The sequence below is a fragment of the Salvelinus namaycush genome, chromosome 34, assembly GCF_016432855.1.
Source record: "Salvelinus namaycush isolate Seneca chromosome 34, SaNama_1.0, whole genome shotgun sequence".
Taxonomy (NCBI): Eukaryota; Metazoa; Chordata; class Actinopteri; order Salmoniformes; family Salmonidae; genus Salvelinus; species Salvelinus namaycush.
The window spans coordinates 39,591,316-39,658,815 of record NC_052340.1 but is presented as its reverse complement, the minus strand read 5'-3'; the positions used below and the strand labels follow the sequence as shown (position 1 = coordinate 39,658,815).

Here is a 67,500-nt window from a genome sequence, read left to right as displayed (position 1 = left end):
TGGATGGTAAAAAGTGCACACCTGTCCTGGACTATTTTAGATATGGATCAGCTTTAGTCAAGTGGAAAATGTTTTAGACATGGCTCAGCTTTAGTCAAGTGGAATATGTTTTAGATATGGATCAGCTTTAGTCAAGTGGAATATGTTTTAGATATGGATCAGCTTTAGTCAAGTGGAATATGTTTTAGACATGGCTCAGCTTTAGTCAAGTGGAATATGTTTTAGATTACTCTGTGTGCTTTATGTTATGTCATTCATCAATGTCAATCTGCTGGAAAATATGTTTTACTTCTCTCAGTGGAGATTGAGTCTTTTAGAGTCCTCTTAGGAGAGTCTTTTAGAGTCCTTTAGGGAGAGTTCTTTCGAGTCCTTTAGGGAGAGTTCTTTCGAGTCCTTTAGGGAGAGTTCTTTCGAGTCCTTTAGGGAGAGTTCTTTAGAGTCCTTCAGGGAGAGTTCTTTAGAGTCCTTCAGGGAGAGTTCTTTAGAGTCCTTCAGGGAGAGTTCTTTAGAGTCCTTCAGGGAGAGTTCTTTCGAGTCCTTTAGGGAGAGTTCTTTAGAGTCCTCTTAGGAGAGTCTTTTAGAGTCCTTTAGGGAGAGTTCTTTCGAGTCCTTTAGGGAGAGTTCTTTCGAGTCCTTTAGGGAGAGTTCTTTCGAGTCCTTTAGGGAGAGTTCTTTCGAGTCCTTTAGGGAGAGTTCTTTCGAGTCCTTTAGGGAGAGTTCTTTAGAGTCCTTCAGGGAGAGTTCTTTAGAGTCCTTCAGGGAGAGTTCTTTCGAGTCCTTTAGGGAGAGTTCTTTCGAGTCCTTTAGGGAGAGTTCTTTCGAGTCCTTTAGGGAGAGTTCTTTAGAGTCCTCTTAGGAGAGTCTTTTAGAGTCCTTTAGGGAGAGTTCTTTCGAGTCCTTTAGGGAGAGTTCTTTAGAGTCCTTTAGGGAGAGTTCTTTAGAGTCCTTTAGGGAGAGTTCTTTAGAGTCCTTCAGGGAGAGTTATTTATAGTCCTTTAGGGAGAGTTCTTTAGAGTCCTTTAGGGAGAGTTCTTTAGAGTCCTTCAGGGAGAGTTCTTTAGAGTCCTTCAGGGAGAGTTCTTTAGAGTCCTTCAGGGAGAGTTCTTTAGAGTCCTTCAGGGAGAGTTCTTTAGAGTCCTTCAGGGAGAGTTCTTTAGAGTCCTTCAGGGAGAGTTATTTATAGTCCTTTAGGGAGAGTTCTTTCACACAAAATGTGCTTTATTGAGAGGTTCTCCCGTGAGGGGCAAGGAGTGTTATTAGTATCAGGTGACAAACATTTTTTTTTTTTTTTATCTCATACTCCAAAATTCTCTTGACATACTCTCTTGTGGGTTGGAGAATACCTCAGAGATGTTAACTCAATGTGTCAGTCTTGTTAAGCGTTTCAGTATGGTGAGAAGGAAACTAGACAGTACGTCTCCCAAAGCATCGCCCTACACCATTAAACAGAAACGTGCTCCACACAGGGAGTCAGTATTTGTACACGGTGCCATTTTCCATCATGGCTACAGTTATTTTTTCCTCTGTAAATGAGTTCTAAGACGTCCATTATCTTTTGCGAGACCAACTACACTTCTTGGCCCCTGTAATATACAATATGTTCTCTACCCCCTATCAGTCTCCAAACCAGGCTGTCTGTGCTCCACGGGAAAACAGTTTCTCGCAATGTATTCAGAAAGAGAGAGATTAAAAGAAGACAGAGAGAAAGAGGATTATAAAGAAAGAGAGACTCCCTGGTTTTGCTCAGGATGTATTCCATGCAAAGGGGCAGGCAGTCAATCCCAGAGTTGACCTCTCACCTCTCACAGTTTGAGGGTCAGGAAGAGGCTGCAGGATTCAGGGGTCAGATGTGACAGCCAGGTTGTGTTCATACAAAGATAAGTGTCTGTGATCTCAACCCTCCTCTTATGACTACAGACTGTTGAATTAAACTGTGTTTAATAAATGGCAACTGTAATAATATAATAATAATAATACATGCCCTTTAGCAGACACTTTTATCAAAAGCATAACAGTCATGTGTGCATACATTGTACGTATGGGTGGCTCTGGGAATCGAACCCACAACCCTGATGTTGCAGCGTCATGCTCTACCAACTGAGCTATAAATAGACTCAGACTGTTGTCAGACTGTTGTCAGACTGTTGTCAGACTGTTGTCAGACTGTTGTCAGACTGTTGTCAGACTGTTGTCAGACTGATGTCAGACTGATGTCAGACTGTTGTAGCAAAATAAAACACTTAATAAGCAGGTTTCTCCCTACAGAAATGCAGTCTTGAATCTCAATCACGGCTCGTTTCTAGTGAAAAGGGGGGTATTCCTACACATTGACCACTAGAGGGATGAAGATAAATTGCAATAATGCTTTCCACTGCATTCTTCAATATTTTCATAGACTTTGTATGAACGTAGAAACGATTGCATGAGTTGTCTTAGATTATAGCCCCATCTGCTGGCAATATAGGATACTTGTGTGAGGAGGTGTGTAGAACTAACCCCATACACAGACTGATCCAACACTATTGACTGAGAAATACACGTTGTTCAGGGATCAGGGCAATGTGGTTTGTGTTCTGTCTGTCAGATTAATCACTCACTGATCAATTGAGATGCAGTAAATGAGCTTTGTCTTCACTGGTAAAATGTGTAACTGTATGTGAAGGCTCATGGGTAATAAATGCCCAGTCCTCTGACCTTGAATAAACGTCAAGATATACAACGTGTTCAGAGTTGCTCAGGAGGAGCTACAGTATAAAGGTAGTGTCTAGATTGGGTTGTTCAGGAGGAGCTACAGGGTAAAGGTAGTGTCTAGATTGGGTTGTTCAGGAGGAGCTACAGTGTAAAGGTAGTGTCTAGATTGGGTTGTTCAGGAGGAGCTACAGTGTAAAGGTAGTGTCTAGATTGGGTTGTTCAGGAGGAGTTACAGTGTAAAGGTAGTGTCTAGATTGGGTTGTTCAGGAGGAGCTACAGTGTAAAGGTAGTGTCTAGATTGGGTTGTTCAGGAGGAGCTACAGGGTAAAGGTAGTGTCTAGATTGGGTTGTTCAGGAGGAGCTACAGTGTAAAGGTAGTGTCTAGATTGGGTTGTTCAGGAGGAGCTACAGTGTAAAGGTAGTGTCTAGATTGGGTTGTTCAGGAGGAGCTACAGGGTAAAGGTAGTGTCTAGATTGGGTTGTTCAGGAGGAGCTACAGTGTAAAGGTAGTGTCTAGATTGGGTTGTTCAGGAGGAGCTACAGTGTAAAGGTAGTGTCTAGATTGGCTTGATGACTTAATCCACTTTAATATTAAACTCATCCACACTACTGCAGTGGCCTGTGGTTGATCATTACTTTAACAAAGAACTGCAGTGGCCTGTGGTTGATCATTACTTTAACAAAGAGCTGCAGTGGCCTCTAGTCGTTCATTACTTTAACAAAGAACTGCAGTGGCCTCTAGTCGTTCATTACTTTAACAAAGAACTGCAGTGGCCTCTAGTCGTTCATTACTTTAACAAAGAACTGCAGTGGCCTCTAGTCGTTCATTACTTTAACAAAGAACTGCAGTGGCCTCTAGTCGTTCATTACTTTAACAAAGAACTGCAGTGGCCTGTGGTTGATCATTACTTTAACAAAGAACTGCAGTGGCCTGTGGTTGATCATTACTTTAACAAAGAACTGCAGTGGCCTGTGGTTGATCATTACTTTAACAAAGAACTGCAGTGGCCTGTGGTTGATCATTACTTTAACAAAGAACTGCAGTGGCCTGTGGTTGATCATTACTTTAACAAAGAGCTGCAGAGTGGTGGGTTGGCTGCTGTAAGCTACATGTCTTTATGAAGGCTGATTGAAGTTGTTACATACTGACCTGGCAGTCAACCCCGAGGCTTTCTCCTGCTGTTTCCCTAATGATATGCTGCAGCTATGAAAATCACAGACTTTTCAACTAAATCAACTGCTTTGTGAGAGTGGATAGTTTTTTCCCCCATCTCTCTACCCCTGGAATTGAGACTTCAGAGAAATGCTGCCCTGTGGTGATTCTTCTCTCTGGGGGAGAGATGTGTGGGGGAGAGATGTGTGGGGGAGAGATGTGTGTCATCTGGGGGAGAGATGTCTGGGGGAGAGATGTGTGGGGGAGAGATGTGTGGGGGAGAGATGTGTGGGGGAGAGATGTGTGGGGGAGAGATGGGTGTCATCTGGGGGAGTTTAGTAATGACAGCAGAAGACACATTTCTGTTGTTCTGTAACATGGACAATAACGTTGTAAGGAAAACGTTGTTCGCTGTAACATGGACAATACATTTAGATTTTTACATCAACAAATAATCTTCAATTCATTATATTTAAATATCTTATCAAAATGAAAAGAAACCAGGCCTCCCGGGTGGCGCAGTGGTCTAGGGCACTGCAATATTCCATGTTTTGGAATCCTGTACAGAATAAAAATATTCCTTCTTTTCACTCTGTCAATTAGGTTAGTATTGTGGAGTCACTACAATGTTGTTGAATCCATCCTCAGTGTTCTCCTGTCACAGCCTTTAAATTCTGTAACTGTTTTAAAGTCACCATTTGCCTCATGGTGAAATCCCTGAGCGGTTTCCTTCCTCTCCAGCAACTGAATTAGGAAGGACGCCTGTATCTTTGTAGTGACTGGGTGTATTGATACACCATTCAAAGTGTAATTTATAACTTCACAATGCTCAAAGGGTGACAACATGGACAATAACGTTGTTCTGCAAGATGGAGTGTGCAAAGCTGTCATTAAGGCAAAGGGTGGTTGCTTTGAATAATATAAAATCTAAAAAATATTTTGATTTGTTTAACACATTTTTGGTTAGTACATGATTCCATATGTGTTATTTCATAGTTTTCATGTCTTCATTATTATTCTACAATGTAGAACATAGTAAAAATAAAGAAAAACCCAAGAATGAGTGGATGTGTCTTAACTTTTGACTGATACTGTAATTAGTGACCCCAGTGCAGTTCAGGTTGCGACCCCGAATTTGAATACCACAGATATGGATCCTTTGATGAACATTCCACCTGATTCTATGTGATGACTGACGAGTACAATTCCAGAACATAACATTGACATGTCTGTTCCAGAAGAGTGTAATGAACGTTCAGTACAGTGTGATGAGCTTTGACTTGGCAGCGTGTTGTACTGGATGGATGTGATTAACACAGATTAACATTCCTGCTCCAGACCCCAGACCCTGGCTACATGTGACCACGTCCTGCTCCAGACCCCAAACCCTGGCTACATGTGACCACGTCCTGCTCCAGACCCCAGGCCCTGGCTACATGTGACCACGTCCTGCTCCAGACCCCAGGCCCTGGCAACATATGACCACGTCCTGCTCCAGACCCCAGGCCCTGGCTACATGTGACCACGTCCTGCCCCAGACCCCAGGCCCTGGCTACATGTGACCACGTCCTGCCCCAGACCCCAGACCCTGGCTACATGTGACCACGTCCTGCTCCAGGCCCTGGCAACATATGACCACGTCCTGCTCCAGACCCCAGGCCCTGGCTACATGTGACCACGTCCTGCCCCAGACCCCAGACCCTGGCAACATATGACCACGTCCTGCTCCAGACCCCAGGCCCTGGCTACATGTGACCACGTCCTGCTCCAGACCCCAGACCCTGGCTACATGTGACCACGTCCTGCTCCAGACCCCAGGCTACATGTGACCACGTCCTGCTCCAGACCCCAGACCCTGGCTACATGTGACCACGTCCTGCTCCAGACCCCAGACCCTGGCTACATGTGACCACGTCCTGCTCCAGACCCCTGGCCCTGGCTACATGTGACCACGTCCTGCTCCAGACCCCTGGCCCTGGCTACATGTGACCACGTCCTGCTCCAGACCCCAGACCCTGGCTACATGTGACCACGTCCTGCTCCAGACCCTGGCTACATGTGACCACGTCCTGCTCCAGACCCCAGACCCTGGCTACATGTGACCACGTCCTGCTCCAGGCCCTGGCTACATGTGACCACGTCCTGCTCCAGACCCTGGCTACATGTGACCACGTCCTGCTCCAGACCCTGGCTACATGTGACCACGTCCTGCTCCAGACCCCAGGCCCTGGCTACATGTGACCACGTCCTGCTCCAGACCCCAGGCCCTGGCTACATGTGACCACGTCCTGCTCCAGGCCCTGGCTACATGTGACCACGTCCTGCCCCAGACCCCAGGCCCTGGCTACATGTGACCACGTCCTGCTCCAGGCCCTGGCTACATGTGACCACGTCCTGCTCCAGGCCCTGGCTACATGTGACCACGTCCTGCTCCAGGCCCTGGCTACATGTGACCACGTCCTGCTCCAGGCCCTGGCTACATGTGACCACGTCCTGCTCCAGACCCCAGGCTACATGTGACCACGTCCTGCTCCAGGCCCTGGCTACATGTGACCACGTCCTGCTCCAGACCCCAGGCCCTGGCTATATGTGACCACGTCCTGCTCCAGACCCTGGCTACATGTGACCACGTCCTGCTCCAGACCCCAGACCCTGGCTACATGTGACCAAGTCCTGCTCCAGACCCCAGACCCTGGCTACATGTGACCACGTCCTGCTCCAGGCCCTGGCTACATGTGACCACATCCTGCTCCAGGCCCTGGCTACATGTGTCCACGTCCTGCCCCAGACCCCAGACCCTGGCTACATGTGACCACGTCCTGCTCCAGGCCCTGGCTACATGTGACCACGTCCTGCTCCAGACCCCAGGCCCTGGCTACATGTGACCACGTCCTGCTCCAGACCCCAGGCCCTGGCTACATGTGACCACGTCCTTCTGAGGGACCCCTGCTGGGGGGCCTTCATTATGGTAGGGATATCTCTTCAGGCATGTCCTCTGGCTCCCCTTACACTCACGCACGCACCGACACACATACACGTGTTCAACCTCATGATTCATTAAGGATCCGCTCCCAGTGGAGATGCCAAGAACGCTAGCCTGCCAGGGGGATACGGAGAAATCAGCGGGATCTCGGAATGTTAAAGTCAACGTGTGTGTAGGCCTATGTGTGAGGAGAAAAGCCAAGGAACAGTGGGGTACAGATCCAGAGGGGATTTTAGACAGACAGAGAGGGGTAAAGGGGATTTTAGACAGACAGAGGGGGGGGGTAAAGGGGATTTCAGACAGACAGAGGGGGGGGGGTAAAGGGGATTTTAGACAGACAGAGGGGGGGGGGGTAAAGGGGATTTTAGACAGACAGAGAGGGGTAAAGGGGATATTAGGCAGACAGAGAGGGGGATAGGGGATATTAGACAGACAGAGAGGGGGAAAGGGTATATTAGACAGACAGAGGGGGAAAAGGGATTTTTCAGCATCCAATTAATGTTTTCATGGACTTTCTTGATTTTGAATCTTGGTCCAGTAGAAGCAAACATTCTGAATGTTGTTAAGGCTGCGAAAGTTCAACTGAGATAGGAACAATATGACACCTGAACTTGGTTAAATAATTGTTTAATTCAAAGGTTAATAAATGGCAAATACAATTTCCGTATATACGGGTTCAATGTTTCATCACGCAGGATAAGACAGAGAACTGATTTGTTCCTGACAAAGATAGTATATTATACTCGTGACAGAGATTAGTTCCCACTTCCGAGCCGGCCTGTCAGAGTAGAGACTGGGCGTGGTTTAGACTCACCCAGCCTATCGTTGGTGTTGGCGCATAAGCTGGTCCCAGCCCCTTTGCGCTCTCTGGTGTCCTGTCGCTGTTGCTGTGTAGATTACGCTCCCTCACCCCAGAGACTGGGGTCAGACAGTTTTGTAACATTGTCTGAGATATTTGCACCTGTATACAATGTCCACTGTTCTCGCTCAAGGCTAACTACAGCTTCCCAGCACTCTTATCTGGGGCTAACTGTTACTTCCAGCACACACACAGACACCCAGGCTCCCAGGCCAACAGTTTGTCAATATCCAATCACGTTTGTTATAGTATTCAATCACATGTAATACAGTTGCTAATCACGTTTGTTATAGTATTCAATCACATGTAATACAGTTGCTAATATTCAATCACGTGTGTTATAGTATTGGGTTATAGTGCATAACTCAGAACCTCAGATGTTCTTCGTGTGTATAGTTTATCTGTTATTGTCTATTGTACACCACAGTCAGCAGTCTCCTGATTCACCCCCCTCCTGTGTCTCTCTAAGATTAGCACAGTCTCGGTCACACAGTACAGCGCCCTTTTTAACACACACACATTTCACACTGCTGTTCATATCTTATGCTCAGATACATTTGCTGCATACACACATATTTCAGGCTGTGGCCTCATGGTTAGGCCTTGAGCACTGGTAAGAGTGAGAACAATGGAAAATGCAGGTTCACATGAGTCAGTAATTCAAACTTTAATGCATAAGAAGCCCTACTAGCTTATAGTTAGTTAAGCATGTCAAAAAACCTTATAAAACCCCACAATGTTAAGAAAATACATCAGAGTGGTGAGCTGCACTAAGTCTCTTCACTAATACTGTATGGTGGTGAGATGCACTAAGTCTCTTCACTAATACTGTATGGTGGTGGGCTGGACTAAGTCTCTTCACTAATACTGTATGGTGGTGAGATGCACTAAGTCTCTTCACTAATACTGTATGGTGGTGAGATGCACTAAGTCTCTTCACTAAAACTGTATGGTGGTGAGCTGCACTAAGTCTCTTCACTAATACTGTGGTGAGCTGCACTAAGTCTCTTCACTAACACTGTGGTGAGATGCACTAAGTCTCTTCACTAACACTGGTGAGATGCACTAAGATTCTTCACTAACACTGTGGTGAGATGCACTAAGTCTCTTCACTAACACTGGTGAGATGCACTAAGATTCTTCACTAACACTGTATGGTGCTGAGCTGCAGTAAGTCTCTTCACTAATACTGTGGTGAGCTGCACTAAGTCTCTTCACTAACACTGTGGTGAGCTGCACTAAGTCTCTTCACTAACACTGTGGTGAGCTGCACTAAGTCTCTTCACTAATACTGTATGGTGGTGAGATGCACTAAGTCTCTTCACTAATACTGTATGGTGGTGAGATGCACTAAGTCTCTTCACTAATACTGTATGGTGGTGAGATGCACTAAGTCTCTTCACTAATACTGTATGGTGGTGAGATGCACTAAGTCTCTTCACTAATACTGTATGGTGGTGAGATGCACTAAGTCTCTTCACTAATACTGTGGTGAGCTGGACTAAGTCTCTTCACTAACACTGTATGGTGGTGAGATGCACTAAGTCTCTTCACTAACACTGTGGTGAGCTGCACTAAGTCTCTTCACTAACACTGTATGGTGGTGAGATGCACTAAGTCTCTTCACTAATACTGTGGTGAGATGCACTAAGTCTCTTCACTAATACTGTGGTGAGATGCACTAAGTCTCTTCACTAACACTGTGGTGAGCTGGACTAAGTCTCTTCACTAACACTGTGGTGAGATGCACTAAGTCTCTTCACTAACACTGTATGGTGGTGAGATGCACTAAGTCTCTTCACTAATACTGTATGGTGGTGAGATGCACTAAGTCTCTTCACTAATACTGTATGGTGGTGAGATGCACTAAGTCTCTTCACTAATACTGTGGTGAGATGCACTAAGTCTCTTCACTAATACTGTGGTGAGATGCACTAAGTCTCTTCACTAACACTGTGGTGAGATGCACTAAGTCTCTTCACTAATACTGTATGGTGGTGAGATGCACTAAGTCTCTTCACTAATACTGTGGTGAGCTGCACTAAGTCTCTTCACTAACACTGTATGGTGGTGAGATGCACTAAGTCTCTTCACTAATACTGTGGTGAGATGCACTAAGTCTCTTCACTAATACTGTATGGTGGTGAGATGCACTAAGTCTCTTCACTAATACTGTGCTGAGCTGCACTAAGTCTCTTCACTAACACTGTGGTGAGCTGGACTAAGTCTCTTCACTAATACTGTATGGTGGTGAGCTGCACTAAGTCTCTTCACTAACACTGTGGTGAGATGCACTAAGTCTCTTCACTAATACTGTATGGTGGTGAGATGCACTAAGTCTCTTCACTAATACTGTATGGTGGTGAGCAGCACTACGTCTCTTCACTAATACTGTATGGTGGTGAGATGCACTAAGTCTCTTCACTAATACTGTATGGTGGTGAGCTGCACTAAGTCTCTTCACTAACACTGTGGTGAGATGCACTAAGTCTCTTCACTAATACTGTGGTGAGATGCACTAAGTCTCTTCACTAATACTGTGGTGAGATGCACTAAGTCTCTTCACTAATACTGTATGGTGGTGAGATGCACTAAGTCTCTTCACTAACACTGTGGTGAGCTGCACTAAGTCTCTTCACTAACACTGTATGGTGGTGAGATGCACTAAGTCTCTTCACTAATACTGTGGTGAGATGCACTAAGTCTCTTCACTAACACTGTGGTGAGCTGCACTAAGTCTCTTCACTAATACTGTATGGTGGTGAGATGCACTAAGTCTCTTCACTAACACTGTGGTGAGCTGCACTAAGTCTCTTCACTAACACTGTATGGTGGTGAGATGCACTAAGTCTCTTCACTAACACTGTGGTGAGATGCACTAAGTCTCTTCACTAATACTGTATGGTGGTGAGATGCACTAAGTCTCTTCACTAACACTGTATGGTGGTGAGATGCACTAAGTCTCTTCACTAACACTGTGGTGAGCTGCACTAAGTCTCTTCACTAATACTGTGGTGAGCTGCACTAAGTCTCTTCACTAATACTGTATGGTGGTGAGCTGCACTAAGTCTCTTCACTAATACTGTGGTGAGCTGCACTAAGTCTCTTCACTAACACTGTGGTGAGATGCACTAAGTCTCTTCACTAACACTGTGGTGAGATGCACTAAGTCTCTTCACTAACACTGTATGGTGGTGAGATGCACTAAGTCTCTTCACTAACACTGTATGGTGGTGAGATGCACTAAGTCTCTTCACTAACACTGTGGTGAGCTGCACTAAGTCTCTTCACTAACACTGTGGTGAGCTGCACTAAGTCTCTTCACTAACACTGTATGGTGGTGAGATGCACTAAGTCTCTTCACTAACACTGTGGTGAGATGCACTAAGTCTCTTCACTAATACTGTATGGTGGTGAGATGCACTAAGTCTCTTCACTAACACTGCTGTACTGCAAGTGATATTTTTTGACTACATCTCCCAGGGGACTGCAGATATAATAGCTAAATATGGCATTATGACCTCCCACTGTAGCTGTACGTCCCACTGTAGCTGTACCTCCCACTATAGCTGTACCTCCCACTATAGCTGTACCTCCCACTATAGCTGTACCTCCCACTATAGCTGTACCTCCCACTATAGCTGTAACTAGGCGTTTCCAAACTCTCTGTCTGTAGGAGTCTTTCACACTCAGCAGGAGACTCTCTCTCTATGTGGAAGTCATTCACACTCAGCAGAAGACTCTCTCTGTCTCTCTGTGGGAGTTGTTCACACAGCAGGAGACTCTCTCTCTGTGTGGGAGTCGTTCACACAGCAGGAGACTCTCTCTCTGTGTGGGAGTCAGAAAGTCTAGAGAATAATTTTCTCATCTTGCCAAACATTCAGACATTTCTATGCCGGTATCTTCTTTTTTCTCCCGGAGTCATCCATCCGTGTTACGTACACACACCCAAAATAAACATGTTGAGCCTCGTGTCACAGCCTAAATAAAGTTACCAGCCTGGCAGCCTCACACATTGACAGGTCCCCTGCTGACAAGTCGATGAGGAGGAGAGACACGGAGAAAATACATAAAGGAGGGGGAGGTGTTGTAAGATATAGGTGGTGCTGAGAAACACACCCGAGTACCAACCCCGGTCTCCCCTACCTGGTTTACAGATGATAGACAAGTCAAATAATGATACTGTATAATGCAAGTCACATGGACTCAGACAATGAACGTTATCATCTAAATATATAAAAACAGTTTGTAGAGTAACACATTTTAACATTGTAATGTTGACACATTGTCTTCACACATACAGTACATCCACACGCATACAGCCAAACTACATCTCTCGCTCTCACACACACACACGCACAAACAGTAGACACACACCATACACGCATGCACACACACACACAAACAGTAGACACACACCACACACACACACAGTAGACACACACCACACACGCATGCACACCACACACACATGGGCACCAAAATGTTGTAAAACTGGTAAAAACCCTAAGAATAACTGATTTGCAAACAGTTTGTTACATAGTAATTACTGTTGCAAATTCAGTTATCCATGTAAATGTGTTTGTGTTCCAAAGTGGATTAGTAATTAGCATACTACTTGACTGCATGGATTTATCAGGCCCCAGTTATGTTACAATACTGGGATGTACTAGTGGACAGAGGGAGAGGGACCATACGGCTGGGTCAAGGTCAAAGTTCAAGTTTAATGCCATGTATAAGGACAAGTAGGCCATCAAACATCAGAAGTTATCTGTGACACCATGTAGAAAGTGTTTTCTAAAACATAATGGGTGATGTTTTGGTCCCTTAAAAGCTATTTTACACGGGACATATGATGTCTGTGCAGAAAATCTATTTTTGGACTAATAAATGAATGTACCCATTGATTCTTGGAAGAATATAACTTATAAATGCCTCATGAACTTAGTTCAACTGTGGTACCACATCAGAACCCAACATATGAGCTTGTTTTACTCCAAAGTGTGTAACCAACATACATGTAATGCCTCACAACATAGCCTTAACAAAATCATTCAAACAAAACATTCAAGAATAAACATCAAGCATTTCACAGATAATCATACATCAATACCCCCCCCCCAAAAAAAAATAAGTACATTATAGTGGTCAGTTTGTTGTCTGTAAATTTGGAGGCAGAGAGAGAGGAGAGAGGAGAGAGGAGAGAGAGGAGAGAAAGAGCGAAAGAGAGAGGTCAGAAAAATGCTCAACCAGGATAGGTTAGTAGTCTAGTAAAAATCACTCACTCACTGTAGGTGCTGTTATTGTGAAGTGGAAAAGTCTAGGAGTAACACCGGCTCAACCGTAAAGTGGCTGACTACTGAGTTCCAGCACAATGACTGTGGCTGAACGACTGTTGTCCAGTCAACTCCTCGTTGGTGGCTGAACGACTGTTGTCCAGTCAACTCCTCGTTGGTGGCTGAACGACTGTTGTCCAGTCAACTCCTCGTTGGTGGACGAACGACTGTTGTCCAGTCAACTCCTCGTTGGTGGACGAACGACTGTTGTCCAGTCAACTCCTCGTTGGTGGACGAACGACTGTTGTCCAGTCAACTCCTCGTTGGTGGACGGTGTTGAAAGACCACGACAACCTTCTCTCTTTCAGGTTGTTTATTCACAACATGTAAATGTAGTTAATGCAAGACAGAGAGAGACTGACTCACTCCAGTTAGACTGACACAAAGAACATAACCTCAGGGCTGTCCCTTGATTGGTTAGAAAGCCATCAATCATCAAACTACGTTGTAGGCGGGATCTCCACTCATAACCACTGAGGTAAATATATATATATATGAACTGGGAACAGCGTCCAAGATGTCCAACCGTTGTTTTCAACGTAATCTTACTCACGCTCGCATACGCCGTTTTCGTGGCGGTTGCCATCTGCTTTCCAGAGCCCGACAACACCTGCACACTAGCCCCCAGTCCCTCTGGAGAAGCACTGGAGCAGGGTAAGCAGAGGCGACGTCATTCACATCATCCAGAAACATGACAGACATTAGACTAATATATCTTCGGATGGAGAATTTATTTTATTTTATTGGCATCGAAACAATTACTTGAATAATTCAATGGACTAATGTGATATAACGATAAGTATCTGTCACGCCCTGGCCTTAGTATTCTTTGTTTCCTTTATTATTTTAGTTAGGTCAGGGTGTGACATGGGGAAGGTATATTTTTTTGTATTGTCTAGGGTGGTTGTATGGTTTAGGGGGTTAAGTAGAGTAGATGGGTTTGTGTTTAGTGTAGGTGTCTAGCTGTGTCTATGTTGAACGTTTGTTGCTTGTCTATGCACTTACGTCACTTAGCTTCACGGTAGTAGGTTTGTTATTTTATTAGTTTGTGTATAGTGTTCGTTTCGTGTTTTTCTCTCTTCTAAATAAAAGAAGATGTATTTTTCACACGCTGCGCCTTGGTCCTCTTTCTCACCCATAGACGATCGTGACAGTATCTTTTAAAAATATATATTTTTTAATTGGACTTAAATATGGGGACGTCTTTCTTCAGCTAAACTACAACCAAATGGTTGATCATTTTATTTGACTAAAGATGTAAGGATAAATCCACGTTGATATGTTTCTCAAAATGTAAATATATTTTATGAGGATAACCAAAGAGAATGAATGATTGAACTCATTGGAAGTCTGACTTTAAATCTCCATGCACTTCCTATCTTACCACGTGGCTGTTTTTAGAGGATTGTGGGTAATTCAACATGTTTGGACTTTATGATTATTTTACACATTGTTTAATGCATGTTTGAAGAAATAAAAATATATTTCTACATGAGTATTAAGCAGCTTGTTTTATCATGAGGTGTAATGAATCTTGAAGAACGGATATCAAAACCATCAGGGAAAAAAAGATGTTCAATGATGAAACAAACCCATACCTACATTTACAGCTTTCAACAGCAGCTGCAAATACAGTACCTTGCAATGCTTGCTGTAAAGTCTGTAGTTACTGCTAGTGGATTGAGCACTTGCTCAGCGATACCTGTCAAAAATGGGTTAAACTGACAAATGATCAGATACATAAATCAATGTTAAAACATTAAAATACTTCCCGAAGAAGTGATGTAATTCTGCACCAGACAGGATTTGAAACACATCACAATAGTGTTAAGAAGCTTTAGGAGAGGAAATTACACCAAAAGAGGTTTCTAATTCTACACTAAAACACAACTCGAAACACTAAAATAGTTTTCCAAACCTTCTTCTGGTAGTGCTCCCAGTCCCAGGCAAGGTGTTACACAACACGTGATTAAGTGGTGTTACAACACACCATGTCATGTTTCAAAACATCTCTGGACGATGTGTTTACATACTTCAGCAAAGTTAAAAGAGCGACTGCCTTTAAAAAGCAGCAAGTCGCCTTGAAAACGGGCCTATGTGGAATCGATGAGTCAGAAACATCCTTGTGTCAAAATTGACTACAAAATGTAAACAGGAATATTTTGATCATAAAGTCAGTCTCGTTTGGAACATCCGTGCATCACAATGGGTTATAATGAAGGTTGGCTTTTGATTGGATGATACCCATTAAACATGAGCTGAAGTGCTCTGGTGATTGCTCCCCATCCAATAGCATAGACACCACTACAGACCTAAAGGGGTCTTAAAATTCAAAATCAAATAGCGAAATGATCCACGGTATGACCGTCTTAAAAATTCCATATGTTAGCTTAGTGGACCCCCACCACAATCATTAACCTCTACGGGATTGATCAGGAAACAAACACCCAAGACTGAAATCTGGTTTTATCTAATGATGAGTAAATGGGAACTGTATCAAACACATCAAACATATGGAAACCAAATGATTGACTCTGTCCCATTTATTCCATGTCAGCCATTACACAGAGCCCATCCTCCTGTAGCTCCTTCCACCAGCCTCCACTGTATTCCATTCACATTACAACAGTACATGGGATCAGAACATACATCTGCAATACAGGCACATACCATGGCATCATAATTCATATACAAATATCATGATATTATCATACATTGCCAGATGACAATTTAACCAAGTATTTGTCTAAATATCTACAGTAAGCTTACCTCTGTATCTTCCTGACTGGTGGTACAGTAAGCAGTAAGCTTACCTCTGTATCCTCCTGACTAGTGGTCACCAGGTCCTGCCGTGTAGTTCTGGGCTGATCCCTCACCTTCCTCATGATCATTGATGCCCCACGAGGTGAGATCTTGCATGGAGCCCCAGACCGAGGGTGATTGACTGTCATCTTGAAATTCTTCCATTTTCTAATAATTGCGCCAACAGTTGTTGCCTTTTCACCAAGCTGCTTGCCTATTGTCCTGTAGCCCATCCCAGCCTTGTGCAGGTCTACAATTTTATCCCTGATGTCCTTACACAGCTCTCTGGTCTTGGCCATTGTGGAGAGGTTGGAGTCTGTTTGATTGAGTGTGTGGACAGGTGTCTTTTATACAGGTAATTAGTTCAAACAGGTGCAGTTAATACAGGTAATGAGTGGAGAACAGGAGGGCTTCTTAAAAAAAAACTAACAGGTCTGTGAGAGCCGGAATTCTTACTGGTTGGTAGGTGATCAAATACTTATGTCATGCAATAAAATGCAAATTAATTACTTAAAAATCATACAATGTGATTTTCTGGATTTTTGTTTTAGATTCCGTCTCTCACAGTTGAAGTGTACCTATGATAAAAATTACAGACCTCTACATGCTTTGTAAGTAGGAAAACCTGCAAAATCGGCAGTGTTTCAAATATCGGCAGTGTTTCTCCCCACTGTATATAAGGTCCAATGCAGCCATTTTTTTCTCAATATAACCTTAATGTGATATCAAACAATTAAGTAACTTAATGTAATTGTTTTCAATTAAAATGGTAAAAGCTTGAATAAATAGCTTGAACATGCAGAACATGGCCGATTCTGATGCGGAACACGGCCGATTCTGATGCGGAACACGGCCGATTCTGATGCGGAACACGGCCGATTCTGATGCGGAACACGGCCGATTCTGATGCGGAACACGGCCGATTCTGATGCGGAACACGGGCGATTCTGATGCGGAACACGGCCGATTCTGATGCGGAACACGGCCGATTCTGATGCGGAACACGGCCGATTCTGATGCGGAACACGGCCGATTCTGATGCGGAACACGGCCGATTCTGATACGGAACACGGCCGATTCTGATGCGGAACACGGCCGATTCTGATGCAGAACACTACCACAGTTTCACCCTAAAAGTGTTGGCTTGTGTGACCTGCCCATTTGTGTTTCCCAGGTGAGGCTGCTTTCCAACTTTAGACAAACCCCAGGTCAGGACATACTGCATGGTGATTATTTGTGCGTTTCCCTGTGAAAAAAAATCAACACAAAAAACACAGGAAAATGTAGAATAATTACAGTTTTTCAGTAGTAGTTGCTAATTATGTTATGTAAAATAGTAAGAGAAGTAATTCTTCATACTCTACATTTCTCTCATCTTATATTACTGAATGAAATGTTAGTGAGAAGAAAAATTACACGGGGGAAACTCACTGGACGAGCCTGAGGCCGCGGGGGAAACTCACTGGAGCAGCCTGAGGCTGCGGGGGAAACTCACCGGACGAGCCTGAGGCCGCGGGGGAAACTCACCGGATGAGCCTGAGGCCGCGGGGGAAACTCACTGGACGAGCCTGAGGCCACAGGAGAAACTCACCGGACGAGCCTGAGGCCGCGGGGGAAACTCACCAGACGAGCCTGAGGCCGCGGGGGAAACTCACTGCTGAACTATGCTGACCACTGTCTCCCATCACATTTACCAGAATGTTGCTATTGTCAAGGACATTCACACCTTTTCCGGTAATGTGAAACCTCAAGTTCAAACAAAACCCCCAAAAATGTCAACAGCATGGCCAGCTTTGTTGGGTTGTATTGCAGAAATCTCACAATGAAAGCAGTATGTGTATATGTGTGTGTGTGTGCACTCCGATACAGTATGTCAGAGGTTGGTAACCCTGGTCCTGGAGTACTGCAGGCACTTTGTGTTTTTGATTAACCGACCTGGTAGACCAGGTGTGCTGAATTAAGGCAGTAACTGAACTGATTAATTAGCTCAGAGTTTGGGAGAGAAAAATGAGGATAGGGGAACAAGGGTTAGGGTGGCTGTAACGTTCGTCTTGTGGTGAATGAGCGGACCAAGGCGCAGCGGGTGATGAATACATGACGAATTTAATTAAATAAAAAGACGAACATGAAGAACACTTGGAATACTACAAAACAAGAAACGAATGTGAACAAACCTGAACTAGAGAACATAACGCACGAACAGGAACGAACACATACACGAACGAAAACGAAACAGTCCCGTGTGGTGCGACATACACAGACACAGGAACAATCACCCACAAACAAACAGTGTGAACACCCTACCTTAATATGGTTCTCAATCAGAGGAAACGTCAAACACCTGCCCCTAATTGAGAACCATATCAGGCAACACATTGAACCCAACATAGAAACACATAACATAGAATGCCCACCCCAACTCACGCCCTGACCAACTAAACAAAATACAAAAACAACGGAAAACAGGTCAGGAACGTGACAGAACCCCCCCCTCAAGGTGCGAACTCCGGGCGCACCCCTAAAACTCAAGGGGAGGGTCTGGGTGGGCATCTATCCGCGGTGGCGGCTCCGGCGCAGGACGAGGACACCACTCCACCATTGTCTTTGTCCCCCTCCTTAGCGTCCCTTGAGTGGCGACCCTCGCCCCCGACCCTGGTCCAGGAACCTTCACCAAGGCCCCTCCTAAATAGCGGAGACAACTCAGGACAGAGAGGTAGCTCAGGACAGAGAGGTAGCCCAGGACAGAGAGGTAGCCCAGGACAGAGAGGTAGCTCAGGACAGAGAGGTAGCTCAGGACAGAGGGGTAGCTCAGGACAGAGGGGTAGCTCAGGACAGAGGGGTAGCTCAGGACAGAGGGGCAACTCCGGACTGAAGGACAGCTCCGGACAGAGAGGCAGCTCTGGACTGAATGGTTGCTCCGGACTAGATGCAGTTCCGGACTATATGGCAGCTCATGACTGGAGGGCAGCTCATGACTGGAGGGCAGCTCATGACTGGAGGGCAGCTCATGACTGGAGGGCAGCTCATGACTGGAGGGCAGCTCATGACTGAAGGGCAGCTCATGACTGGAGGGCAGCTCATGACTGGCTGAAGGCTCTGGCTGCTCCTGTCTGGCGGAAGGCTCTGGCTGCTCCTGTCTGGCGGAAGGCTCTGGCTGCTCCTGTCTGGCGGAAGGCTCTGGCTGCTCCTGTCTGGCGGAAGGCTCTGGCTGCTCCTGTCTGGCGGAAGGCTCTGGCGGCTCCTGTCTGGCGGAAGGCTCTGGCGGCTCCTGTCTGGCGGACGGCTCTAGCGGCTCCTATCTGACGGACGGCTCTAGCGGCTCCTGACTGACGGACGGCTCTGAAGGCTCAGGACAGACGGGCGGCTTTGAAGGCTCAGGACAGACGGGCGGCTTTGAAGGCTCAGGACAGACGGGCGGCTTTGAAGGCTCAGTACAGACGGGCAGCGCAGGCGGCGCTTGGCAGAAGGACAGCTCAGACGGCGTTGGGCAGACGGGCAGTTCAGGCGCCGCTGGGCAGACGGCAGACTCTGGCCGGCTGAGGCGCACTGTAGGCCTGGTGCGTGGTGCCGGAACTGGTGGTACCGGGCTAAGGACACGCACCTTAAGGCTAGTGCGGGGAACAGGAACAGGACGCACAGGACTCTGGAGATGCACAGGAGGCTTGGTGCGTGGTGCCGGAACTGGTGGTACTGGGCTGGAGACACGCACCATAGGGCGAGTGCGTGGAGGAGGAACAGGGCTCTGGAGACACACTGGAAGCCTGGTGCGTGGTGTTGGCACTGGTGGTACTGGGCTGGGGCGGGGAGGTGGCGCCGGATATACCGGACCATGCAGGCGTACTGGCTCCCTTGAGCACTGAGCCTGCCCAACCTTACCTGGTTGTATGCTCCCCGTAGCCCGACCAGTGCAGGGAGGTGGAATAACCCGCACTGGGCTGTGTAGGCGAACCGGGGACACCATGCGTAAGGTTGGTGCCATGTATGCCGGCCCGAGGAGACGCACTGGAGACCAGACGCGTTGAGCCGGCTTCATGGCACCTGGCTCAATACTCAATCTAGCCCTACCAGTGCGGGGAGGTGGAATAACCCGCACCGGGCTATGCACACGTACAGGAGACACCATGCGCTCTACCGCATAACACGGTGTCTGCCCGTACTCTCGCACTCCACGGTAAGCATAGGGAGTTGGCGCAGGTCTCCTACCTGACTTCGCCACACTCCGTTGTAGCCCCCCCCCAAGAAATGTTTGGGTTTGACTCGCGGGCTTCCAGCCTTGCTTCCGTGCTGCCTCCTCATATCGCCTCCTCTCGGCTTTAGCTGCCTCCAGCTCTTCACGAGGGAGGCGATATTCTCCCGGTTGTGCCCAAGGTCCCTTACCATCCAGTATCTCCTCCCAAGTCCAAGAATCCTGCGGTCGCTGCTGCTGTCGCTGCTGCCCGTTACCCCGCTGCTTGATCCTTTGTTGGTGGGTGATTCTGTAACGTTCGTCTTGTGGTGAATGAGCGGACCAAGGCGCAGCGGGTGATGAATACATGACGAATTTAATTAAATAAAAAGACAAACACGAAGAACACTTGGAATACTACAAAACAAGAAACGAATGTGAACAAACCTGAACTAGAGAACATAACGCACGAACAGGAACGAACACATACACGAACGAAAACGAAACAGTCCCGTGTGGTGCGACATACACAGACACAGGAACAATCACCCACAAACAAACAGTGAGAACACCCTACCTTAATATGGTTCTCAATCAGAGGAAACGTCAAACACCTGCCCCTAATTGAGAACCATATCAGGCAACACATTGAACCCAACATAGAAACACATAACATAGAATGCCCACCCCAACTCACGCCCTGACCAACTAAACAAAATACAAAAACAACGGAAAACAGGTCAGGAACGTGACAGTGGCGAGCAGAGGCAACTAGGCCCTTTATACAAAGAGGAATGGCAAGTTGTGATTTTTTTTGGTTTATTTTTATTAATTTAACCTTTAATTAACTAGGCAAGTCAGTCAAGAACAAATTCATATTTACAATGACGGCCTACCCCGGACGACGCTGGGCCAATTGTGCGCCGCTCTATGGGACTCCCAATCATGGCCGGATGTGATACAGCCTGGATTTGAACCAGGTACTATAGTGACGCCTCTTGCACTGAGATGCAGTGCCTTAGACGCCTTGAAGATGCTTCTGTCTTCCTTTTACACTCAACAATGTCTATGTGTTTATGCATAGACATGGAAGACTTGTGGTCTTCATAGAATTACCTGATACTCATCTGTACACCAATATCCCACACCTGGAACTTCAGGTTGTTGTACGTCACCACATCTCCACGTTGAAGACGATGGCTGTAAAAAACACAAAACACAATGACAGAGATTAAACACCTTGAGCTATGAGCACACATGTCAAACTAAAGGAATGCCCTTTAATCATTCACTCTATTTATGACATGTGGAAAGACCACTATAATAAAATGGAGTACACAAAAATAAATTCTCCCTGTATGCACCTGGAAATTAGACAACAGAACATGTGTGAACCACCGTTCCAAGTAGAAAGAAATGAAAAACAGAAGTGGTACATACTGGGAATGGCGGCGACCACATCTCCAACCTCCTGGTGCTACAGGAGGACGGTATTTATACCAGCTCCAGTATGCAGCGATAGAAGTTCAAGTAACGCTACTGTAGGGTTATGCTACTGTAGTTTAATGCTACTGTATTACTGTAGTGTAATGCTACTGTATTATTGTAGTGTAATGCTACTGTATTACTGTAGTTTAATGCTACTGTATTACTGTAGTGTAATGCTACTGTATTACTGTAGTGTAATGCTACTGTAGTGTAATGCTAGTGAGTGCTACTGTAGTGTAATGCTACTGACGTGTTTTGCTACTGTATTACTGTAGTGTAATGCTACTGTATTACTGTAGTGTAATGCTACTGTATTACTGTAGTGTAATGCTACTGTATTACTGTAGTGTAATGCTACTGTAGTGTAATGCTACTGAAGTGTAATGCTACTGTATTACTGTAGTTTAATGCTACTGTATTACTGTAGTGTAATGCTACTGTATTACTGTAGTGTAATGCTACTGTATTACTGTAGTTTAATGCTACTGTATTACTGTAGTGTAATGCTACTGTAGTGTAATGCTACTGAAGTGTAATGCTACTGTATTACTGTAGTGTAATGCTACTGAAGTGTAATGCTACTGTATTACTGTAGTGTAATGCTACTGTATTACTGTAGTGTATGCTACTGTATTACTGTAGTGTAATACTACTGTAGTGCTACTGTAGTGTAATGCTACTGTAGTGTAATGCTACTGTAGTGATCGAGGGAGAGGAGTGGGACCAGGACTGCTTGCCCTGGACCAGTGTAGTTTAAAAACACTTGACAAAAGCTACATCACCAGTATCTTTGTTTAGACCTATCCTGTTATTTATGTGCCATAAAGGTCCAGACCTGTAGGTAGATGTCAAGCAAGCCTACAGGGATGCTACAGCGGGGTTACTACTGTATGGGTCTCTGACATACATCCCAGTGTCTCCATCCTGCCTTTGAAAAATAAATAGGTAGCTGGAATAGCACACAAAATAGCTAACATTGTACTGTTAACTAGCAGGCATGAAATAGATAGCAAAGTTAGTTTCAGTAACATGACATAACCATGACGGCATGCATTTATATCACAAGTTCCTGGGCTGACAGTTGGCATGAAATGACAAATGACTTGTCAGAAAAGGGCGACGTCTTCAATATGACATGAGTAAACAAACTAGGTACAACACCCTCTTGCCTAACGTTAGTCAGTATAAAATAAAGATAATCAGCTAACTTAGCTAGCTAAAATACAATAGTATGGGAAGCTTATAGCACAACATGCTAGGAGACTTTCAGAAGATTAATACACATCCATAAACGCTATACTGTACTAGTTGTAAACCGTATAAATATTTATCTAAAATCTGGAAATAAAACTGCACACCTACAGATTGGTAACGTTAGAGAAGGAGCTCCTCTGTCGATGTTTTTCCCATCTTAAGCTTACTTGAAGGATTCAATCAGTGGGCTTCTATATAAACATTCGTTTTTCTAAATATAAATGCTTTACGAAAAGCGTCATGGCTTTTGGGACAGAGAAAATCAACTATACCATTTTCCTACTTAAAAAAAAAAAACGTCACAGAAGTCACGCGTTTTCTACACTTGTAAATGAAAACACAACAGGTGAGAAAGAACATCAAGTGTAAACAAATGCTTAATTTCAAAACGTGTGAAATTAAGAAGACAGGCACTTTATTCACATGTTCATGGCAGAAAAGACATGCTGAAGAATCACGTGTAAAAATGTACACCAAGCGATTAAATGTTGTACTTTCAGACGCATGAAATTGTGCCACCGCACACGTTCTGAACGCATGCGTAGTAAGGGACACATTTCCTGCGTCTGAACGTACCACGCTGTAGCCCCTCCCACCTCAATATCCGGAACTTTGACTTTGTTTGACTTCCGGCCTGTTGAGATGAGTCGCTTATTCAGGGAGGGAGGAGATGTTTCTTAATATGGATCAAAGTTGTTAAAATTAGTCAATTACATTTACAAAATGCAAACGCTACAGCAAGGCGTTTGTGAGAAAAATGGATGAAGAAATTATAACATCTTTTTCCACATTGCATTACAACTACAAAGCTGACGCTGGATTGCTAAATTAGTTTATTTTCATTGAAATATAATGTCTGGTTACCTAGCTAGCAATAGTCTTCTGTCTAGACTCTAGCCTGTAACTAATGGTTGTTACGTTGTAGAACAGAGTAATAGTTATTTGTACTTGTCATTTGTTTGAGACTAACATTAGTTAGAAAATAATTGTTTACTTTGTGTATATTTGTTGTGTAATTGTTTGGCTTTGCTAGTTAGCAAGCTGAGATTGATTTGCTCAAATTGGCTAACTTAGCTATTAGCTAATGTTTTAAGAGAAACAGGCTAGCTCCTTGCAGAATCTAGAGTAGAGAATGTGGAATAAGATGTGTCTGTTGCAGTGCCCAGACGATGTCAGAGAAACCTGCTACAGAGATAAAGAGGTAAGATCTCTATCTTGAGTAGTATTTCAAGGTTGAACCAATGCAATAGCTATTTTAGTGGCTTTGCTAAATGAGCTGCTTTTCCTGAAAATGTCTATCTGATAAAGGTGTTAGTTCAAGTTATTGTTCTTTTTCTTTCTTTCAACATTACAGTCACAACATCATAATCAAGTACTCGAGCATCTGCAGGGCAGCGAGGAGGAGGAACGCTTATAGAACTTTAATTACTAGCTCGTTATATCAGAGACATTTTATTAGCTTGCTAAATGAGCTGCTCTTCCTGAAAAGGTCTATCTGATAAAACTACACTCTTAGAAAAAAAGGTGCTATCCAGAACTTAGAAAGTTATTCAGCTGTTCCCATAGGATAACTTTTTGAAGAACTCTTGTTGGTTCCAGGTAGAACTCTTGTTGGTTCCAGGTAGAACCCTTGTTGGTTCCAGGTAGAACCCTTGTTGGTTCCAAGTATAACCATTTTGGGTTCCATGTAGAACCCTTTCCACGGAGGGTTCTACACGCATCCCAAAATGGTTCTACCTGGAACAAAAAAGGGTTATACTATGGGAACAGCTGAAGAACCCTTTATTTATACGTGTATCTTGTTGTTGTTCTATTGCAATGTCCATGTTACAGCCACAACTTGATGAACAGGTAGTCAAGCACCTGAAGACCAGCGAGGAGGAGAAAAGCCTGCTATGGATGAGCAAGCTAGAACAATAACAACTAGCTATATCAGATAAACATGTTCAGGAAAAGCAGGGAGCTAGTAGTAGTAACATTATTATTATTATGTGAAACCTCACATGCTCATAATCTGTATCTGTGTTATATTTAAGCAATAAGGCATTTCAGGGGTTTGTGGTATATGGACAATATATCCCGGCTAAGGGTTGTTCTTAAGCACGACACGACGCGAAGTGTCTGGATACAGCCCTTAGCCCTGGTATATTGTCCATATACCACAAACCCCTGAGGTGCCTTATTGCTATTATAAACTGGTTACAAACGTAATTACAACAGTAAACAAGTAATATTGACTCATACCCGTGGTATACGGTCTGATATACCATGGCTTGCTACAGTATCTGTCTCATGTTGTACTGATGATCAACATGAACAAGACTGAATTCTGTTGAATTGTCAACTGGTCTAAATTCTTGTTAGGAAGATGTTGCTGTTCAGAATGACATGTTTATGACTGTTGATCACAGGAATCTCCAAATGCCATGTTGAACGAGCACCAGGGATGAAGGAGGGGGAGGAAAACAGACTGCTTCTTTCTCCCACACCTTCACCAAGTCATACAATGTTTGCTTCATGAATAATTGTTACATCTGAAATAAATACATTGTTATTTTAGTATATTCTGTTTCTAATGTTTTTTTTAATGCTGGATGTGAGTAATTTAGCAGGTCTATAGTATAATGTATTGTTTTGGAACATTTATTAAGTATCTATTCAGTCAAAACTCACTTATTATTTTCTGTTTGCTAAAATGTTTTGTACTGTTTGTACTGAGAATTAATGAGCTATTTTCAAAACATTGGATTACCAATTTAAGCGGTGCCGTCTCAGTTTGCATCACATTTTCACATGGACGTGTATATACACACTGAACAAAAATATAAATGCAACATGTAAAGTGTTGGTCTCATGTTTCAAGAGCTGAAATAAAAAGATCCCAGACATTTCCCATACGCACAAGAATTGCCCCTTTATTTAAGCAGGTAGGCTAGTTGAGAACAAGTTCTCATTTGCAACTGCGACCTGGCCAAGATTAAGCATAGCAATTCGACACATACAACAACATGAAATAAACAAAACATACAGTAGAAAAAAAATAAAACAAAAAGTTTATACAGTGAGTGCAAATGAGGTAAGATAAGGCAATAAATAGGCCATGGTGGTGAAGTAATTACAATATAGCAATTAAACACTGGAATGGTAGATGTGCAGAAGATGAATGTGCAAGTAGAGGTACTGGGGTGCAAAGGAGCAATATAAATAAATAAACACAGTATGGGGATGAGGTAGATAGATGGGCTATTTACAGATGGGCTATGTACAGGTGCAGTGAAGAAGAAGCTTATTTATCTCAAATGTTGTGAACCCTGGTCCTTCCTCCGCTGCCTCGGTAACAGTTTATAAATTCCCTTTAAGATAACATTTGAATTCAGCCTTTGTGGTTTGGAAAGTATAGTGACTATTATTGCTTCAATTTATTTATCAAACAAATGGGGGTTTGGAAAAGTAGGTACTTTTCGCAAAACCATCCCCTCTAGGGGATCAAAAGTGTCATAACTTATTTTTTTTATACTTGATATTTAGCTTGATACTTCAGACAAGGAAAAATGATGGATAGCTAATTAAAATAAAAAAATACCTTTATGAATTATGAAACCTTTGTGCTTTTTGTTCAATACATAAATGCTTAAAAAAAGACAAAATGTGACGTTAGCTACTAAATAAAAAAAAATAGGCAATTATGCAAAAACACCTGCAACATCGTCCTTACCCAATAGGCTGTACAGGTGTAATGACCGAGGGTAAAAATGCCCATAACACGCGTTCTAGTCACCTGTAAACACACACTGAACAGGTGTAATGAACGAGTGTAAAAATGACCATAACAAGTGTTCAAATCACCTGTAAACACACACTGAACAGGTGAAAAAAAAATCGCGTGTACAGAAAATTACATTTGATACTCGAAAAAAGCAAGTGAAAATGATAATTACAAGACGTGTTCCGGGTAAAACGATTTGAACCTCTTGGCCTTCCATACGTCATGCTCGCTTATAAAGATCAGATAACTCTTAACACGTGCTTTCATATCTGGCTGGCTCAGTTCGATAATGAGTACGATATGACGCTGTGCGCGGATTGAAGTAACTTGTTAATAAACAAAACTGGCACAGTTTCTTTCTCCACCTTTCCATCAATAGCTGGGGATTCGTAAAATGCGGTTGAAAGGCATATTTTTACTCCTGTCTTTAGGAGCGTTCACATCGTATTACGTTTACCAGCCCATTCCAGACGAGATAGAGGAGAGATGGAAACTCATGTTGACCGACTGTTTCTTCAGAAGTCTCAGCCACCTGGTAAAAAAATACTTTGAATTGATAAACAATGACCTATTATATTCGTTGTTGATTCAGGAAATATATGAGGCTGATTTTATTCTGTTGATGTGTTTTTAATATTGTGATTTTACTATCAAAGAGGAATCCTACTCAAAGTTACGCTTCTCCGATGTGCGTGGGAGTCATGCGTAAAACACATGCATTTATATGAATCAATAATGTTTTTATGATGTTTGACTGGAATGAAGTTGTTATTGGCCAGACCTTTGGCACGGTACACAGCCTAGTTAGTAGCGAAGTAAATGGATTCCGCTGAGGTTGTTGGGTACATGCAGACATGCTGAATGACAGTCACACCAGATTATATTAGACGGTAATCCAGCTATTGTAGACCTGCTCACCTGTTCTAATTATAGACCCTAATAAAGATAATCGATGCTTTATGAACGGAGGAACACCAGATTATACGACTGTTTATATCCCAGCATGACACCAGAGATGATTATCGATTATACATAATGTAATGAAACAGGCAGGGAGCAGGTCTCGAACCCTCGACCTCCTAGCCCGAGGTCCGGCGCGCTATCGACTGTGCCACAAAAGCATGCTCAAGCGGCAGAGTCGATTTCCGCGCATATAAACCCAGGGTCGTTACACTACTCCCTCCTTTCAAAGAGCGCGTCCTCGCGCTAGCTTGCGACTTTACGTCTTACAGGAACGCGCTCACCGGCCAAGCACACGCACTGTCGTGGATGCGAGGTCCGATCACTTCTGACACCAAGGTAATGAAACAGGCAGGGAGCAGGTCTCGAACCCTCGACCTCCTAGCCCGAGGTCCGGCGCGCTATCGACTGTGCCGCAAAAGCATGCTCAAGCGGCAGAGTCGATTTCCGCGCTTATAAACTCAGGGTCGTTACAATAATGTAATGAAACAGCAGGGAGCAGGTCTCGAACCCACGACCTTCTAGCCCGAAGTCCGGCGCGCTATCGACTGTGCAACAAAATAATTATTGTGCGGCAAGAATCGATTTCCTTTGCCTATAAACCCAGGGTCGTTACTTTAAAAAATGTCGTATTATATATTATTGTATTTATTTCAAATTATAACATATATTATACAGAGAGAAATGGTTAAGTTAGACAGAATTCCCCCCTGACTAGATTTCTTATTATTATTTGGAGAAAAAATGCTCAATATCCCCATTGAACTGGGGTCCAGATAAAGATGTTGTCCAGAAGAATCATCTGAAATATTTTCTCCAAATGAACATGCAGTATAAATCCGTTATTAAGCAGACAATCTTTCGCTCGGTCCCGGTTGAGTGAAACAAATACATTTTGATTATGAGGGGGGGGGGACTTCTCCTGGTATTCAGTCAGCGATTTTATGTAACATTTTTCTCAATTGAATTATCCACGGTCATGCCTGTCTCTGTCCAAGAGCAAGGAAGGAGCCTTTACTGACATGTTTGGCCGGTGCATGGCACGCATAGCCTTTAAATAACAACAGGACTGTAGATTCCCTCTGGTGGACAGCTGGGGTCTCTGCTGTAGATTCCTTCTGGTGGACAGCTGGGGCCTCTGGTGGACAGCTGGGGCCTCTACTGTAGATTCCCTCTGGTGGACAGCTGGGGTCTCTGCTGTAGATTCCTTCTGGTGGACAGCTGGGGCCTCTGGTGGACAGCTGGGGCCTCTACTGTAGATTCCCTCTGGTGGACAGCTGGGGCCTCTACTGTAGATTCCCTCTGGTGGACAGCTGGGGCCTCTGGTGGACAGCTGGGGCCTCTACTGTAGATTCCCTCTGGTGGACAGCTGGGGTCTCTACTGTAGATTCCCTCTGGTGGACAGCTGGGGCCTCTGGTGGACAGCTGGGGCCTCTACTGTAGATTCCCTCTGGTGGACAGCTGGGGTCTCTACTGTAGATTCCCTCTGGTGGACAGCTGGGGCCTCTACTGTAGATTCCCTCTGGTGGACAGCTGGGGCCTCTACTGTAGATTCCCTCTGGTGGACAGCTGGGGCCTCTACTGTAGATTCCCTCTGGTGGACAGCGGGGGCCTCTACTGTAGATTCCCTCCGGTGGACAGCTGGGGCCTCTGGTGGACAGCGGGGGCCTCTACTGTAGATTCCCTCTGGTGGACAGCTGGGGCCTCTGGTGGACAGCTGGGGCGTCTAATGTAGATTCCCTCTGGTGGACAGCTGGGGCCTCTGGTGGACAGCTGGGGCCTCTGCTGTAGATCCCCTCTGGTGGACAGCTGGGGCCTCTGATGGACAGCTGGGGCCTCTGGTGGACAGCTGGGGCCTCTGCTGTAGATCCCCTCTGGGGCCTCTGGTGGACAGCTGGGGCCTCTACTGTAGATTCTCTCTGGTGGACAGCTGGGGCCTCTGGTGGACAGCTGGGGCCTCTGCTGTAGATCCCCGCTGGTGGACAGCTGGGGCCTCTGATGGACAGCTGGGGCCTCTACTGTAGATTCCCTCTGGTGGACAGCGGGGGCCTCTACTGTAGATTCCCTCCGGTGGACAGCTGGGGCCTCTGGTGGACAGCTGGGGCCTCTACTGTAGATTCCCTCTGGTGGACAGCTGGGGCCTCTGGTGGACAGCTGGGGCGTCTAATGTAGATTCCCTCTGGTGGACAGCTGGGGCCTCTGGTGGACAGCTGGGGCCTCTGGTGGACAGCTGGGGCCTCTGCTGTAGATCCCCTCTGGGGCCTCTGGTGGACAGCTGGGGCCTCTACTGTAGATTCTCTCTAGTGGACAGCTGGGGCCTCTGGTGGACAGCTGCGGCCTCTGGTGGACAGCTGGGGCCTCTGCTGTATATTCTCTCTGGTGGACAGCTGGGGCCTCTGGTGGACAGCTGGGGCCTCTGGTGGACAGCTGGGGCCTCTGGTGGACAGCTGGGGCCTCTGCTGTAGATCCCCTCTGGTGGACAGCTGGGGCCTCTGGTGGACAGCTGGGGCCTCTGCTGTAGATCCCCTCTGGTGGACAGCTGGGGCCTCTGGTGGACAGCGGGGGCCTCTGCTGTAGATCCCCTCTGGTGGACAGCTGGGGCCTCTGGTGGACAGCTGGGGCCTCTGGTGGACAGCTGGGGCCTCTGGTGGACAGCTGGGGCCTCTGGTGGACAGCTGGGGCCTCTGGTGGACAGCTGGGGCCTCTGGTGGACAGCTGGGGCCTCTGCTGTAGATCACATGACTCATGAGAATGCCCTTTACTCCTGCTTGTTCCTCTCTTGTTTGAATGCAGTTAATGAACATCTGATTCCTTCAGATTTTTTTTATATTTATCCATATCTCTTTCTTTTATCCATATTTCTCTCTTCTTCTTTCTCTTCCTCCCCCTCTTTCTCTCTCCCCCTGTTTTGTCCTCCCTCACAACATCCCTTGTGACTGTATGCCTTTATTCATTCTCTCTTCCCTTCTGTCTCTTCCCTTCTGTCTCTTCCCTTCTGTATCTCTCGCTCCTCCCTTCTCTCTCTCTCTCGCTCTTCCCCTCTCTCTCGCTCTTCCCCTCTCTCTCGCTCTTCCCCTCTCTCGCTCTTCCCCTCTCTCGCTCTTCCCCTCTCTCGCTCGCTCTTCCCCTCTCTCGCTCGCTCTTCCCCTCTCTCGCTCGCTCTTCCCCTCTCTCGCTCGCTCTTCCCCTCTCTCTCTCTCTCGCTCGCTCTTCCCCTCTCTCTCGCTCGCTCTTCCCCTCTCTCTCTCTCTCGCTCGCTCTTCCCCTCTCTCTCTCTCTCGCTCGCTCTTCCCCTCTCTCTCTCTCTCGCTCGCTCTTCCCCTCTCTCTCTCTCTCGCTCGCTCTTCCCCTCTCTCTCTCTCTCGCTCGCTCTTCCCCTCTCTCTCTCTCTCGCTCGCTCTTCCCCTCTCTCTCTCTCTCGCTCGCTCTTCCCCTCTCTCTCTCTCTCGCTCGCTCTTCCCCTCTCTCTCTCTCTCGCTCGCTCTTCCCCTCTCTCTCTCTCTCTCTCGCTCTTCTCGCTCTCTCTCTCTCTCTCTCGCTCTCTCGCTCTTCCTCTCTCTCTCTCGCTCTCTCGCTCTTCCTCTCTCTCTCTCGCTCTCTCGCTCTTCCTCTCTCTCTCTCTCTCTCGCTCTTCCCTCTCTCTCTCTCTCTCTCTCTCTCTCTCTCTCTCTCTCTCTCTCTCTCTCTCTCGCTCTTCCCCTCTCTCTCTCTCTCTCGCTCTTCCCCTCTCTCTCTCTCTCTCTCGCTCTTCCCCTCTCTCTCTCTCTCTCTCTCGCTCTTCCCCTCTCTCTCTCTCTCTCGCTCTTCCCCTCTCTCTCTCTCTCTCGCTCTTCCCCTCTCTCTCTCTCGCTCGTCCCCTCTCTCTCTCTCGCTCGTCCCCTCTCTCTCTCTCGCTCGTCCCCTCTCTCTCTCTCGCTCGTCCCCTCTCTCTCTCTCGCTCTTCCCCTCTCTCTCTCTCGCTCTTCCCCTCTCTCTCTCTCTCGCTCTTCCCCTGTCTCGCTCTTCCCCTCTCTCGCTCTTCCCCTCTCTCGCTTTTCCCCTCTCTCTCTTGCTCTTCCTCTCTCTCGCTCTTCCTCTCTCTCTCTCTCTCGCTCTTCCCCTCTCGCTCTCTCTCTCTCTCTCGCTCGCTCTTCCCTACGTCTCTCGCTCTCTCTCCCTCGCTCGCTCTTCCCTACGTCTCTCTCTCTCTCTCTCGCTCGCTCTTCCCTAAGTCTCTCTCTCTCTCGCTCGCTCTTCCCTACGTCTCTCTCTCTCTCTCTCGCTCTTCCCCTCTCTCTCGCTCGCTCTTCCCCTCTCTCTCTCTCTCTCGCTCTCCCCCTCTCTCTCTCTCTCTCTCTCTCTCGCTCTTCCCCTCTCTCGCTCTTCCCCTCTCTCTCTTGCTCTTCCTCTCTCTCGCTCTTCCTCTCTCTCGCTCTTCCCCCCTCTCTCTCGCTCTTCCCCTCTCTCTCTCGCTCTTCCCCTCTCTCTCTCGCTCTTCCCCTCTCTCTCTCGCTCTTCCCCTCTCTCTCTTGCTCTTCCTCTCTCTCGCTCTTCCCCTCTCTCGCTCTTCCCCTCTCTCTCGCTCTTCCTCTCTCTCGCTCTTCCTCTCTCTCGCTCTTCCCCTCTCTCTCGCTCTTCCCCTCTCTCTCGCTCTTCCCCTCTCTCTCGCTCTTCCCCTCTCTCTCGCTCTTCCCCTCTCTCTCGCTCTTCCCCTCTCTCTCTTGCTCTTCCCCTCTCTCTCTTGCTCTTCCCCTCTCTCGCTCTTCCCCTCTCTCGCTCTCGCTCTCTCTCGCTCTTCCTCTCTCGCTCTTCCTCTCTCGCTCTTCCTCTCTCGCTCTTCCGCTGTCGCTCTTCCCCTCTCGCTCTTCTCCTCTCGCTGTCGCTCTTCCCCTCTCGCTCTTCCCCTCTCGCTCTTCCTCTCTCTCTCTCGCTCTCTCGCTCTTCCCCTCTCTCTCTCTCGCTCTTCCCCTCTCTCTCTCTCGCTCTTCCCCTCTCTCTCTCTCTCTCGCTCTTCCTCTCTCTCTCTCTCTCTCGCTCTTCCCCTCTCTCTCGCTCGCTCTTCCCCTCTCTCGCTCTTCCCCTCTCTCTCTCTCTCTCGCTCTTCCCCTCTCTCTCTCTCTCTCTCTCGCTCTTCCCCTCTCTCTCTCGCTCGCTCTTCCCCTCTCTCGCTCGCTCTCTCTCTCTCGCTCTTCCCCTCTCTCTCTCTCTCTCTCGCTCTTCCCCTCTCTCTCTCTCTCTCTCTCGCTCTTCCCCTCTCTCTCTCTCTCTCTCTCGCTCTTCCCCTCTCTCTCGCTCGCTCTTCCCCTCTCTCGCTCGCTCTCTCGCTCTTCCTCTCTCTCTCTCTCTCTCGCTCTTCCCCTCTCTCTCTCTCGCTCTTCCCCTCTCTCTCTCGCTCGCTCTTCCCCTCTCTCGCTCTTCCCCTCTCTCTCTCTCTCTCGCTCTTCCCCTCTCTCTCTCTCTCTCGCTCTTCCCCTCTCTCTCTCGCTCGCTCTTCCCCTCTCTCTCTCTCTCGCTCGCTCTTCCCCTCTCTCTCTCTCTCTCTCGCTCTTCCCCTCTCTCTCTCTCTCTTGCTCTTCCTCTCTCTCGCTCTTCCTCTCTCTCGCTCTTCCCCCCTCTCTCTCGCTCTTCCCCCCTCTCTCTCGCTCTTCCCCTCTCTCTCTCGCTCTTCCCCTCTCTCTCTCGCTCTTCCCCTCTCTCTCTTGCTCTTCCTCTCTCTCGCTCTTCCTCTCTCTCGCTCTTCCCCTCTCTCTCGCTCTTCCTCTCTCTCGCTCTTCCCCTCTCTCTCGCTCTTCCCCTCTCTCTCGCTCTTCCCCTCTCTCTCGCTCTTCCCCTCTCTCTCGCTCTTCCCCTCACTCTCTTGCTCTTCCCCTCTCTCTCTTGCTCTTCCCCTCTCTCGCTCTTCCCCTCTCTCGCTCTTCCCCTCTCTCGCTCTTCCCCTCTCTCGCTCTTCCCCTCTCTCTCTCTCTCTCGCTCTTCCCCTCTCTCTCTCTCTCTCTCTCGCTCTTCCCCTCTCTCTCTCGCTCGCTCTTCCCCTCTCTCGCTCGCTCTCTCTCTCTCGCTCTTCCCCTCTCTCTCTCTCTCTCTCGCTCTTCCCCTCTCTCTCTCTCTCTCTCTCGCTCTTCCCCTCTCTCTCTCTCTCTCTCTCGCTCTTCCCCTCTCTCTCTCTCTCTCTCTCGCTCTTCCCCTCTCTCTCGCTCGCTCTTCCCCTCTCTCGCTCGCTCTCTCGCTCTTCCTCTCTCTCTCTCTCGCTCTTCCCCTCTCTCTCTCTCGCTCTTCCCCTCTCTCTCTCGCTCGCTCTTCCCCTCTCTCGCTCTTCCCCTCTCTCTCTCTCTCGCTCTTCCCCTCTCTCTCTCTCTCTCGCTCTTCCCCTCTCTCTCTCGCTCGCTCTTCCCCTCTCTCTCTCTCTCGCTCGCTCTTCCCCTCTCTCTCTCTCTCGCTCGCTCTTCCCCTCTCTCTCTCTCTCTCTCGCTCTTCCCCTCTCTCTCTCTCTCTCGCTCTTCCCCTCTCTCTCTCTCTCTCGCTCTTCCCCTCTCTCTCTCTCTCTCGCTCTTCCCCTCTCTCTCTCTCTCTCGCTCTTCCCCTCTCTCTCTCTCTCTCGCTCTTCCCCTCTCTCTCTCTCTCTCGCTCTTCCCCTCTCTCTCTCTCTCTCGCTCTTCCCCTCTCTCTCTCTCTCTCGCTCTTCCCCTCTCTCGCTCTCTCTCTCTCTCTTGCTCTTCCTCTCTCTCGCTCTTCCTCTCTCTCTCTCACTCGCTCTTCCCCTCTCTCGCTCGCTCTCTCGCTCTTCCCCTCTCTCTCTCTCTCTCGCTCTTCCCCTCTCTCTCTCGCTCGCTCTTCCCCTCTCTCGCTCGCTCTCTCGCTCTTCCCCTCTCTCTCTCGCTCGCTCTTCCCCTCTCTCTCTCGCTCGCTCTTCCCCTCTCTCTCTCTCTCGCTCTTCCCCTCTCTCTCTCGCTCTTCCCCTCTCTCGCTCCTCCCCTCTCTCTCTTGCTCTTCCTCTCTCTCGCTCTTCCTCTCTCTCGCTCTTCCTCTCTCTCGCTCTTCCTCTCTCTCGCTCTTCCTCTCTCTCGCTCTTCCCCTCTCTCTCGCTCTTCCCCTCTCTCTCGCTCTTCCCCTCTCTCTCTTGCTCTTCCCCTCTCGCTCTTCCCCTCTCGCTCTTCCTCTCTCGCTCTTCCCCTCTCGCTGTCGCTCTTCCCCTCTCGCTCTTCCCCTCTTGCTCTTCCTCTCTCGCTCTCGCTCTTCCCCTCTCGCTCTTCCCCTCTCGCTCTTCCTCTCTCGCTCTTCCTCTCTCGCTCTTCCTCTCTCGCTCTTCCTCTCTCGCTCTTCCTCTCTCGCTCTTCCCCTCTCTCGCTCTTCCCCTCTCTCGCTCTTCCCCTCTCTCGCTCTTAGGCAGACTTCAGTGAGCTGCTGGGTTTGAAGGACTACATGGGGGTGATGATGTTCATCACCTTTGCTGAACGCGTGTTCCCCGTGTCAGACCAACGTGTGCACGTTACAGAGGAGCTGTTTGATGGGGTGGAGGTGGTGGTGTACCAGCCCAAACTGCAGGGCGGCGACACTGAGCTGAGGAGAGCAGTCATATACCTGCACGGAGGAGGATGGTGCCTGGGCAGCGCCAGTGAGTAGTGGATTTACATGTGTATTTGTGATCACAGGTCGTGTCGCTCAAGGGAGGAAATGAAAGTTGCATTGAATGGCAAAAGGATGTTGGAATCCAACCAGCGTAATGTCGGAGAGGTTCAGTGGGCTGAATGTCGGCACTGGGAATCGAGCCAAGAAATAACCAGAGGCCCCAGTGATATGGGGGAGGGGAATGGGCAGGGTATATGCCAATGAAATACTGTAGGATTTACTTTAGTATTCTACTGTATACTACAACATTCTATAGTAAGTACGTACTACATACTGCTTTTGTTACTTCTAGGTTAGACTACTGCAATGCTCTACTTTCCGGCTACCCGGATAAAGCACTAAATAAACTTCAGTTAGTGCTAAATACGGCTGCTAGAATCCTGACTAGAACCAAGAAATTTGATCATATTACTCCAGTGCTAGCTTCCCTACACTGGCTTCCTGTTAAGGCAAGGGCTGATTTCAAGGTTTTACTGTTAACCTATAAAGCGTTACATGGGCTTGCTCCTACCTATCTTTCCGAGTTGGTCCTGCGGTACATACCTACACGTACGCTACGGTCACAAGAGCCTCCTTATTGTCCCTAGAATTTCTAAGCAAACAGCTGGAGGCAGGGCTTTCTCCTATAGAGCTCAATTTTTATGGAATGGTCTGCCTACCCATGTGAGAGACGCAGACTCGGTCTCAACCTTTAAGTCTTTACTGAAGACTCATCTCTTCAGTAGGTCCTATGATTGAGTGTAATCTGGCCCAGGAGTGTGAAGGTGAACGGAAAGGCTCTGGAGCAACGAACCGCCCTTGCTGTCTCTGCCTGGCCGGTTCCCCTCTCGCCACTGGGATTCTCTGCCTCTAACCCTATTACAGGGGCTGAGTCACTGGCTTACTGGTGCTCTTTCATGCCGTCCCTAGGAGGGGTGTGTCACTTGAGTGGGTTGAGTTACTGACGTGATCTTCCTGTCTGGGTTGGCGCCCCCCCTTGGTTTGTGCTGTGGTGGAGATCTTTGTGGGCTATACTCGACCTTGTCTCAGGATTGTAAGTTTGTGGTTGAAGATATCCCTCTAGTGGTGCGGGGGCTGTGCTTTGGCAAAGTGGGTGGGGTTATACCCTTCCTGTTTGGCCCTGTCCGGGGGTATCATCGGATGGGGCCACAGTGTCTCCTGACCCCTCCTGTCTCAGCCTCCAGTATTTATGCTGCAGTAGTTTGTGTCGGGGGGCTAGGGCCAGTTGGTTATATCTGGAGTACTTCTCCTGTCTTATCTGGTGTCCTGTGTGAATTTAAGTATGCTCTCTCTAATTCTCTATTTCTCTCTTTCTTTCTCTCTCTCGGAGGACCTGAGCCCTAGGACCATGCGTCAGGACTACCGGGCATGAGGACTCCTTGCTGTCCCCAGTCCACCTGGCCTTGCTGCTGTTTCAGTTTCAACTGTTCTGCCTGCGGCTATGGAACCCTGACCTGTCCACCGGACGTGCTACCTGTCCCAGACCTGCTGTTTTCAACTCTCTAGAGACCGCAGGAGCAGTAGAGATACTCTGAATGATCGGCTATGAAAAGCCAACTGACATTTACTCCTGATTATTATTTGACCATGCTTGTCATTTATGAACATTTGAACATCTTGGCCATGTTCTGTTATAATCTCCACCCGGCACATCCAGAAGAGGACTGGCCACCCCTCATAGCCTGGTTCCTCTCTAGGTTTCTTCCTAGGTTTTGGCCTTTCTAGGGAGGTTTTTCCTAGCCACCGTGCTTCTACACCTGCATTGCTTGCTGTTTGGGGTTTTAGGCTGGGTTTCTGTACAGCACTTCGAGATATTAGCTGATGTACGAAGGGCTATATAAAATAAACTTGCTGGCAAAACGCACTAAAGTGCTGTTTGAATGAATGCATACGAGCCTGCTGGTGCCTACCATCACTGTCAGACTGCTCTATCAAATATCAAATCATAGACTTAATTATAACATAATAACACACAGAAATACGAGCCTTAGGTCATTAATATGGTCAAATCCGGAAACTATCATCTCGAAAACAAAACGTTTATTCTTTCAGTGAAATACGGAACCGTCCCGTATTTTATCTAACGGGTGGCATCCCGTTAGGCAAGTCTAAATATTCCTGTTACATTGCACAACCTTCAATGTTATGTCATAATTACGTAAAATTCTGGTAAATTAGGCGGCCCAAACTGTTGCATATACACTGACTCTGCTTGCAATGAACGCAAGAGAAGTGACACAATTTCACCTGGTTAATATTGCCTGCTAACCTGGATTTCTTTTAGCAAAATATGCAGGTTTAAAAATATATACTTCTGTGTATTGATTTTAAGAAAGCATTGATGTTTATGGTTAGGTACACGTTGGAGCAACGACAGTCCTTTTTCGCGAATGCGCATTGCATCGATTATATGCAACGCAGGACACGCTAGATAAACTAGTAATATCATCAACCATGTGTAGTTAACTAGTGATTATGATTGATTGATTGTTTTTTATAAGATATGTTTAATGCTAGCTAGCAATTTACCTTGGCTTCTTACTGCATTGGCGTAACAGGCAGGCTCCTCGTGGAGTGCAATGTAAAGCAGGTGGTTAGAGCGTTGGACTAGTTAACCGTAAGGTTGCAAGATTGAATCCCTGAGCTGACAAGGTAAAAATCTGTCGTTCTGCCCCTGAACGAGGCAGTTAACCCACCGTTCCTAGGCCGTCATTGAAAATAAGAATGTGTTCTTAACTGACTTTCCTCGTTAAATAAAGTTGTAAAAAAACATAACGTTGTCCAAACATAACGATTTACGATTGTTATGAAAACTTGAAATCGGCCCTAATTAATCGGCCATTCCGATGAATCGGTCGACCTCTAACACAAACACTCACACACAGAGACACACGCACACACAGGGGCACACACAGACACACAGGGACAGACGCAGACACACAGGGACACACACACAGAGACACACGCAGACACACACAGACACACAGGGACACACAGGGACACACGCAGACACACACAGACACACAGAGACACACAGAGACACACGCAGACACACACAGACACACGCAGACACACGCAGACACACACAGACACACAGGGACACACGCAGACACACAGACACACAGGGACACACGCAGACACACGCAGACACACACAGACACACAGGGACACACACACACACACACACAGGGACACACACAGACACACAGGGACACACGCAGACACACACAGACACACAGGGACACACGCAGACACACGCAGACACACACAGACACACAGGGACACACACACACACACACACAGGGACACACACACACACACAGGGACACACACACCCCCAGCTACCTGTTGAGTTCATAGAGGTGTCTTCCTGAGATGAAGTAATCAGTGAGGGGCGTGGTGTTGCTCACACACTGGATACTAGAGTTCATAAAGCACGTGTTGCCTAGGTTACTGAGGCCCGTGGCACCCTTCTCCGTAGCAACTGGGGGGTAGACATGTACAGTATTACATACATGTTTGAAAGGTTTTAGGAGAGAAGGGGAGGAAGGTTAGAGACATAAATCTATCTTTAATATTGAAAGTGAAAGCTCTTGATAACTGCATTGTACATAACATGAGTCTTCAATATTCCCAGTTCTTCAATATTCCCAGGTAAGAAGTTTTAGGTTGTAGTTATTATAGGAATTATAGGACTATTTCTCTCTATACCATTTGTATTTCACATACAGTTGAAGTCAGAAGTTAGCCAAATACATTTAAACTAAGTTTTTCACAATCCCTGACATTTAATCCTAGTAAAAATTCCCTGTTTTAGGTCAGTTAGGATCACCACTTTATTTATCGATGATAAAGTAACAGTCACCGCATTGATTATATGCAACGCAGGACAAGCTAGTTAAACTAGTAATATCATCAACCAGGTGTAGTTAACTAGTGATTATGTTAAGATTGATTTTTATTTTAATTTATTATAAGTTTAATGCTAGCTAGCACCTTACCGTGGATTCTTGCTGCACTCACGTGACAGGTGGTCAGCCTGCCAAGCAGTCTACTCATGGAATGCAATGTAATCGGCGTCCAAAAATACCGATTTGTTATGAGAACTTGAAATCGTCCCTAATTAATCGGCCATTCCGTTCAACCTCTAGTGTGTAGTATAGTTTACTATAGAATTAATTTACACTCTGTTCACCCTCCACGTCTCCTGAGGAACATCAGCTCTGTTTAAGCTGTTCAGCACAGAGACCCTGGTAACCAAAGGCAATCATTTCATGTGTGTGTGTGTGTGTGTGTGTGTGTGTGTGTGTGTGTGTGTGTGTGTGTGTGTGTGTGTGTGTGTGTGTGTGTGTGTGTGTGTGTGTGTGTGTGTGTGTGTGTGTGTGTGTGTGTGTGTGTGTGTGTGTGTGTGTGTGTTACTTTCCAGGACTACAAGTGTATTGAGAATGAGATGCTCATCATACTATTGAGTACGTTGCAGCTGTTGATGATATAATATGATATTAGATGACCTAGTCTCTGATGGCTCTCTGCTCTCCTCTCTGTGTGCAGGAATGGGACCATACGACCTCCTGGCTAGGCAGATGGTCATGGATCTTAACTCTGTGGTCGTGTCTGTAGAGTGAGTATATCTTTGTGTATCTGACATACAGCTGGTGTTCTGTTATATAGCTTATCTAACAGGCTGCTGTGAAAGCTCCGATAGGCCGACGATAAACATCTGCATGTTTATATTTGGAGAAATTGTGGAAAGGCAGCTCTCGTTTGATTTGGTAGACATAAACACACACACACACTCTACCTTTTGCCATCTCTCTTTCTCTCTCTTTCATGCCCTCTCCGCTGTGTCTCGCTCTCCGCTGCTCTCGCTCTACTCTTCGCGCTCCACTCTCGCTCTCACTCCCACGCCCCTCTTTGATCTTCTCTCACGCCCCTCTTCGATCTTCTCTCTTTGCTCTCCCCTCTTTGCTCTCCCCTCTTTGCTCTCCCCTCTTTGCTCTCCCCTCTTTGCTCTCCCCTCTTTGCGCTCCTCTCTCGCTCTCCGCTCGCGCCTCTCTCTCTCGCGCCTCTCTCTCTCGCTCTCGGCCCGCGCCCCTCTCTCTCTCGCTCTCGGCCCGCGCCCCCCTCTCTCTCGCTCTCGGCCCGCGCCCCTCTCTCTCTCTCTCTCGGCCCGCGCCCCTCTCTCTCTCGCTCTCGGCCCGCGCCCCTCTCTCGCTCTCGGCCCGCGCCCCTCTCTCGCTCTCGGCCCGCGCCCCTCTCTCGCTCTCGGCCCGCGCCCCTCTCGCTCTCGGCCCGCGCCCCTCTCTCGCTCTCGGCCCGCGCCCCTCTCTCGCTCTCGGCCCGCGCCGCTCTCTCGCTCTCGGCCCGCGCCCCTCTCGCTCTCGGCCCGCGCCCCTCTCTCGCTCTCGGCCCGCGCCCCTCTCGCTCTCGGCCCGCGCCCCTCTCTCTCTCTCGCTCTCGGCCCGCGCCCCTCTCTCTCTCTCGCTCTCGGCCCGCGCCCCTCTCTCTCTCTCGCTCTCGGCCCGCGCCCCTCTCTCGCTCTCGGCCCGCGCCCCTCTCTCGCTCTCGGCCCGCGCCCCTCTCTCGCTCTCGGCCCGCGCCCCTCTCTCGCTCTCGGCCCGCCCCCCTCTCTCGCTCTCGGCCCGCGCCCCTCTCTCGCTCTCGGCCCGCGCCCCTCTCTCGCTCTCGGCCCGCGCCCCTCTCTCGCTCTCGGCCCGCGCCCCTCTCCGCTCTCTCGCTCTCACTCTGCTCTCACTCTGCTCTCCGCTCTCACTCTGCTCTCACTCTGCTCTCGCTCTCTGCTCTCTCCGCTCTCGCTCTGCTCTCGCTCCGCTCTCTGCTCGCTCTCTGCTCGCTCTCTGCTCGCTCTCGCTCTGCTCTCGCTCCGCTCTCTGCTCTCGCTCTCTGCTCGCGCTCTGCTCGCGCTCTACTCTCTCTCTGCTCTCTCTCTGCTCTCACTCTGCTCTCACTCTGCTCTCACTCTGCTCTCTCTCTGCTCTCTCTCTGCTCTCTCTCTCTCTCTCCGCTCTCACTCTGCTCTCACTCTGCTCTCACTCTGCTCGCTCTCGGCCCGCGCCCCTCTCTCTCTCGCTCTCGGCCCGCGCCCCTCTCTCTCTCGCTCTCGGCCCGCGCCCCTCTCTCTCTCGCTCTCGGCCCGCGCCCCTCTCTCTCTCGCTCTCGGCCCGCGCCCCTCTCTCTCTCTCTCGGCCCGCGCCCCTCTCTCTCTCGCTCTCGGCCCGCGCCCCTCTCTCGCTCTCGGCCCGCGCCCCTCTCGCTCTCGGCCCGCGCCCCTCTCTCGCTCTCGGCCCGCGCCCCTCTCTCGCTCTCGGCCCGCGCCCCTCTCTCGCTCTCGGCCCGCGCCCCTCTCTCGCTCTCGGCCCGCGCCCCTCTCTCGCTCTCGGCCCGCGCCCCTCTCTCGCTCTCGGCCCGCGCCCCTCTCTCGCTTTCGGCCCGCGCCCCTCTCTCGCTCTCGGCCCGCGCCCCTCTCTCGCTCTCGGCCCGCGCCCCTCTCGCTCTCGGCCCGCGCCCCTCTCGCTCTCGGCCCGCGCCCCTCTCTCTCTCGCTCTCGGCCCGCGCCCCTCTCGCTCTCGGCCCGCGCCCCTCTCTCTCTCGCTCTCGGCCCGCGCCCCTCTCTCTCTCGCTCTCGGCCCGCGCCCCTCTCTCGCTCTCGGCCCGCGCCCCTCTCTCGCTCTCGGCCCGCCCCCCTCTCTCGCTCTCGGCCCGCGCCCCTCTCTCGCTCTCGGCCCGCGCCCCTCTCTCGCTCTCGGCCCGCGCCCCTCTCTCGCTCTCGGCCCGCGCCCCTCTCTCGCTCTCGGCCCGCGCCCCTCTCCGCTCTCTCGCTCTCACTCTGCTCTCACTCTGCTCTCCGCTCTCACTCTGCTCTCACTCTGCTCTCGCTCTCTGTTCTCTCCGCTCTCGCTCCGCTCTCTGCTCGCTCTCGCTCTGCTCTCGCTCTCTGCTCGCTCTCTGCTCGCGCTCTACTCTCTCTCTGCTCTCTCTCTGCTCTCACTCTGCTCTCACTCTGCTCTCACTCTGCTCTCTCTCTGCTCTCTCTCTGCTCTCACTCTGCTCTCACTCTGCTCTCACTCTGCTCTCTCTCTCTCTCTCTCTCTCCGCTCTCACTCTGCTCTCACTCTGCTCTCACTCTGCTCGCTCTCTGCTCTCACTCTGCTCTCACTCTGCTCTCACTCTGCTCTCTCTCTGCTCTCTCTCTGCTCTCTCTCCGCTCTCTCTCCGCTCTCACTCCGCTCTCACTCTGCTCTCACTCTGCTCTCACTCTGCTCTCACTCTGCTCTCTCTCCGCTCTCACTCTGCTCTCTCTCCGCTCTCTCTCCGCTCTCTGCTCTCGCGCTCTGCTCTCGCACTCTGCTCGCTCTCTGCTTTCGCTCTCCCCTCTTCGCTCTCCCCTCTTCGCTCTCCCCTCGCTCGCGTGTTACCAGTACTAGTAATAAGCAACTGGGTGAGAGAGTGAATTGGCTCTTCCTTAATCACAAAATTGGATTCCTTCCCAGATTCCTTCCCTAAATTCCTGTGGGTGTGTACAGTAGTACTAAGGGTGAGTGAGAGCGAGATAGTGTGTGTGTGTGCAGACTGCCAGCCAAATTCCTGTGAACAACATTCCAATGCTAAAATGTGTTATTCTCCAAACTGCTTCATGTGTTCATGGGCTGAATTATATGACTTTATTATACAGTATCATTATATGACTTGTCTTTTATCTCCAAACCATCTAATGTAAAGCTATGCTCTTGTATCAGCTAGCCTTTATACAGTACATAGATTATACAGGATGAGGAGGTTGGTCTAATGTCCATTGCTCGTGTTTCTTGGCCCAAGTAAGAGGTCTCTTCTTATTGGTGTCCTTTAGTAGTGGTTTCTTTGCAGCAATTCAACCATGATGGCCTGATTCACCCAGTCTCCTCTGAACAGTTGATGTTGAGATGTGTCTGTTACTTGAACTCTGTTAAGCATTTATTTGGGCTGCAATTTCTGAGGCTGGTAACTCTAATGAACTTATCCTCTGCAGCAGAGGTAACTCTGGGTCTTCCTTTCCTGTGGCAGTCCTCATGAGAGCCAGTTTCATCATAGCGCTTGATGGTTTTTGCGACTGCACTTGAAGAAACTAAAAGTTTTTGAAATTTTCCAAATTCTGACCTTCCTGTCTTAAAGTAATGATGGATTGTCGTTTCTCTGCTTATTTGAGCTGTTCTTGCCATAATATGGACTTGGTCTTTTACCAAATAGGGCTATCTTCTGTATACCACCCCTATCTTGTCACAACACAACTGATTAGCTCAAACACATTAAGAAGGAAAGAAATTCCTCAAATTAACTTAACTTCTTACGGCTGAGCCAGTGAAAGTGCAGGGCGCCAAATTCAAACCAACAGAAATCTCATAATTTAAAATTCCTCAAACATACAAGTATTTCACACCATTTTAAAGATACACTTGTTAATCCCACCACAGTGTCCGATTTCAAAAAGGCTTTACGACGAATGCACACCGTCTGATTATGTTAGGTCAGTACCTAGTCACAGAAAAACACAGCCATTTTTCCAGCCAAAGAGAGGAGTCACAAAAAGCAGAAATAGAGAAAATTAATCACTAACCTTTGATGATCTTCAGATGACACTCATAGGACTTCATGTTACACAATACATGTATGTTTTGTTCGATAAAGTTCATATTTGTATCCAAAACATCCAGTGATTTTGCAGAGAGCCACATCAATTTACAGAAATACTCATAATAAACATTGATAAAAGATACAAGTGTTTTACATGGAACTTTAGATCCACTTCTCCTTAATGCAACCACTGTGTCAGATTTCAAAAAAACTTTACGGAAAAAGCACACCATGCAATAATCTGAGTACGGCACTTAGACACAAAAACAAGCCATACAGGTACCCGCCATGTTGTGGAGTCAACAGAAGTCAGAAATAGCATTATAAATATTCACTTTGATCTTCATCAGAATGCACTCCCAGGAATCCCAGGTCCACAATAAATGTTTGTTTTGTTCGATAAAGTCCATAGTTTATGTCCAAATACCTCCTTTTTGTTCGCGTTTAGTTCCAAAATCCAAATTCATGATGCGCAGGCCAGACGAAAAGTCAAAAAATTCCATTACAGTTTGTAGAAACATGTCAAACGATGTATAGAATCAGACTTTAGGATGTTTTTAACATAAATCTTCAATAATGTTTCAACAGGAGAATTCCTTTGTCTGTAGAAATGCAATGGAACGCAGCTAACTCTCACGGGAGCGCGCCTGAGTGAGCTCGTGGCACTCTGCCAGACCCCTGACTCAATCAGCTCTTATTCCCTCATCCTTCACAGTAGAAACATCAAACAAGGTTCTAAAGACTGTTGACATCTAGTGGAAGCCTTAGGAAGTGCAATATGACCCAATAGACACTGTATCTTGGATAGGCAAACCTACAAACCTCAGATTTCCCACTTTCTGGTTGGATTTTTTGTCAGGTTTTTGCCTGCCATATGAGTTCTGTTATACTCACAGACATCATTCAAACAGTTTTAGAAACTGCAGAGTGTTTTCTATCCAAATCTAATAATATGCATATCTTAGCTTCTGTGCCTGAGTAGCAGGCAGTTTACTCTGGGCACCTTATTCATCCAAGCTACTCAACACTGCCCCCAGCCATAAGAAGTTTTAACAAGGCACGCCTGTTAATTGAAATGCATTCCAGACTACCTCATGAATCTGGTTGAGAGAATTACAAAAGTGTGCAAAGCTGTCATCAAGGCAAAGGGTGGCTACTTTGAAAATCTCAAATATAAAATATATTTTGATTAAACACTTTTTTTGCTTACTACATGATTCCATATGTGTTATTTCATAGTTTTGATGTCTTCACTATTATTCTACAATGTAGAAATAAACCCCTGAATTAGTAGGTGTTCTAAACTTTTGACCGGTAGTGCACCTCAGCTGGTACAGGTGAGATGACCTGAATTCTATCTAACCCCTCCCCTGTTTCTGCCCAGGTACCGCCTGGCCCCCGAGCACCATTTCCCTGTCCCGTATGAGGACGTGTACCGCGTGGTGAAGCACTTCCTCCAGAGGGCGGTCCTGGCCCAGTACTCTGTCGACCCATTACGCATCGCTGTATCGGGGGACAGCGCCGGGGGAAACCTGGCTGCAGCCGTGTCCCAGCAGGTTAGATGTTAGTGTGTGTGTGTGTCCCAGCAGGTTAGATGTTAGTGTGTGTGTGTGTCCCAGCAGGTTAGATGTTAGTGTGTGTGTGTGTCCCAGCAGGTTAGATGTTAGTGTGTGTGTGTGTCCCAGCAGGTTAGTTGTTAGTGTGTGTGTGTGTCCCAGCAGGTTAGTTGTTAGTGTGTGTGTGTGTCCCAGCAGGTTAGATGTTAGTGTGTGTGTGTGTCCCAGCAGGTTAGATGTTAGTGTGTGTGTGTGTGTCCCAGCAGGTTAGATGTTAGTGTGTGTGTGTGTCCCAGCAGGTTAGATGTTAGTGTGTGTGTGTGTCCCAGCAGGTTAGATGTTAGTGTGTGTATGTGTCCCAGCAGGTTAGATGTTAGTGTGTGTGTGTGTGTCCCAGCAGGTTAGATGTTAGTGTGTGTGTGTGTGTCCCAGCAGGTTAGATGTTAGTGTGTGTGTGTGTGTCCCAGCAGGTTAGATGTTAGTGTGTGTGTGTGTCCCAGCAGGTTAGATGTTAGTGTGTGTGTGTGTGTGTCCCAGCAGGTTAGATGTTAGTGTGTGTGTGTCTTAAAAGCAGTATTATCTATCCACTGTTTTGATGTATAATTAGCTGAGATTAGGAGGAGCCATCCAAGGCTGCAGTACAGTACAGACCACTAGTTCTAATAGTTGTGTGTGTGTGTCTCTACAGCTGCAGCAGGATCCAGAACAGCAGCAGCAGCTGAAGGTCCAGGCCCTGCTCTACCCTGTGCTGCAGGCTCTGGACCTCAATACCCCGTCCTACCAGCAGAACCAGAATATGCCTATCCTGCCCCGCACCCTTATGGTGCGCTTCTGGAGCGAATACTTCACCAGCGACAAGACCTTCTTCAGGGCCATGATGACCAACACTCACAACAGCCCGGAGTCCGCTGCGCTGCTCAACTTCGTCAACTGGAGTGCCTACCTGCCAGAGTCCTACCGGGGGACGTATAACTACAGCGTTCCGGTCGTGGCGTTGTCGGCGGGAGGGTCGGACGGGCCATCGCGCTCCATCGCTGACCCCCGGGCCTCGCCCCTGCTGGTCCCGGATGCCGTTTTACGCACGCTACCCAAGGCCTACGTTCTGACGTGTGAGTACGACGTGCTGCGGGACGACGGGGTGATGTATGCTGCACGCCTGCGTCGCGCCGGAGTCGAGGTGACTCATGAACACTACGCCGGAGGTTTCCACGGCGCCCTCATGTTCACCGTGTGGCCAACCGACTTCCTGATTGGACGCACGATGACGGAGAACTTCATCAGATGGCTGCAGCATAACTTGTAGAAAACAGAAAAAAAAGTTATGGTCCTTCAATGTTCATTCCTGTTTCCCATAGCAACCCAGCACCTGTTATGTGCTACTGTACTTTAATTTTTTTAATCTTTGGTTATTTTTACTCATCTTGTTTATTTTTAAAACTAAAGCACTGTCTGTTTGTAATTAAAAAAGGACACCTACTAAGGGGTTTTACACTCTGATACTACATCTCAACAACAACACCAGATGCCAGTCAAATACTGGTTAGCCTGGATTTTATAATCGCCAAGGAAACCAATGAGGCAGAACATGAGGCAGACCAACTGATGCCAGATACAAGACATTTGATGAAGCCAAGTGCTGTACATTTTATTTTGGACATTTCCATCTTGTTCTGCAGCTGAATCGTAGATCACTATAATAGCCCGTGTGTTTTATTAGCAGATTTTTGGTAGCACCCCTAAGGTCACAGGGAGAACGACAAGGACAAATACTTGTTTGGTGTTATCTTTTAGAATTGAGTGGGTATGGATATATTGTTTGTGGAGGACCAGTCTAGAGTGTGTGGAGGACCAGTCTAGAGTGTGTGGAGGACCAGTCTAGAGTGTGTGGAGGACCAGTCTAGAGTGTGTGGAGGACCAGTCTAGAGTGTGTGGAGGACCAGTCTAGAGTGTGTGGAGGACCAGTCTAGAGTGTGTGGAGGACCAGTCTAGAGTGTGTAGAGGACCAGTCTAGATTACTAGGGAGGAACATGGTTGTCATCTTGAGTTGTTCTCATCCCATAAAGGCCTGTTACGCTCAGTGATCATGTGAGGTGTACTGAGCCTGTTCACTTGTCTTCCCACCGTTCTGTCTGTTGCTCTCTGTCTCAATCTGCGTGACATGGAAGGACCAACACGAGGGGGAAGGTCACGGGGTTAAGCCCCCTACAGCATGTCAGACTTGGAAGTATTTGTAGTCTGAGCATGTAGCTGTTATTGAGGTTGAACAGAGCTGCAGTCAATTGAATGCAGTGTAAAGTAGTAGCTTAGAGCTTACTGCAGAGCTAATGGTCTCCCTATCGGTTCCCCATCTGACTCGGTTCCCCATCTGACTCGGTTCCCCAGCTGACTCGGTTCCCCATCTGACTCGGTTCCCCAGCTGACTCGGTTCCCCATCTGACTCGGTTCCCCATCTGACTCGGTTCCCCATCTGACTCGGTTCCCCATCTGACTCGGTTCCCCATCTGACTCGGTTCCCCAGCTGACTCGGTTCCCCAGCTGACTCGGTTCCCCATCTGACTCGGTTCCCCATCTGACTCGGTTCCCCAGCTGACTCGGTTCCCCAGCTGACTCGGTTCCCCATCTGACTCGGTTCCCCATCTGACTCGGTTCCCCATCTGACTCGGTTCCCCATCTGACTCGGTTCCCCAGCTGACTCGGTTCCCCATCTGACTCGGTTCCCCATCTGACTCGGTTCCCCAGCTGACTCGGTTCCCCAGCTGACTCGGTTCCCCATCTGACTCGGTTCCCCATCTGACTCGGTTCCCCATCTGACTCGGTTCCCCATCTGACTCGGTTCCCCATCTGACTCGGTTCCCCATCTGACTCGGTTCCCCAGCTGACTCGGTTCCCCATCTGACTCGGTTCCCCAGCTGACTCGGTTCCCCATCTGACTCGGTTCCCCAGCTGACTCGGTTCCCCAGCTGACTCGGTTCCCCAGCTGACTCGGTTCCCCATCTGACTCGGTTCCCCATCTGACTCGGTTCCCCATCTGACTCGGTTCCCCAGCTGACTCGGTTCCCCAGCTGACTCGGTTCCCCAGCTGACTCGGTTCCCCATCTGACTCGGTTCCCCATCTGACTCGGTTCCCCAGCTGACTCGGTTCCCCAGCTGACTCGGTTCCCCAGCTGACTCGGTTCCCCAGCTGACTCGGTTCCCCATCTGACTCGGTTCCCCATCTGACTCGGTTCCCCAGCTGACTCGGTTCCCCAGCTGACTCGGTTCCCCAGCTGACTCGGTTCCCCAGCTGACTCGGTTCCCCATCTGACTCGGTTCCCCAGCTGACTCGGTTCCCCAGCTGACTCGGTTCCCCAGCTGACACTCCTCCTCTAACAGAATCATCTTGTTGGGGAAACAAAGCTCTGTGTTCTTTATCATTGGATTAATCAGACTTGATGACTTGCACACATAATATAGACATAATCTTATCTGAGATACTATTTTATTTAGCTTCAGTATTCACCCTACAAATCCTTGTAAATATCATGACTGTCATGAATATCATGTGTAGTGTTTATTTTTTCATGTGAAATACGGAGAATTGAATACATGCATAATAAAACCACCTCACCTGACGGTCTGCTTCCCATTCTATCTCCATAGACAAACATTGGCAGTAGAATGGCCCGTACTGAAGAGCTCAGTGACTTTCAATATGGCACCTTTTGAATTAGTTAAAACCCAAACCAAACTAGTTGTTTGTGTGTAAGAGACAGTGAAGGTATGGAAAGAGAGGACTAGATAGAGAACTTCCTGTAGGATCAGTTATGAGGAGAGCGAGGAGGGGCGAGAGGGGGAGAGAGAGGAGGAAGGGGGGAGAGAGAGCGAGAGAAGGAGAGAGAGAGAGGAAGCTACCATACAGCCGGTGAACACAAGCATTTCCCGTAACTTTGCCTCAAACGTCCACCCAGCCTGTACATCCAAGTCCATCTATACAAGGAAGCAGTGCCCACCTTCGCCAGGACCCTAAAGGACATCGCCCTCATCCGCAACCCGAACACCTCACACAGAAGAAACAGATCAACAGACACCCGCCCAGACCAGTGAGAACCCCCTAGTGGGGTAGCCTAGTGGTTAGAGCGTTCGGCCAGTAACCAAAAGGTTGCAAAATCGAATCCCCGAGCTGACAAGGTAAAAATGTGTCGTTCTGCCACTGAACATGGCACTGTTCCAAAGCCGTCATTGTAAATAAGAATTTGTTCTTAACTGACTTGCCTAAGTAATTCAGTTAATTCTTCAATCTTTTTGGCTCTATAACAAAGAACAAACAGCAAATACAGATCTTAGAATCAACTATTAAAGACAACCAGACAAACACCTCCCTGGTGGTGACAGCATCCCCAGACAACCAAACAAACACCTGCCTGGTGGTGACAGCATTCCCAGACAACCAAACAAACACCTCCCTGGTGGTGACAGCATTCCCAGACAACCAAACACCTACCTGGTGGTGACAGCATTCCCAGACAACCAAACACCTACCTGGTGGTGACAGCATTCCCAGACAACCAGACACCTACCTGATGGTGACAGCATTCCCAGACAACCAAACACCTCCCTGGTGGTGACAGCATTCCCAGACAACCAAACACCTCCCTGGTGGTGACAGCATTCCCAGACAACCAAACACCTCCCTGGTGGTGACAGCATTCCCAGACAACCAAACACCTCCCTGGTGGTGACAGCATTCCCAGACAATCAAACACCTCCCTGGTGGTGACAGCATTCCCAGACAACCAGACACCTCCCTGGTGGTGACAGCATTCCCAGACAACCAAACAAACACCTGCCTGGTGGTGACAGCATTCCCAGACAACCAAACAAACACCTGCCTGGTGGTGACAGCATTCCCAGACAACCAAACAAACACCTGCCTGGTGGTGACAGTGAAAATTGAATTTATTCAAAAGCCACTGCCAGATTTCTGGATAGGGCTGCGCTCAGAGTATCCTGCCTTGGCAAATCGTGCTGTTAAGACACTGATGCCCTTTGCAACCACATACCTATGTGGGAGTGGATTCTCGGCCCTCACTAGCATGAAAACTAAATACAGTCACAGACTGTGTGTGGAAAATGATTTAAGACTGAGACTCTCTCCAATACAACCCAACATTGCAGAGTAATGTGCATGCTTTAAAGCACACCCTTCTCATTAACCTGTGGACTTCCGGCGCCGACAGATGGCCGCCTCGCTTCGCATTCCACAAGCATTTCACTACACTCGCATTAACATCTGCTAACCGTGTGTATGTGACAAATACAATTTGATTTGATTTGGCGAGTTATTCACCATTTTTGATAAACACATAAGGTTTTACATGTAAGATGGTTAAATAAAGATCAAAATTATTGATTATTATTATATTATTATTTGTGCCCTGGTCCTATAAGAGCTCTTTGTCACTTCCCACAAGACGGGTTGTGACAAACACTCATTCTTATGTTTAATAAATGTATCGTATTGTCACGCCCTGACCATAGTTTACTTTGTATGTTTCTATGTTTTGTTTGGTCAGAGTGTGATCTGAGTGGGCATTCTATGTTGTATGTCTAGTTTGTCTATTTCTATGTGTTTGGCCTGATATGGTTCTCAATCAGAGGCAGGTGTTAGTCGTTGTCTCTGATTGGGAACCATATTTAGGTATCCTGTTTTGTATTGTGGGTTGTGGGTGATTGTTCCTGTTTCTGTGTCTTTGTGAAGTTGCATGTATGCACTCTTTGTTTATAGCAGTTACGTTCGTTTTGTTATTTGGTTAGTTTGTTTAGTGTTCTTCGTGTGTATTCGTTGTTCATTAAAAGTATGTATTCACATCACGCTGCGCTTTGGTCTCCTCACTACAACGATCGTGACAGAATCACCCACCACAACCGGACCAAGCAGCGTGGTAACGGGCAGCAGCAGCAGCAGCAGCGATCGCAGGACTCCTGGACCTGGGAGGAGATTCTGGACGGCAAGGGACCCTGGGCACAGGCTGGAGAATATCGCCGCCCTCGGGAAGAGCTGGAGGCAGCCAAAGCCGAGAGGCGGTGGTATGAGGAGGGAGCACGAAAGCGCGGCTGGAAGCCAGAGAGGCAGCCCCAAAAATGTATTGGGGGGGCACACGGGGAGTGTGGCGAAGTCAGGTAGGAGACCTGCGCCAACTCCCCGTGCTTACCGTGGAGAGAGAGGGACCGGGCAGGCACCGTGTTATGCCGTGAGGCGTACGGTGTCCCCGGTGCGCAGGCAGAGCCCGGTGCGGTACATAGCAGCGCCTCGTATCGGCCGGGCTAGAGTGGGCATCGAGCCAGGTGCCATGAAGCTGGCTCAGCGCATCTGGTCTCCAGCGCGTCTCCTCGGGCCGGGGTACATGGCACCAGCCCTACGCATGGTGTCCCCGGTTCGCCAGCACATTCCAGTGCGGGCCATTCCACCTCGCCGCACTGGCCTGGCTACGGGGAGCATTCAGCCAGGTAGGGTTGGGCAGGCTCGGTGCTCGAGACCTCCAGTGCGCCTTCACGGTCCGGTCTATCCGGTGCCACCTCCACGCACCAGCCCTCCGGTGGCAGCCCCCCGCACCAGGCTGTCTCTCCGTCTCCTCACTACAGGTGCTCCCGCCTGCTCAGCGCCGCCTGATTCTTCCTCCAGTCCAGCGCCGCCTGAGCCCCCCTACTGTCCAGCGCCGCCTGAGCCGCCCTACTGTCCAGCGCCGCCTGAGCCGCCCTACTGTCCAGCGCCGCCTGAGCCGCCCTACAGTCCAGCGCCGCCTGAGCCGCCCTACTGTCCAGCGCCGCCTGAGCCGCCCTACTGTCCAGCGCCGCCTGAGCCGCCCGTCTGTCCAGCGCCGCCTGAGCCGACCGTCTGTCCTGAGCCACCAGAGCCGCCCATCTTAGAGAGGTAAATGTCCCCCTGGGCATAGTATTGGACTACCCTCTCCCCTAGAGAGGTAAATGTCCTCCTGGGCATAGTATTGGACTAACATCTCCCCTAGAGAGGTAAATGTCCTCCTGGTTATAGTATTGGACTACCCTCTCCCCTAGAGAGGTAAATGTCCTCCTGGGCATAGTATTGGACTAACATCTCCCCTAGAGAGGTAAATGTCCTCCTGGTTATAGTATTGGACTACCCTCTCCCCTAGAGAGGTAAATGTCCTCCTGGTTATAGTATTGGACTAACCTCTCCCCTAGAGAGGTAAATGTCCTCCTGGTTATAGTATTGGACTAACCTCTCCCCTAGAGAGGTAAATGTCCTCCTGGGCATAGTATTGGACTAACCTCTCCCCTAGCGATGTAAATGTCCTCCTGGTTATAGTATTGGACTAACCTCCCCTAGAGAGGTAAATGTCCTCCTGGGCATAGTATTGGACTAACCTCTCCCCTAGAGAGGTAAATGTCCTCCTGGTTATAGTATTGGACTAACCTCTCCCCTAGAGAGGTAAATGTCCTCCTGGTTATAGTATTGGACTACCCTCTCCCCTAGAGAGGTAAATGTCCTCCTGGTTATAGTATTGGACTACCCTCTCCCCTAGAGAGGTAAATGTCCTCCTGGTTATAGTATTGGACTACCCTCTCCCCTAGAGAGGTAAATGTCCTCCTGGGCATAGTATTGGACTAACCTCTCCCCTATAGAGGTAAATGTCCTCCTGGTTATAGTATTGGACTAACCTCTCCCCTAGAGAGGTAAATGTCCTCCTGGGCATAGTATTGGACTAACCTCTCCCCTAGAGAGGTAAATGTCCTCCTGGGCATAGTATTGGACTACCCTCTCCCCTAGAGAGGTAAATGTCCTCCTGGTTATAGTATTGGACTACCCTCTCCCCTAGAGAGGTAAATGTCCTCCTGGTTATAGTATTGGACTAACCTCTCCCCTAGAGAGGTAAATGTCCTCCTGGTTATAGTATTGGACTACCCTCTCCCCTATAGAGGTAAATGTCCTCCTGGTTATAGTATTGGACTACCCTCTCCCCTAGAGAGGTAAATGTCCTCCTGGTTATAGTATTGGACTACCCTCTCCCCTAGAGAGGTAAATGTCCTCCTGGTTATAGTATTGGACTACCCTCTCCCCTAGAGAGGTAAATGTCCTCCTGGTTATAGTATTGGACTACCCTCTCCCCTAGAGAGGTAAATGTCCTCCTGGGCATAGTATTGGACTACCCTCTCCCCTAGAGAGGTAAATGTCCTCCTGGTTATAGTATTGGACTAACCTCTCCCCTAGAGAGGTAAATGTCCTCCTGGGCATAGTATTGGACTAACCTCTCCCCTAGAGAGGTAAATGTCCTCCTGGGCATAGTATTGGACTACCCTCTCCCCTAGAGAGGTAAATGTCCCCCTGGTTATAGTATTGGACTAACCTCTCCCCTAGAGAGGTAAATGTCCTCCTGGTTATAGTATTGGACTAACATCTCCCCTAGAGAGGTAAATGTCCTCCTGGTTATAGTATTGGACTACCCTCTCCCCTATAGAGGTAAATGTCCTCCTGGTTATAGTATTGGACTACCCTCTCCCCTAGAGAGGTAAATGTCCTCCTGGTTATAGTATTGGACTAACATCTCCCCTAGAGAGGTAAATGTCCTCCTGGTTATAGTATTGGACTACCCTCTCCCCTAGAGAGGTAAATGTCCTCCTGGTTATAGTATTGGACTAACCTCTCCCCTAGAGAGGTAAATGTCCTCCTGGTTATAGTATTGGACTAACCTCTCCCCTAGAGAGGTAAATGTCCTCCTGGTTATAGTATTGGACTACCCTCTCCCCTAGAGAGGTAAATGTCCCCCTGGTTATAGTATTGGACTACCCTCTCCCCTATAGAGGTAAATGTCCCCCTGGTTATAGTATTGGACTACCCTCTCCCCTATAGAGGTAAATGTCCTCCTGGTTATAGTATTGGACTACCCTCTCCCCTAGAGAGGTAAATGTCCTCCTGGTTATAGTATTGGACTACCCTCTCCCCTAGAGAGGTAAATGTCCCCCTGGTTATAGTATTGGACTACCCTCTCCCCTAGAGAGGTAAATGTCCTCCTGGTTATAGTATTGGACTACCCTCTCCCCTAGAGAGGTAAATGTCCCCCTGGTTATAGTATTGGACTACCCTCTCCCCTATAGAGGTAAATGTCCTCCTGGTTATAGTATTGGACTAACATCTCCCCTAGAGAGGTAAATGTCCCCCTGGTTATAGTATTGGACTACCCTCTCCCCTAGAGAGGTAAATGTCCCCCTGGTTATAGTATTGGACTACCCTCTCCCCTATAGAGGTAAATGTCCCCCTGGTTATAGTATTGGACTACCCTCTCCCCTAGAGAGGTAAATGTCCTCCTGGGCATAGTATTGGACTACCCTCTCCCCTATAGAGGTAAATGTCCCCCTGGGCATAGTATTGGACTAACATCTCCCCTAGAGAGGTAAATGTCCTCCTGGTTATAGTATTGGACTACCCTCTCCCCTATAGAGGTAAATGTCCCCCTGGGCATAGTATTGGACTAACATCTCCCCTAGAGAGGTAAATGTCCTCCTGGTTATAGTATTGGACTACCCTCTCCCCTAGAGAGGTAAATGTCCCCCTGGTTATAGTATTGGACTACCCTCTCCCCTAGAGAGGTAAATGTCCTCCTGGTTATAGTATTGGACTACCCTCTCCCCTATAGAGGTAAATGTCCCCCTGGTTATAGTATTGGACTACCCTGACATTTATAGTAAATGTCCCCCTGGTTCATTCCACTGGTGACCGTCACTGCTAAAACACTCTGAACCGGCGGGCAGCAGCACGTGATAAACTGCCACAGCACAACGCTGTGTGTGTGTGTGTGTGTTTGAGACTGAGTGTGTGTGTGTGTGTGTGTGTGTGTTTGAGACTGTGTGTGTGTGTGTGTGAGAATGTGTGTGTGTGTGTGTGTGTGAGAGACTGTGTGTGTGTGTGTTTGAGACTGTGTGTGAGACTGTGTGTGTGTGTGTGAGAGACTGTGTGTGCACTAGTTCTTTGCTGTACAGTTCCCCCTATTGCATCAACACCAAACCCATCAGAAACTTGTTCCCAGATTCTTCCTGTTCTAAGGAGGGAATAATGAGAGCAATGTGACTTGGCTTAGAAAAATGCTTTTCCTCAAACGTGTTGATGACCTCTGGAGTTTCCTGAGAATGAAACGTAGACACACACTTAAACGAGCGCAGTCACATACAGTACACACACGAACACACAGGCCTGCAAGCGCGCGCACGCACGCACGCACACACACACACACACACCAACTCTTTCATCTAAAACTTCACATACTCGTTCTGGATACCGATCTTGCTATTCATCCATACTGTCTGGGTTTGTGTGGAAAATGTTTTCGAGTCAGGATTCAAAGATAGACATCGCTCAGATTTTCGTGAGAACCTTTCAACACCGTAAAGACATATTCCATGGGAGACCGAGGCTTTGAAAAGAAATCCGTCCTGTTTTCACAGTTCTAATCTAGTCTCCAAGTAAACTGGGTTTTGAGCAAACAGGTGGCGCTATCTCCAGACACAACTTCCCAAATACTCCCTGTTTTCAAACAATGACTCATACATATTACCCAAACAATGACTCATACATATTACCCAAACAATGACTCATACATATTACCCAAACAATGACTCATACATATTACCCAAACAATGACTCATACATATTACCCAAACAATGACTCATACATATTACCCAAACAATGACTCATACATATTACTCTGGAGCGATGAGTGACTGGTTTACTGATTCAGTGACATTCTGGAACTTCTTTTCCTTCTTGGGTTGTTTAACGAAGCATGAACAGGTTGTTTAACGAAGCATGAACAGGTTGTTTAACGAAGCATGAACAGGTTGTTTAACGAAGCATGAACAGGTTGTTTAACGAAGCATGAACAGGTTGTTTAACGAAGCATGAACAGTGATGTTGACTTTTACAGAGAAAGTGTATTTATTCTTGTGCAGTACACAATTATGTATTCACAGTGGTGGAGAAAGTACCCAATTGTCATACTTGAGTAAAAGTAAAGATACCTTAATAGAAAATGACTCAAGTAAAAGTGAAAGTCACCCAGTAAAATAATACTTGAGTAAAAGTCTAAAAGTATTTTGTTTGAAATACACACAAAATACACAAAGTATTTTGTTTGAAATATAGATTGGGGTCACTTAGACAGTTCCTTATTTTTGAAAGAAAAGCACATTTTTAGTCCATTAAAATAACATCAAATTGATCAGAAATACAGTGTAGACATTGTTAATGTGGTAGATGACTATTGTAGCTGGAAACGACAGATTTTTTATGTAATATCTACATAGGCGTACAGAGGACCATTATCAGCAACCATCACTCCTGTGTTCCAATGGCACTTTGTGTTAGCTAATCAAAGTTTATCATGTTAATTGATCATTAGAAAATTTGTTGAGGTAATCTGAAGAGATGCTTCCTGAAGCACCTCCCACAAGTTACGTACCATACAGTCAAGCTGCTCCCACAACAGCTCAATAGGGTTGAGATCCGGTGACTGTGCTGGCCACTCCATTATAGACACAATACCAGCTGACTGCTTCTTCCCTAAATAGTTATTGCATAGGTTGGAGCTGATCTTTGGGTCATTGTCCTTTTGTAGGAGGAAATTGGCTCCAATTAAGCGCCGTCGACAGGGTATGACATGGCGTTGCAAAATGGAGTGATAGCCTTCCATCTTCAAGATCCCTTTTACCCTGTACAAATCTCCCACTTTACCACCACCAAACCACCCCCAGACCATCACATTGCCTCCACCATGCTTGACAGATGGCGTCAAGCACTCCTCCAGAATCTTTTCATTTTCATTTTTTTCTGCGTCTCACGAATGTTCTTCTTTGTGATCCGAACACCTGAAACTTAGATTCATCTGTCCATAACACTTTTTTCCAATCTTCCTCTGTCCAGTGTCTATGTTCTTTTGCCCATCTTAATTTTTTATTTTTATTGGCCAGTCTGAGATATGGCTTTTTCTTTGCAACTCTGCCTAGAAGGCCAGCATCCCAGAGTCGCCTCCTCACTGTTGACGTTGAGACTGGTGTTTTGTGGGTACTATTTAATGAAGCTGCCAGTTGAGGACTTGCGAGGCGTCTGTTTCTCAAACTAGACACTCTAATGTACTTGTCCTCTTGCTCAGTTGTGCACCGGGGCCTCCCACTCCTCTTTCTATTCTGGTTAGAGCCAGTTTGCACTGTTCTGTGAAGGGAGTAGTTTCCAGCTACAATAGTCATTTACAACTGTTGTGTATTGATATTCTAGTTTTGTCCCTTTAGGGCACCTGTAACCCCCCCTTGCTTACCTACGTTGAAATGCTTGGAATGTTCTTCCTGTGAAACGCATTAAACAATGCCCTCGTTAATTTCTACTCCCGTCTCATGTCCTGTCCTTATATTAGTTGTATAAGTAATACAGTGTGCTATACAACAAAACTGGTGATGAGGAAGAAACGTTCACACGTTTGTGCTCATCATCTTTGGCAGAAAGTCTGAGTTAAAGTCGTTATTTTTTTTCCCCGCCGTAGAAAGACGCAAACAAAACGTGGAGCTAGCTAGTCGAGTGATGCTAGCTAGCTTTTGATGTCACGGCAACGAGAGCCTCGAGAGATAGGAAGAGTTTCGCTGCGGGAGAAAGTGAAGTCAGCGTGAGTTAACTTCTTGTCAATATGGGGGCGCTGTTTCCCCATTGGAAAAAATAGTGCCCAAATTAAACTGCCTCGTACTCAATTCTTGCTCGTACAATATGCATATTATTATTACTATTGGATAGAAAACACTCTCTAGTTTCTAAAACCGTTTGAATTATGTCTGTGAGTGAAACAGAACTGGACTTAGAGCAATTTTCCTATGAGGATTTGAAAATGCTGAAATCTGCTCGCTGTTCCCAGAACAGTTTATTAATTTGCCTGTCCTCTATTGGTTGAGATGCACTGCATACGCCTTCCCCTGGGTGTCAGCGAATAGAGGGACTTGAAATGGAGTCTCTAGGCAGATCTGAAAGTTTATAAATTGCTTGGAAACGAGGTGTCCACTCTTTTGACTCTTCGCTCTGACGCAGGGAGGATCTTGGCATGTCGTGCTAGAAGCTCCTGTTTTAGCTCTTAGATATATCCGGCTCTGTTTTTATTCGATATAGGTGTTAAAGACATCATAATGTTGTTATTTTAAACCGAGTTATATCAGTTTGTCAGTATATTGCGATTTTCGGGTATTTCATTTCCTGGCGTTCTAGGGGGTTGGGTATCTCTCTCTCTCATGCTAATGTTTACTGCTAATTGCAATGTGGAAGAGGACGTTCTCCAACCTAGCAACGATTATTTTGGACAAAGGACACCTTTCCCAAGATTCTGATGAGAGTTCATCAAAAAGTAAGAACTATTTATGCTGATAATTCGTTGTTCTGTTGAAAAATATCAAATAATAATTCCGCCATGAATTTCGGTGCGTCTCGCTTTAGCGCACGCTGTATGCTTGAAGTAACGTTAATTTTTAAAATGTAACCCAGCGATTGCATTAAGAACTAATTTGTCTTTCAATTGCTGTCCAACCTGTATTTTTTTAGTCAAGTTTATGAATAGTTTTCGATTAGAATAGGTGCCTCTCCAAGATGGCGCCGGACAGATTGCTTGAGGTTTTGGACACTATTCTCATTGTATAAGCACGATTTGTGCCGCTAAATATGCACATTTTCGAACAAACTCTATATGCATTGTGTAATATGATGTTATAGGACTGTCATCTGAAGAATTCTGAGAAGGTTAGTGAAAAAATTTATATATTTTGGTGGTTTATACGTTATCGCTATTTTTGCCTTGAATCAATGCTGTTGTGATGTTTGCTATTGTGGTAAGCTAATATAACGCTATATTGTGTTTTCGCTGTAAAACACTTAGAAAATCTGAAATATTGGCTGGATTCACAAGATCTGTGTCTTTCATCTGCTGTACGCTGTGTATTTTTAAGAAATGTTTTATGATGAGTAATTAGCTAATACACGATGGTCTCTGTAGTTATTCTAGTCGCTTTGGTGAGAGTTGTGATAGTGGCTGCAATGGTAAACTATGATTTATACCTGAAATATGCACATTTTTCTAACAAAACATATGCTATACAATAAATATGTTATCAGACTGTCATCTGATGAAGTTGTTTCTTGGTTAGTGGCTATTTATATCTTTATTTGGTCGAATTTGTGATAGCTACTGATGGAGTAAAAAAATGGTGGAGTAAAGAAGTGGTGTCTTTTGCTAACGTGGTTAGCTAATAGATTTACATATTGTGTCTTCCCTGTAAAACATTTTAAAAATCAGAAATGATGGCTGAATTCACAAGATGTGTATCTTTTATTTGGTGTCTTGGACTTGTGATTTCATGAACATTTTATTATATGATATCCCTGTGGCTTTAGGCTAGGCTATGCTAGTCAGCTTTTTTGATGGGGGTGCTCCCGGATCCGGGTTTGTGAGGCGTTAGAGGTTAAAAAAAGAAAAATAAACCGAAAATGTCTGCATTTCTGCATGTCTGCATGTCTGCATGTCTGCATGCACCACTGATAATCGCAGAGAGATTCTGGTTTCATAAGAGAAATCAAGAGGAGGAGGAATCAATCTCACAGTTTGTGACTGTATTGAAACAGTTATCTGAACACTGTGAATTTGGGAGTTCAATGAGTGACACTATACGTGATAGGTTAGTGTGTGGCATGCGCAGCGAGGCAATTCAGTAACGCCTTTTGACTGAGAGGAACTTAACATTGCAGAGAGCAATAGAAGTGAGTACGTCAATGGAAATGACAAATAAAGATGCACAACAGCCAAGTGCATCGACCAAAGTGCATAAGGTGTCTACGTGGTTAAAAAACAAGGCAGGAGGTGGCAAGCCATGCTATCGCTGTGGGAAACCAGGTCACCAAGCCATGCTATCGCTGTGGGAAACCAGGTCACCAAGCAGAGGAGTTTTGGTGCAAAGACTTAGACTGCAGAAGTTGTGGAAAAAAGGGTCACATCGAACGTGCATGTAAAAACAAAAAGACACAATCAAACAAAAGTGCTGAACAAAGGAAAAGCGACTTCAGGAAGTACAAAAAGAAAGTGCATAAAATGGAGCACACAGAGGATGAACAAAGTGATAGCCTGTCTGAAGGGGAAGAATCTTTGCATGTTATGTCCATTTCAGACAATGGATACGGCTACTGGGTGACACCGCTACTGGATGGAAACACAGTACGGATGCAAGTGGACACTGGAGCAGCCATATCTTTGCTGTCTGAGGCTGTATACAAGGAGAAACTACATCACACTACAGCCCACAAAGATGACGCTGAAAACATACACCGGTGAGTTTGTTCCAGTGAGAGGAAGCGGGATTGTTACAGTGGAGCTCAACAAACAGAAGGTAAAGCTACCACTCTACATTGTGAAAGGCAACCATCCAGCATTGCTAGGATGCACATGGCTGGAAAAGATCAAACTAAACTGGCAGGAAATTCACATGGTTGCAAAAGAGGACACAAACCTACAAGGGATATTGAGGAAACACACAGATGTGTTCAAAGGAGAACTTGGCAGTATATGAAGGACATAACAGTTAAACTGACCGTGAAACCAGACAGCAAGCCAAAAATCTTCAAAGCTAGACCTGTCCCATACGCCATAAAACCAAAAGTTGAAATTGAGCTAAACAGACTAGTCGAGAGTGGAGTATTGGATCCAGTGAATGTTAGTGAATGGGCTATAACCATTGTTCCAGTCATAAAAAAAGATGGATCACTCAGACTCTGTGGTGATTTCAAAGTCACCATTAACCCAGTCTTGACTGCTGAAAAATATCCACTACCCCTCATTGACGACCTCTTTTCTGGTTTAGCTGGAGGACAAAAAATCAGTAAGATAGACTTATGTCAGGCCTATCTACAGATGCATGTGGATCAAGAGTCACAAGAACTGTTGACCATAGTGACTCACAAAGGACTGTAGAGGTACCGGAGGCTTCCTTTTGGAATCACCTCTGCTCCGGCCTTGTTTCAGAGAGCTATGGACCAGATACTGGACCAATGTTACCTCGATGATCTACTCATCACCGCCAAAGACGAGCAGGAGCACCTGAGAAACCTGAATGCTACACTACAGAGATTGGAGGAGAACGGTCTGAGGGTCCGGAAGGACAAATGCGAGTTTTTCCGGCCCTCTGTTGAGTACCTGGGCCACGTCAACGACAGTTCGGGGCTCCACAAGGCGCCATCGAAGGTGAAGGCCATTGCGGAAGCTCCATCCCCACAGAACGTGAGTCAGCTGAGATCATTCTTGGGACTACTGACATACTAAGCAAAGTTTGTGCCAAACCTAGCTAACATGTTAAAGCCACTGCATGAACTTTTGAACAAAAGCAAACAGTGGAGGTGGACAGACAGATGTGAGGAGGCCTTCAAGAAAGTGAAAACAGCTTTAGCTCAGTCAGAGGCCCTAACCCACTTCAACCCCAACTTGCCATTACAGTTGGCATGTGATGCATCGCCTTATGGCGTTGGTGCAGTTGTCTCACACATCATGCCATCAGGTGAAGAAAGGGCTTTATGGTTAATATCCCTGAACTAGCTCACCTGATTACTAACCAAGGGCTTGATTATTAGTTGAAAAGTTGAATCAGGTGTGGTACAGTAGCTCAGGAATAGTTCAAATGCATGGAACGACCGAGTGTTCCTGAGGAGAGGTTTTGAAAAGCCCCCGCTGGGATAGGAGATGAAGTCCACCTCAGGACCCATAGTTCTAACATGATAGAGAGGATACCTGGTGGGTTCTGTCTCACTCTTCATTCAACGGCTTTGATTATAGACCTGTATCACTAGACCATCCCACCGACACACTAACTGAACTCAACATGGGGTTTGGCAACACCACAGGAGTTCATCCTTCCAACTTTATGTAGATGGAGGGGGATGATCATTTTTTATACATTATGATCAGACAAGTTGTTGTAAATGAAGATTGATATATTGTTTCCACGGCAGCGAGGGAGTATATTGGTACGGTTCTGTAACAGGCGGTTGTGTTGTTGGCAGCGCTGAGTGTGAATGTGTCAAGGGTGTCAGTACACATTCACAGAACATCATGATGCATTGAGATGGGCCAAGTTGTGAAGGATCAAACCCCGGAGGGTGTGGAGTTTTGTCATGACTCTAGAATTTATTTGAATATAAAAGATTAACCACAGCATGAATTCAAATCAATCCAATACTCCACTATAACAGTACCAACGATGAGCCAACAGAATGTTTCTCAATCTTCTAAACCGTGCTTTTCTTTTCTTGTTGTTTTTTAAGAGCATTTGCTTTCCAGCAACACTGTGAAAAGTATTAACAAAATTGAATTGCATTGAAAAGTCATCATCCCAGTGAATGATGTGTTTCACTGCACCGTCGTTTAGGCTAACTGCATTGTCTCTGATGGGGAAATAGCCTGCAAGGAGCTGAAGCCGAGCCGAAAAGCTGGTAGATTTATATTACTGCTGTGGGAGAGAGAGATGGTTTATATTACTACTGTGGGAGAGAGATGGTTTATATTACTACTGTGGGAGAGAGATGGTTTATATTACTACTGTGGGAGAGAGAGATGGTTTATATTACTGCTGTAGGAGAGAGAGATGGTTTATATTACTGCTGTGGGAGAGAGAGATGGTTTATATTACTGCTGTGGGAGAGAGAGATGGTTTATATTACTGCTGTAGGAGAGAGAGATGGTTTATACTACTGCTGTGGGAGAGAGAGATGGTTTATATTACTGCTGTGGGAGAGAGATGGTTTATATTACTACTGTGGGAGAGAGAGATGGTTTATATTACTGCTGTGGGAGAGAGAGATGGTTTATATTACTACTGTGGGAGAGAGATGGTTTATATTACTACTGTGGGAGAGAGAGATGGTTTATATTACTACTGTAGGAGAGAGAGATGGTTTATATTACTACTGTGGGAGAGAGAGATGGTTTATATTACTACTGTGGGAGAGAGATGGTTTATATTACTACTGTGGGAGAGAGAGATGGTTTATATTACTACTGTGGGAGAGAGAGATGGTTTATATTACTGCTGTGGGAGAGAGAGATGGTTTATATTACTACTGTGGGAGAGAGAGATGGTTTATATTACTGCTGTGGGAGAGAGAGATGGTTTATATTACTACTGTGGGAGAGAGATGGTTTATATTACTACTGTGGGAGAGAGAGATGGTTTATATTACTACTGTGGGAGAGAGATGGTTTATATTACTGCTGTGGGAGAGAGAGATGGTTTATATTACTACTGTGGGAGAGAGAGATGGTTTATATTACTACTGTGGGAGAGAGAGATGGTTTATATTACTGCTGTGGGAGAGAGAGATGGTTTATATTACTACTGTGGGAGAGAGATGGTTTATATTACTACTGTGAGAGAGAGAGATGGTTTATATTACTACTGTGGGAGAGAGAGATGGTTTATATTACTGCTGTGGGAGAGAGAGATGGTTTATATTACTACTGTGGGAGAGAGAGATGGTTTATATTACTACTGTGGGAGAGAGAGATGGTTTATATTACTACTGTGGGAGAGAGAGATGGTTTATATTACTACTGTGGGAGAGAGATGGTTTATATTACTACTGTGGGAGAGAGAGATGGTTTATATTACTACTGTGGGAGAGAGATGGTTTATATTACTACTGTGGGAGAGAGATGGTTTATATTACTGCTGTGGGAGAGAGAGATGGTTTATATTACTACTGTGGGAGAGAGAGATGGTTTATATTACTGCTGTGGGAGAGAGAGATGGTTTATATTACTACTGTGGGAGAGAGAGATGGTTTATATTACTACTGTGGGAGAGAGAGATGGTTTACATTACTACTGTGGGAGAGAGAGATGGTTTATATTACTACTGTGGGAGAGAGAGATGGTTTATATTACTACTGTGGGAGAGAGAGATGGTTTATATTACTACTGTGGGAGAGAGAAATGGTTTATATTACTACTGTGGGAGAGAGAGATGGTTTATATTACTACTGTGGGAGAGAGAGATGGTTTATATTACTGCTGTGGGAGAGAGAGATGGTTTATATTACTACTGTGGGAGAGAGAGATGGTTTATATTACTACTGTGGGAGAGAGATGGTTTATATTACTACTGTGGGAGAGAGAGATGGTTTATATTACTACTGTGGGAGAGAGAGATGGTTTATATTACTACTGTGGGAGAGAGATGGTTTATATTACTACTGTGGGAGAGAGAGATGGTTTATATTACTACTGTGGGAGAGAGAGATGGTTTATATTACTACTGTGGGAGAGAGAGATGGTTTATATTACTGCTGTGGGAGAGAGAGATGGTTTATATTACTGCTGTGGGAGAGAGAGATGGTTTATATTACTGCTGTGGGAGAGAGAGATGGTTTATATTACTACTGTGGGAGAGAGAAATGGTTTATATTACTGCTGTGGGAGAGAGATGGTTTATATTACTACTGTGGGAGAGAGAGATGGTTTATATTACTGCTGTGGGAGAGAGATGGTTTATATTACTACTGTGGGAGAGAGATGGTTTATATTACTACTGTGGGAGAGAGATGGTTTATATTACTACTGTGGGAGAGAGAGATGGTTTATATTACTGCTGTGGGAGAGAGAGATGGTTTATATTACTACTGTGGGAGAGAGATGATTTATATTACTGCTGTGGGAGAGAGAGATGGTTTATATTACTGCTGTGGGAGAGAGATGGTTTATATTACTACTGTGGGAGAGAGAGATGGTTTATATTACTACTGTGGGAGAGAGAGATGGTTTATATTACTACTGTGGGAGAGAGAGATGGTTTATATTACTACTGTGGGAGAGAGAGATGGTTTATATTACTACTGTGGGAGAGAGAGATGGTTTATATTACTACTGTGGGAGAGAGAGATGGTTTATATTACTACTGTGGGAGAGAGATGGTTTATATTACTGCTGTGGGAGAGAGAGATGGTTTATATTACTACTGTGGGAGAGAGAGATGGTTTATATTACTACTGTGGGAGAGAGAGATGGTTTATATTACTACTGTGGGAGAGAGAGATGGTTTATATTACTACTGTGGGAGAGAGAGATGGTTTATATTACTGCTGTGGGAGAGAGATGGTTTATATTACTACTGTGGGAGAGAGATGGTTTATATTACTACTGTGGGAGAGAGATGGTTTATATTACTACTGTGGGAGAGAGAGATGGTTTATATTACTGCTGTGGGAGAGAGAGATGGTTTATATTACTACTGTGGGAGAGAGATGGTTTATATTACTGCTGTGGGAGAGAGAGATGGTTTATATTACTGCTGTGGGAGAGAGATGGTTTATATTACTGCTGTGGGAGAGAGAGATGGTTTATATTACTGCTGTGGGAGAGAGAGATGGTTTATATTACTGCTGTGGGAGAGAGAGATGGTTTATATTACTGCTGTGGGAGAGAGAGATGGTTTATATTACTGCTGTGGGAGAGAGATGGTTTATATTACTACTGTGGGAGAGAGAGATGGTTTATATTACTACTGTGGGAGAGAGAGATGGTTTATATTACTACTGTGGGAGAGAGAGATGGTTTATATTACTGCTGTGGGAGAGAGATGGTTTATATTACTACTGTGGGAGAGAGAGATGGTTTATATTACTACTGTGGGAGAGAGAGATGGTTTATATTACTACTGTGGGAGAGAGAGATGGTTTATATTACTACTGTGGGAGAGAGAGATGGTTTATATTACTACTGTGGGAGAGAGAGATGGTTTATATTACTACTGTGGGAGAGAGAGATGGTTTATATTACTACTGTGGGAGAGAGATCGTTTATATTACTGCTGTGGGAGAGAGAGATGGTTTATATTACTGCTGTGGGAGAGAGATGGTTTATATTACTACTGTGGGAGAGAGAGATGGTTTATATTACTACTGTGGGAGAGAGAGATGGTTTATATTACTGCTGTGGGAGAGAGAGATGGTTTATATTACTGCTGTGGGAGAGAGAGATGGTTTATATTACTACTGTGGGAGAGAGAGATGGTTTATATTACTACTGTGGGAGAGAGAGATGGTTTATATTACTACTGTGGGAGAGAGAGATCGTTTATATTACTACTGTGGGAGAGAGATCGTTTATATTACTGCTGTGGGAGAGAGAGATGGTTTATATTACTGCTGTGGGAGAGAGATGGTTTATATTACTACTGTGGGAGAGAGATGGTTTATATTACTACTGTGGGAGAGAGAGATGGTTTATATTACTACTGTGGGAGAGAGATGGTTTATATTACTACTGTGGGAGAGAGATGGTTTATATTACTACTGTGGGAGAGAGATGGTTTATATTACTACTGTGGGAGAGAGAGATGGTTTATATTACTGCTGTGGGAGAGAGATGCTTTATATTACTACTGTGGGAGAGAGATGGTTTATATTACTACTGTGGGAGAGAGATGGTTTATATTACTACTGTGGGAGAGAGATGGTTTATATTACTACTGTGGGAGAGAGATGGTTTATATTACTACTGTGGGAGAGAGATGGTTTATATTACTACTGTGGGAGAGAGATGGTTTATATTACTACTGTGGGAGAGAGATGGTTTATATTACTACTGTGGGAGAGAGATGGTTTATATTACTACTGTGGGAGAGAGATGGTTTATATTACTACTGTGGGAGAGAGAGATGGTTTATATTACTACTGTGGGAGAGAGATGGTTTATATTACTACTGTGGGAGAGAGAGATGGTTTATATTACTACTGTGGGAGAGAGAGATGGTTTATATTACTACTGTGGGAGAGAGATGGTTTATATTACTACTGTGGGAGAGAGAGATGGTTTATATTACTACTGTGGGAGAGAGAGATGGTTTATATTACTACTGTGGGAGAGAGATGGTTTATATTACTACTGTGGGAGAGAGAGATGGTTTATATTACTGCTGTGGGAGAGAGAGATGGTTTATATTACTACTGTGGGAGAGAGATGGTTTATATTACTACTGTGGGAGAGAGATGGTTTATATTACTGCTGTGGGAGAGAGATGGTTTATATTACTACTGTGGGAGAGAGATGGTTTATATTACTACTGTGGGAGAGAGATGGTTTATATTACTGCTGTGGGAGAGAGATGGTTTATATTACTACTGTGGGAGAGAGATGATTTATATTACTACTGTGGGAGAGAGATGGTTTATATTACTACTGTGGGAG

At 46.8% G+C, this 67,500-nt stretch overlaps 1 protein-coding gene across 1 annotated transcript; it reads left to right on the top strand.

Moving 5' to 3' along the window:
- Positions 1 to 26,766: 26,766 nt before the first annotated feature.
- On the top strand, positions 26,767 to 46,549 carry LOC120029010 (arylacetamide deacetylase-like). Its single transcript, XM_038974294.1, has 5 exons — positions 26,767 to 27,032; positions 34,820 to 35,048; positions 39,614 to 39,683; positions 45,075 to 45,246; positions 45,935 to 46,549. Exons 1-5 carry the CDS (start codon positions 26,892 to 26,894, stop codon positions 46,547 to 46,549), a joined length of 1,227 nt encoding a protein of 408 aa, XP_038830222.1. The 5' UTR covers positions 26,767 to 26,891.
- The last annotated feature ends 20,951 nt before the right edge of the window (positions 46,550 to 67,500 follow it).

What these genes read in the sequence shown, in the direction of transcription:
- LOC120029010 (XM_038974294.1), top strand. Translation starts at nt 26,892, where the DNA reads ATGCGGTTGAAAGGCATATTTTTACTCCTGTCTTTAGGAGCGTTCACA. An exon ending in TCAGAAGTCTCAGCCACCTG is followed by an intron (nt 27,033 to 34,819) that starts GTAAAAAAATAC and finishes TCTCGCTCTTAG; the next exon opens with GCAGACTTCAGTGAGCTGCT. An exon ending in CTGCAGCCGTGTCCCAGCAG is followed by an intron (nt 45,247 to 45,934) that starts GTTAGATGTTAG and finishes GTGTCTCTACAG; the next exon opens with CTGCAGCAGGATCCAGAACA.